Source organism: Sipha flava, unplaced genomic scaffold (genome assembly GCF_003268045.1).
Source record: "Sipha flava isolate LNK unplaced genomic scaffold, YSA_version1 32_pilon_pilon, whole genome shotgun sequence".
NCBI lineage: Eukaryota > Metazoa > Arthropoda > Insecta > Hemiptera > Aphididae > Sipha > Sipha flava.
Window position 1 is genome coordinate 1,275,831 of NW_020273018.1, and position 72,089 is coordinate 1,347,919.

The 72,089-nt window shown below is 28.5% G+C and overlaps 5 protein-coding genes, 1 non-coding gene and 1 pseudogene across 19 annotated transcripts in view; 3 read left to right on the forward strand and 4 right to left on the reverse strand.

Moving 5' to 3' along the window:
- Positions 1–6,960: 6,960 nt before the first annotated feature.
- On the forward strand, positions 6,961–7,032 carry Trnap-ugg. The gene has a single exon. It is a non-coding gene; the product is annotated as a tRNA-Pro (tRNA).
- Positions 7,033–8,054: 1,022 nt separating this feature from the next.
- On the reverse strand, positions 8,055–32,617 carry LOC112686958. Its single transcript, XM_025559458.1, has 13 exons — positions 32,540–32,617; positions 15,658–15,871; positions 14,960–15,595; positions 14,656–14,882; positions 14,312–14,582; positions 12,990–13,085; positions 12,803–12,874; positions 12,333–12,606; positions 11,912–12,253; positions 11,676–11,824; positions 11,454–11,606; positions 11,244–11,383; positions 8,055–10,774 (listed from the first exon to the last, which is right to left on the reverse strand). The coding sequence occupies exons 2-13, from the start codon at positions 15,829–15,831 to the stop codon at positions 8,086–8,088; spliced, it is 5,223 nt and encodes a 1,740-aa protein (XP_025415243.1). The 5' UTR covers positions 15,832–15,871; positions 32,540–32,617; the 3' UTR covers positions 8,055–8,085.
- LOC112687007 (piggyBac transposable element-derived protein 3-like) lies at positions 16,130–19,324 on the forward strand. Its single transcript, XM_025559512.1, has 2 exons — positions 16,130–19,047; positions 19,122–19,324. Exons 1-2 carry the CDS (start codon positions 17,237–17,239, stop codon positions 19,288–19,290), a joined length of 1,980 nt encoding a protein of 659 aa, XP_025415297.1. The 5' UTR covers positions 16,130–17,236; the 3' UTR covers positions 19,291–19,324.
- A 3,148-nt stretch (positions 32,618–35,765) lies between the features above and the next one.
- Positions 35,766–38,792, reverse strand: LOC112686941 (KICSTOR complex protein ITFG2-like). Of its 2 annotated transcripts, XM_025559441.1 has the most exons (7): positions 38,575–38,792; positions 38,087–38,292; positions 37,902–38,026; positions 37,566–37,828; positions 37,310–37,498; positions 37,000–37,237; positions 35,766–35,962 (listed from the first exon to the last, which is right to left on the reverse strand). In XM_025559441.1, exons 2-7 carry the CDS (start codon positions 38,265–38,267, stop codon positions 35,795–35,797), a joined length of 1,164 nt encoding a protein of 387 aa, XP_025415226.1. In that variant the 5' UTR covers positions 38,268–38,292; positions 38,575–38,792; the 3' UTR covers positions 35,766–35,794. The 2 variants fall into 2 exon arrangements, with proteins under 2 accessions (XP_025415226.1, XP_025415225.1); XM_025559440.1 differs by having other exon boundaries at positions 37,902–38,292; positions 38,575–38,791.
- A 969-nt stretch (positions 38,793–39,761) lies between these two features.
- Positions 39,762–47,048, reverse strand: LOC112687020 (vacuolar protein sorting-associated protein 8 homolog). 2 transcript variants are annotated; one of them, XM_025559537.1, is made up of 25 exons: positions 46,796–47,048; positions 46,432–46,533; positions 46,242–46,359; positions 46,046–46,165; positions 45,431–45,604; positions 45,058–45,351; positions 44,688–44,906; positions 44,404–44,595; positions 44,093–44,329; positions 43,891–44,013; positions 43,717–43,830; positions 43,543–43,655; positions 43,176–43,344; positions 42,939–43,119; positions 42,677–42,875; positions 42,456–42,594; positions 42,158–42,384; positions 41,935–42,088; positions 41,668–41,795; positions 41,436–41,562; positions 41,264–41,377; positions 40,562–40,685; positions 40,383–40,493; positions 40,041–40,221; positions 39,762–39,960 (listed from the first exon to the last, which is right to left on the reverse strand). In XM_025559537.1, the coding sequence occupies exons 3-25, from the start codon at positions 46,317–46,319 to the stop codon at positions 39,897–39,899; spliced, it is 3,582 nt and encodes a 1,193-aa protein (XP_025415322.1). In that variant the 5' UTR covers positions 46,320–46,359; positions 46,432–46,533; positions 46,796–47,048; the 3' UTR covers positions 39,762–39,896. The 2 variants fall into 2 exon arrangements, with proteins under 2 accessions (XP_025415322.1, XP_025415321.1); XM_025559536.1 differs by having other exon boundaries at positions 46,432–46,646.
- A 7,386-nt stretch (positions 47,049–54,434) lies between these two features.
- LOC112686959 lies at positions 54,435–55,970 on the reverse strand (annotated as a pseudogene).
- Positions 55,971–70,706: 14,736 nt separating this feature from the next.
- The window catches only part of LOC112686905 (protein FAM102B), a 25,370-nt gene continuing 23,987 nt past the window's right edge, over positions 70,707–72,089 (forward strand). For 3 of the 12 annotated variants that reach the window (XM_025559378.1, XM_025559388.1, XM_025559389.1), the window contains exon 1: positions 71,398–71,551. In XM_025559378.1, coding sequence (XP_025415163.1) covers positions 71,406–71,551 — 146 coding nt within the window. In that variant the 5' untranslated portion in view covers positions 71,398–71,405. Of the gene's footprint in view, positions 71,146–71,367; positions 71,552–72,089 lie in introns of those variants that run through there. The other 9 variants (XM_025559379.1, XM_025559380.1, XM_025559381.1 and 6 more) reach the window with 9 other exon arrangements.

A 72,089-nucleotide genomic window follows, 5' to 3' on the forward strand; every position in this document is an offset into this window, starting at 1 on the left:
ACAATTCACATGAAACACCAGTGTAAAATTGTAAACTGACAATTGTTAATATATTTTTAAAATAAAGAAACTAAATAGTGGTTATACGCATGTACACGACCGTGAACCCACGAACTTGAGTTTTTTGTTGGATACATGCATATTCTGAAAAAAATGAAGTGGAAACACGTCGTGTACCCCGTGTACCCTCCACTACGCCACTGATAAAAAATCTATAGTCTATTTAATATAAAACTTTTAAAATTATCCAATATTATCTGGTTAAGGTTAATATTATCCGGATAATGTTAATAATTCCTGCTTATAAACGAAAAATTACACATAAGCCATAACAGATTGGTTTTTATCATTATTATTATTTTTGCATACTTATGAATAGGGCTCGGAAGTTTTTGCATTTGCATGTTTTTTTGCACCATTGGATTTATTGCTAAGTGAGTTAGAAATTCATTCCAAGACACTAAGAAAAACATAGTTTTTAAATAATGTTTTTAGTTCATATTTTTGCATACTTAGTGATTTTTAGATTTTAGAGCATATACCTTGATTTTACATTTTTTAGAGCATATTTTAAGATTTTTGAATATTCAGTATGAAAATTCGAAAAATAAAAAATAAATACTTTCATATCGATAGAATTTTCTTGATATTCTTGTATTATATTTTTCAAATTTACATTTGACATTAAAAACAATGTTTTTCCCCTATTAGTTAATATAATATTTATTCATATATATATTTATAAATTATAACTACAACTAGCTTTATCTAAAATAAAATATTATACAAATATTAATAGGAACAGCTGCTATCGAAATATGATGATTTTCTATAAATACTTTTCTAGGAAAATAACTCAATGATTATTGAACATCCTACAAGTGCATTTTTTTATTCAAAAAACATTTTTAATGCTATTTTAGTATTATTATTATTTTAAATTATGATTAAAAATTAAAAAAGAGAATTATTTTTATTACTTTGCTTTTTCTATATTTATAATTTAATAAAATATTTATGCGAATGAAAATTTTGAGTACAAAAATAAAATATAAGTGCGTATTTTTAGAGCATATTTGTACTTTTTTAAGCGAATAAGTGCATGCATATCCGAATTTTTTTAGGTACTACACTAGTTGGGTCCCAGATTTTTATAGGTACTACATTAGTTTCTGAATATTTTTGATAAGTACTATATCATACTAACATTTTCCTTCCCATTTCACAAATTTAGGACTATCTATGATCTATTTAGACCACAGGTATGGTTAAAAAGGTTTTTTATAGTTTTTTTTTTTTGTTTTTTTAGTTTCTTTCCATTAATTTTTATTTATATTATATAATGATTTTAACATTTTTAATATTTTTACCAACACAATTCTAATAATTTATATTTTAACGAAATAGAAACTAAAAATAAAAAATAACTATAAAAAAACATTTTTAACCATACCTGTGGTCTAAATAGATCATAGAAAGTCCTAAGTCTGTTAAAATGGGAAGAAAAATGTTAGTATAATGTAGTATTTACCAAAAAATACCTATAAAAATTCGGGACTTAACTAGTACACTACTTGCGATTAGCCCCTAGTACTCGGGACCCAACTCGGATGCTCCAGGTTACGAGACGCAAAAACAATCACGGATAATAATCGATTGAACTGAACACTAAACAAATAATCTATTATTCTATATAATATATATATTCTATTATGCTCTATATCAGGGGTGGGAAATAAGTGGCACGCGTGCCAAATTGTGGGTGACACGCATGAGATTTTCGATGGCACTCGAAAAACTTTTATTTGCCCTTATATATTTAAAGATTTTTAAGTAACACACAATAAATTGAATTATCAATTGTACATATTAATATATAAATTTCACAACCACGTTTCGTTATCTCATATTTATTATAAAAAAAAATAATTTATACGTTGTAATATAGTGGAACACTAGATTACTAGAAGTGTGTGTTCACTTCAACTTGTGGTTGGTAACAGTTAGTAACAACTGAAGTTGTATTCTAACAAACAACAATAATAATTTAATATTTTTTTTACATTATTTCTATTTTAACATAACTTACTTTTTTATAATCATTATTTTTTCATTTATATTTTTCATTTGTATTTTTCTGTATTAATCAAAATAATTTTGGGATGGCTAAAATTTTTTTTTTTAATTATGTCATAGATTGGCACATTGAAAAATTCCTATTTGTCATCCCTGCTCTATATTATATCGACTATTATCTTTATCCACATCCGTTCGATATCCAGCGGGTTATACAGTCAATACAGGTTTATAGTATTATTTAAACTTACATGAAAATTATAACAAGATATGAGAGGTAGTTTGTAGATAGCATATTACTGGAAGTATTAAGTCCTCTTAACATTTTTTTTTCTATCGGTTGAAATATGAATCTATAGTTTTTAATTTTAAAATTGAAAAACTTGTCAAAATATGCAAAATAAGAACAAACATTTTAAAATATGCACTCTCCTACAAAATCTATCAAATATGCAAAAATATGCACATTCAAATTTTAGATCTGATATCATGGCACCCAGAAACTAATTTATTTTGCACTCTGCTATATTTAACAATAATTAAAAAAAGTATGCAAATGCTAAAAATTCCTAAGCCTAGTAATCAATAATCTAATTAAAAATTAATATTATCTTAACAATTTATTTATTTATGTAGTTTAATATATAAATATTTTATTTTTCACTCAAAGAGTATTTATCGTTGTGTTATCATATGAATAAAAATGTTGGAACGTTTTTATGCTGAATTAGACAAAAATCGAAAAATATCAATTTTTATCCAGTGATAAATATGAAAAAATAATTAATATGATGCATTATTTGGTTGTAAAGTCAAATTCGGGCTTAGCACTTTTTTACCACAATTTACCAAAAAAAAAAAATAGACAGTTTAGAAAATGAAGAACAATTATTAGAAAATATTTAAAAGAAATTAACTTAAAAGGCTACAGACTTTTTGCACCCCGAAAGATGTCGACAGATGCGCCCGAAAGACAGTGGCGCACGCAGGGGGGGGGGGTTAAGAGGTTGTAACCTCCCGAAATTTTCTCCGATGTCTATGTTAAAATTTACAAATTTTACAAGTTTGAAATATGAAGGAAGAGCTAGTATTGAATACCTAGTATCATTGATTATAGAATAGTCTATACTATTATCAATGCTATTATTTAAGTCAAAATATATTAAGGATTTGCATAATTTTGTTAATTTTAAAATGTGTTATATTTTTACCTTGACCCCCCCTCGAAAAAAATCCTGTGTGCGCAACTGTCGAAAGATAAGGTACTACCTGCCGATTTATAGCCCGTATGTGTCCATTTTACTTACAACGTTGCCATTGTGATTTATAATATAGATTATTTTTATCTTGATAAATACTTAAATTAAGTAGATTATTATATTACATTATTATAGTCATTATTAGTAGCTGTACTCGTATAATTAAATATTATTAAATTATTTAAGATTGAACTGTTATAAGTTGCCGTAGAACATACATTTTCTGGGCTCAAGTTTATGTGGTATGGTATGTATGGTATGTAGTGACCTAAGATCATCACTACCATCTGATTTTTTCAATCAGTGGCGTAATTGTGGGGGGCGAGGGGGGGAATGCCCCCACTTACCATTTTTTGTGAGATAAAAGTATATTTTTGCCCCCCCCCCCCAGATAATTCAACAGTACAAATAGCACCTTTTATTAATGAACTCTTATTGATATTATTTAACAATATTGGTACCTAGTTCATGCTACCTACAATTTATGTTTATCTAAACCATAAAATGAGTTAAAAGACTTATGTAAAATCAAACAATTAGATATAGTGTATAAAATACATACAATAAAAATATGTTTAACTGGTGAGGAGGAGGGGTGTCAGGGTTTTGGTAATAATAAATATATTATATTGCCCCCCCCCCCCAGGTTTTTTCCCAATTATGCCACTGTATTCAATGAAATCATTATTATAAGAGAAAATAAGATGGGTATGGAAATTTAATATGTTTTTTTAAGTTTAATATTTAATATTTTTATAAGTATACATTATACAGTGATACACTATGGAATATACAGATTAATTTTTTTGTTAATTATTTTAAGTTTTTCAAGTGTTAAGTTTGAACCTTGATTAGAATAGAATGTTTTGTATTTAAATTTTTTCATGTTTATCAAACTATTATCATTTATTTTATATTCTTAAGTTTTTTATGTATCTTAAAGAAAAAAAAAAGATATAAGTATACTTACTTAAGTAATTATGTAGTATTTTCTTTTGTTTTATGCCTATTCTTACTTACAGTCACACCACAATAATATGCATAAATGGTTTGTTAAGAGTAGGTACCTACTTAAGATTTAAGTTCAATAAAAGAAAATTGACTATTGAAAAAAAAAACAAAAACCCGGTTTAAAAGTGATTATTGGTAAGTTATATGATTTAAAACCGCTTCCAAATAGATGATCGATAGTCTCATTTCTTAGAGTTACTTTGGTAACCGGGAATCGATTACCGCTATTTCTAAAAACAACGAAGACCGGAAATTGGTTCCGAAAAAATTTCCGGGTTCTCTAGATCCGGTAACCAATTTATTAACCCTGATTTATTATATTAAAATCCATTTTTATACACTCGCAACTCACGTATCATACTCTAGTTGAGGATTCGTAGTTTGTGTAAAGTTACACTATACATACAAGAGAGTGTGACGTAAATATTAAAAAAAGTTAAAACTGATAAAAAATATGTACAATAGTATTAACTTTAAAAGGTATAGTTAGTATTCTAGAGTACAGTTTGGTAACGTTGTACGGGTTTAATACATTTTTATTGAAAATATTTCGGGCGCAAATGGATTATGATTTTGGGCGCAAATACGTTATAAAAAAGGTGTGATGGGCGCAAATGATTTGCACCGGCAAATGCAATAGAAAATCGAAAAAAAAGCTAAACTAAATCTTAAAAATCAAGCAGTTAAAATGAAAACATGGTCAGATAAAAAACTTCAATCAGCAGAAGTAGATGTTACAGTTCAATTTCCAGTATCCGATGTGGACAAAGGTCATGGAGATGATCAAAATAGTTTAGCTGTTGTTATACTCTATAATAACAGCTAAAATATTTCCATGTATAGAGTATTTAACATAAAATAATATATGGTTATTAATAGGGGTGAGCCGATCCTAGAACCGATACTTGGTATCGGCCGATATTGGTAGTATGGGAAATATCGGTATCGGTTTATTTTCAAAACCGATATTTGAACCGATACCGCAAAAACTACTTGTGATTATAATATTGGGTATCGGTTTAACTTTAGTATCGGTTCATTGTAAAGCCAAAAAAGTTGATTTTTTTTATGTAATATATTAAAAATCGTTTTTACTTGTGATTATAATATTGAGTATCGGTTTTATATATCGGTATATCGGGTATCGGCCCATCCCTAGTTATTAAGTCATTCATATTTTATTATATATGATAATTTTAATATTATTTCAGCTAACAGTTTATAGATATTACTGTTTAGGGATTAGGGAAAGACTTTTAAAGTTTTTAAACTCGAATTCTCAATTTACAATATGCCAAAATAATTTAATAATAATTGGCGAAGTTCCAGTGGAAAGTACATTTAAATCACTAACTCCAAAAAGTTCATTAAGTTGATAAGAAAATTAAATTTAGAGCATATATTACTGACAACAATGTAATCATAAATGTAGAGTTAATCATTAATTATTAAACATCAATAAAATACATTAATTTCTTAACCATCATGGTGCCAAATCACGTCTGACCTTAATCAATTTTGTGTTCTATTTTAAGCATTTGAGACATATCTAGTGTTAAAATATGTATCTATAAGATACTATTTAGAACAATTTCTCATTGTCTACCTGATCATTTTTGGTCACTCAATTGCTTGGACTTAAAAAACTTCATTGAATATTAAAAAGTTATATTTTTTTCTAGGTTCCACGATTCAATTTCGCATATATTTAATTGAGAATACATTATATCATTGTAAATGACAATCAAACGTTTCTTAATTTGTAATTTTTTTTTTTTTTTTTATCGAATCTGGACGAGTAATTAAGCATGGAACTGCTAAAAACGGTAAACATGAGCTTTGCAATTAATGCACAAAAATATTATATGTATTTGATAATAATAAAGATATTTTTTAGGTAATAATAGGTCAGAAATTATTTTCAAGAGGTAGATATAGAGTAATTTAATGTTTATTAAAGTTAGATTGAGGTACCTACTTTATATTTTTATAATAACAAAAATAATATTACTTTTTAATATACAATTTCAAATACAATTTAAATTACATTAGATATTGTTTCTTTGGATTAGTTATTGATTTTTGTTTTCTCGTCCAAATCAAATAGCCTCAAATTTTTTTTTTTTTGTATTTAAAAATGTAAGTTTTCACAAGGTATAAGCAATATTTTTTCTATTATATTTATTTTTTGTTTTCACTAAAATCAAATTGTTACCGTCAAATATTCATAAATTTAACACTGATAATATAATATATTATAAACTTAATTCGGATATGTTGAATTCAGTTAGAAGTTAAGTTGGTTACATTTTTATTAACCTATTAATAGCCTATATACCAGGGGCGGTCAAACGGTTGATTTCAGAGTCGATCATGTTAGAATTTATTTTTAGGCCACGTGCATGAAAATTAATCGTGGTGATTATGAACAAATTTTCGATGTTTTATTTTTTACTTTAGTTTATAAAAAAATTATCAAAATTATCGATCTTCTAAGGTGAAGTATATTTTTAGTAGATTGTGACCGAAAATAGTTCGACTGTTTCTGCTAAATACCTATTAATCTAACTTCATTAACATTTTAAATACCAATGATTTTCTTTATATATAATGCGGCCTGTTGGTCTAGGGGTATGATTCCTGCTTTGGGTGCAGGAGGTCCCGGGTTCAAATCCCGGACAGGCCCAACAAAATTTTATACTTTTTTTTTTATGTCACATTATGTCATTTCTCAAAAATTAAGTTACACAACTAGCATATTTCTACCAATCAATTGTTAATTTCACATTCTAATTATAAGCAAAATAAACATGAGTTATTCCAATTATTATTTATTAGTTGTAGTTACTTACTATACAGTTACTTCATATTAAATATTCTGGGGAATATAGATTATTTAACATAACCCATACAACAAACAAGAAAAACTCTTATATTGGAAAATGATTTATACTTAATACTCAATTTAATATTTAGTTAATGTTTTTAACCTAATTTAATTGTAAATTTTTTTATTAACTAATTCAAGTCTGCAATTTTTTTTATCCGCGAATTCGTACATGATGGTGTACAGCTACTAACGACGGCGCGATGCACGGAAATTATTGTCGCGAAAGCAGTTTCAATAGCCTCTATAATACGCGTATTTTCCCTGCCCCCTCCGTCCAACAAGCTAAATCATTACATTATGATTGAACTACTTCGATATCAGTTTCACTGAAACGTCAACCGTCATTGGAATTAGGAGGGATATGGGGCCTTAGTCAGCCCCGAAATTTCAGAAAAACATTTTAAACCCACTTTTACCTAATAAAATGTAAATTTTAGAAGCTCATATAATCAGTTTCATGAAAAATAAAAAATAGTTTCAAATTATTCATATTATGTAGTGTACCCATTTATATTTATAATAATTATGGTCACAATATTTAAATTTAAATTTAATATAAATTGATCATTTATTTTTACCTTGTGTGCTGAAATAAGTTTCCAAACTGCGTAGTCTTACAGTTTACTTTAATATTCGTAAGGTTAAAATACAAAAAATTAATTCTTAAAACAAAATCATTATTAAAAAAAACAGCAATTTTAACTTTACATAACAAATAATAAAATAACAATATAAATTTAAAAAATACAAATTATGTATAATGAAAAAAATAAATATTACTCTTTACTTAAAATTTGAATAAATAATCAAGTCTTTAAAAAGAAATTGTTAAATTTCTAATATTTTTTACTATATTTTTATATAATCAAGCACATCCTTGTGGTTTAAATAGAGTTTAACGAGATTATTAGTTATACCGTTATTCTCTATAATTATGCACATAATAAAGATACATTTTGTGTCTGCTAATTTCTGAAATTTACTTAATGAATAATTTTCTATTTTATCCTTAATTATCAATGAACAGGACATTGTAAAGATGGGACAGTTACGTATTGTTTCAGGTAATTTATATAAACTATCGACTGATAAGACATCTAATGTATCGTCTATGTCAATGACTAAAAACTTTGTACCACTCAATGTACTGTATTTCACACGTTTTATGGTAGATTCAATTATAGCAAGGTACATATTGTCAACTAAAGGGTTTTCTTCAAATATCATAGAACCAATATTTTTGCTTTTTAACAATTTTACCAAAGCTCTTTGTTCATCAGATATAGCAGTAACCTTGAAGTCAGTCAATGATTTAACATATGACAGTTGAACATTCATAGGATTTAACATTTCGGCAACATCAATGTTCCCCAACTGTAATGAAACCATACAAGGATCACCGTTTACTTTAATATTCATGTCAAATTTAATACCATCTATGTTTATAATATCTCTAAACATATCATTTATGTCGGAAAACCAAATTTCGTTCTCTTTGCCATCCAGCATTGGTGTATACAATGAACAACGTCTCACTAAAGGAGGGCACATGCATAAGAAATCGGTAGGTTTATAGAATAGCATACAATCTTCAAAGGTGCCAAAGTCCACCAAATAACAATAAGCACTGATTCTATCCTGAAGGATTTTATCTACTTTGGCTCTACACCAACAATTTAAATTACGGCTGAAAGTAACCACAATGGACCCAATCAAATCCTGATTCATCGTCAATTCAACTATACTTACATCCAAATCATTGGTGATCCGATGCATATATAACATTGATAAACTTTCTGAAAAAACATGAAAATATCTGAAAGAAAGAATATACTTAACAAGTACAGTTTCAATATCAGGTATAATTAAACCATTATCACTATAGTTTTTTTCAGTTAAGTTAGTCTTTAAATATTCTGAAGCTGGATTAAAGGACTTATGTATGAGCATAGTATTGCATTTGACATTTTCTTCAATATTGATTTCTTCTATTAATAACTCATTATTTTCAGATTTACAACTTTCAGAAATTAAAACGCTATAAATAATATCAATACAATTTTTGTCGTCACATGTCAAAGACACTTTATACGGTTCTTTGACACTGGAAGTTTTCATTTTCCACTTAGACATCTTCATAACATCTGAGATAATAGGTAAGTATATGGGATCATTGAGGTCTGAATCTACAATTTCTTCTATGCAACATTTATAATATACATTTTCATTTGATAAGTTGGCAGGAAGAACTTTAATTTTTATTGATTTACAAATACTACCATCAATAAGTAATCTAACAATTATATTTGTATTATCATTATCAGTTAACACTTCAGCCTGATACCATACACCATCTTCTCTATCTGTTAATGCTGCTACTATTGTACCTGCAGGTGGCTGTTGAGAAAAATCTTCTAATTTATCAGCAACTGAAGTCAAATCATTATTTATATTTGCATCATTTAAACAAACATTTTCATCGATTTTCTGAACATAAAATGTATCAAATGATTCAAACTGTTTAACAATTACTGTCCACTCTTTAACTGATATTGTTGAAGAAATTTCAGTTTCATCTAAATCCTCTGAAAACAATTCCACTTCAAGTAACGGTTGAGTACATGATATCAGCTTACATCTAACATTTTTGTTGAGAAGTTTTTTAATATTTACATTGGACACCACACAACAACGCAAGGCACAATTTGGTATATTTTGAATTTGACTAACCAATCTAGTAGTTTTCAAAGCGTTGAATCGTTCACCAGAATCAATTGATAACATATTTCCAGTTTCACTGTCTTTATCTAATATTAGAGCTCTACACCACTCTTTAGTTTTTGAATGCAAAGCAGCACACAATGAACCAACTTCTGTCACTACTGGTATTATTTTTGACTGCATTTGAACAAGTGAGTTACTGATGGTCTCCAGTGTACCAAAATACAAATGAGGAACAATCCAACAGTCATTGATTGAATTAACACACGTAACTTTTACTAAACATCCATTTTTAAGTGTTTCCATTAATTTTTCTTGAGTATGAATTGAAGTCATTTTGTTTGGCATAGCAATAAGTGTTCCATCATCTTCCACAGACATATTGGCTAAGAACATTGTTTGAGACATATTAGATGCCATAGGAAATGTTTTAACAGTAATGAGAAGTGCAGGTACCAATGCAATTTTAGATTGTTTTAAACATTTTAATTTTTTCATTTCGACTTGCTTTTCATATCCAAAATCAATGCAATGTACAACAGCCATTTTGGAAAATATTGATTCAACCCAACATCTGTAATATTTCCCATGACTTTCAAAGAAACAAATATCTCCAGGTACTACAGATTGTTTATTTTCCACTTCTTCATTAAATTTTGATAAGGTTTCAGACATTTTTTCAATTTTTAATTTATCTTGAGATCTTTGCAAATAAGTTAAGTCACCATCAACATGCACAAATGATATGAGTTCAATTCCACGAACAATTGGATTGGAAAGTGGCGTAGAATGATGTTCTTTAATGGATACCCATAATCTATAAAATTAGAAACAATTTCTGTTCATTTCTTTTTGAATATATTATTTAATAGTTAGGTTTGATTAACATATATAAACCATTATTAATAGATATGTTGAAAGTTAACAACTAAATATAATATTTAGTAGCAAGGGCTTACTACTAAAAGTAAGTAAATTCAGTCGCAGGTGACATGCAGCACAAGTCACAGACATGGGCTGCATTTAGCCTAAGACTGAAATTTCTTTCCCACATGAGACACACATACTATTTTTTGTCACACTTTTATTATGGCAATAACAATAATGAGTAACACAATCGCTAAGCACGACAAGTAGAAAACTTTTTTCCACCTACTAGTTGGAAAAGTCACTTTCCATTACATCTATTTGCATCAAAAAAATTGCAGTGCACATGTGACATAAAATATATTAAAATTCTTATTTGACTAAGATCAAAATATTAAAAAGAAATTAGAAGAACTTGCTTTCCATTGGTGTCAATTGATTTAACAGTTACATTATATAATTTTTTTTCAACAATTTTCATATCTAATTCTTTATATTCTAAATGGCAAGACAAGCAAAGCTGAGGTTTTCTCATTAAATCATTTGTGATTGGTCGAATCTAAAAAAATTTAATTTTAATAAGCTATACACATTTTTAGTATTATATTTATTTTTAGTTAATTAATTACTTGTTTTAAAGACACCTCAGTCATTAAACCAATATCAAACAAATTCACTATGGCAGATTTATTTATACTTATTATTAAGGCTCTGTACCACTGATTATTATTAACTGTTGCCAAACAAAATGAATCTTGTTGCAAGTTATTAAAATCAAGATTCTGTAAGTAATTTAATAAAAAAATCAAATTTACAAAACAAATAATTTTTAATAATATCAATGAACTAACCGTATCATTATTTATATGCAATAATATTTCTTCTTCTAATTCATCAACAGTATTTGGTTCAGGTTGAATGCATAGTTGAAAATGATAATCTAATACATATGAGAGAAAACTTTGGCTTTTTAATAGACTTTCTTCGTATGGATTTTCATCTAAAAATTTAATTTTAAAATTAAAGTCAAATATTTGACAGTCAAAAAATATAATCGAAAAACTAAATAAAATAGTGAAGAAAAAACCTGTTTTTATTGCAGCACATAAGCGTTGACCAATTCCAGACTCCAGTATAATTTCAGAAAGATCAATATTGGTATCTTTTTGAATCATTTGTACAAATTGTGTACCAGACTCATCCGATTTAATAATTAAAACCTTATAAAGTTGCTTTTTGTCAAAGTATGGTTGCAACATTATTGAAGTATCAACACTCATAGAAGGAAACCACATATTATTTAATGAACAGTCTAATACTAATTGTGCCGGAAAATTACAATCACTTTCAATGAAATTGTACAAAATTATGTTGTTGAACATTTCATTTATCACTTCATTTCCTTCATCAACTAATAATAATTTAATTTCTATAGGAACATAAAATTTTAAATTTTTGTAATAATTAATAAAAATAAAAATATTGACTAGATAATCCAATTTACTAACTTTCAATTCCTGAATCCATGTCAATAATTTGAGCACGGTGTATCATACTATCTGATGAATTTTGAAAAATTACATACATATTTTTGACAAGATCATATTTACTTAAAACATGACGTAAATTCAAATTTGACTTGATTTTGTTCAAATATATATCAAAATTTGAGTTATATTGTCTCACACGAAAATTTAATGGTGATTTATAATTAATCAATGAAGCAATAATTTCTAGACCATTTTTCATACTTTCTCGGCTTAAATACATTATTGGAATTAACTGAACAAAAAAAAAAAATAATTTAATTTAAATCAAAATTAATAAACAAGAATTAAAATAACACTCAATAAATAACTAATATTTAAAAATAAAATAAAATAAAAAAAAAAAAAATACAGTTGAATCTTGATTATCTGAACCAATTAGCAGTATCTATCTCCAAATCTACTACAAAGAAAATAAAAATAAAACTTACATTCTTTTGTTCTTTTTCTTTCATTATTAATTCTTCTTTTCCTTTCTGAATTCCATTTACATTTTGATTATTCTAAAGCATAAATTTTTAAATTTTATAGAATAAATTTTTTTTTATAATTCTTTTTTGTTACAAATTCAATCTATTACAAAAAAAAATAAATAAAAAAAAATTAACTTACATTATTTTGTTTTTTTTCTTTGATTTCTATGTTTTCATTTACTTTTAAATATAAATGTTCTGTTTCTTTTGCTTTCTGAACTCCATTTTCATTTGGATCATTCTATATTACAAAATTAAAAATTGTGTTGAATTTGAACTTAATAATCAATAAATAATATTTTTCTTCATTCTCACCAAAAATAAACATAAAATAATATATACCTATCAATTAATATTTAACTTATAAATACACAACATAAAATGAACACACACAAATCTGTCCCACATATATTTACATGATCAGTATTTTATTTCTGTAAGCCATAAATTATAATAAAATGTAACATTATTTATGTGTATTTATACCACAATAGTCAACAATAATAAAAAAAAAACCAATCTTTTCAAAACTCTTACATTTTTTTTAGTTAGCTAATCCATAATATGTGTTTAAGATATTAAATTGAGTGCAATTTTTAATTTAAAATTTTTTTAGTAATATTTTTGTATTTTTATATAGTGGAATTACATTATTTTGAAAAACAGAGAAACATGTTTATTATTAATAAATATTACAAAACAAAATTATCTATTTTCAATAGACAAAAACCTATGATACGCTTTTCAGCTGCAAAAGTAACTAACAATTAAATAACCCAAACATTTAAAGAGTTAAAAATAAATTAAGATAATAAAATACATATCAGTAAACTAACATACAAAAAGTTCAATACTTCTAAAATATTTCAAAACATTAATCTATATCAATGAAATATTATATTACTTTAATTTTCATTATATAAATATATCCTTACAATGACTTTGCCTAGTACTACTACAAAATTATTATTCCAACAATTATCTACACATTTTATTTCTTCCTGAAAAAATTAATACTTTAATCATAAAAATTCTATAAACGTAAGTATTACAGAAATAATTAAACCTATTTCTATATTTATTGTATAATTGTAGATTTTAAAGAAAAAAAGTTATAAATTTAAGTTATTACTATATAGTTATATACACTACCTGTATAATTAAAAAAAATTAAAACACAAATTTTAATATCAGATATCAATTATCAAACTGATAAATTATGATGAAAAAATTAAAAGCAATTTATTTTTAAATTAAACATTAAACATACCTAATAAAATAAAACTTAAAGAAATATAATTAGAAGAATATTTTTTTTTTTCAGAACAATATGGATTTAACTCATAAGTGTAATTATACAGAGTTCAAAAAAAATTTGAACTTAGTTTTAATCTGTTATATAAATTGAATGTAAGATATTCAGAATATTTTTCAATAAAAAGATCTAGCAATTTAATAATAACTTACATTTAATTCAGTTATTGAAAATGCTGTTAATTTGCTGTATGGTATTGAGCATTGATCATCAGTTCCCATAAAAATATTATTTAATGAATCATATAAATCAATAAAATCATCACTTTGTTGTTCAAATAATTTCACTTTATACAGGCCAAAACTAGGATCCATTTTCAATGGTAACATTTGAAAATATTTTTGATTTAACATGCTTTCTAAATTGGTGTAATTTGATTTATCTAATATCACGTTCATTGATCGCATTTCAATTAAACTGCAACTAAAAAATAATGATAAAACTAATATTATTAATAATATAATAAATAATTATTCTTGAACATTAAAACACATACTTGGATGGTATTTCAAAAACTGCTGTTCTAGGTACATATGTCTTTAGTCCATAATCAACTAGATCTATATAAAGTGTTTCAATTTTAACTTCTAAAATTATGGCTCTAACCAATTCATTATTAATAATAATCAAACAAGGAGTATGTACATCTACAATGGATACCAATTTTAAACTCTGTCTGTCTATTGAATCTAATAAACTTTTTAAAATTCTAGAATCTGTATCCTTAAGTAAAAAATTAAAAACAAATAATGAATAATATTTATATATATATTAAATAAATATATAGTGTCAATGCTTACTAGTATTCTGACTGTTAAAAGAACTACATCATTTTGTAAAGAAACTCTTGAAATAGCTACGTCTATTAAAGTAACATAATCTAATTTTTGATGTCTTAGATTTAAGCTTAATGTTGATTCTTTCCATGGAAGAGTGTAACTATTTAACAGATCATTTTTATTGTTTAATGTAATCACTGAAGACATACTATTAGCAATGGAGCTCATAATTGCTATATCAATAGTATCTGCCAAGCCACTTTCAATCAACTTCTTGTCAATGTCATATATTGTCACAAATGTAATACCACCAACCTCAAAATCTTTTTGAAATTTGTAATATTTATCACTCAGAATATCATTTAATTCTTTGACAGATTTACGTTTACTTATGAATGTACTTAACAAAAATGTATGAACTGCAGTTTTTTGATACAGAGTATTTAAAAGCTGCGGATCTGAGGTATCCATAGTGACCTCTCTAACATTATTACATGGAACCACCATTGTTCGGCCATAATCTATCAGCATTATAGTAAGAGTTTTTGATACTAAATCTGAATTTAACACTTGACATCTGTACACTCTTTCTTCATATTTAGCTTTCCAAATGTATATGTACAATGTATTCCCAAGTAAATCTAATTTATTGAATTCCTTTAAAAATATATAGTTCTATAAATTGTTAATTTAAATTAAAATATGGTTCAATATGATACCTTTGAATAATTTCTATAGGTCTGTACAACTTTTTCTAAATTTGTTCTCTTTTTTGAATAAAAACATGCCCATATTTTTATAAAACATCCTTGAAATTCAGCATTAGTTATATAAAGCTCATTTAACAACATAGGAACTACCGACTTCTCCTTTATACCACTTGGGGTCTTCATTGAAAAAATTATTTTTATAAGTAAAATTAATATATTCTACCTAAAGTTTAAGATAAAATATAATTATTTATAAATATAAAAGTAACCTGTAATATAATGTAATTTTAAGTTAATTATATTTTGAATAATTTTATATAAAATCAAATTTAGAACATTTCAATATATTTCATTTTTAATATAAAATTTCATGAAATCAATAAATTATAATAGTTCGTGTTCTACCACCGACCATATAACACGTGTGCTCTCTAATAACGTTTTATAGCTCTTGATAGGACGTACACACCCCACGGCTGGCATTACCAGGTAATATGATTATATACCCATTTAATCGAGTTATGTAACGCGCTCGCCTTATTAATATTTATAATGAATATAAACTCCTAGGGCATCTCGCCCATTACCAAAAGTACTCTACAAACTAAATCCCTCACCTTCAATATATCAAAAAAAACAAAGTGCACCTACACAAAAAAATCCTAATTCATCATCTATAAATTCTTATCAACACAACAAATCCATCTCAAAAACAATCCCGACCCCGCACGACAAAAATTTGCGATTGTCGAACTCGTCCATCAACCATTCCCCACCCGTCACGCCACCAATGAATGAACATCAGACCACCCTTTCCCGTCTCACCATTAATACATCAATCTCCGCCGTTATCGCAAACAATTATTCCACACTAATGACCCTCTACCGTCAACGGAACACTACTAAACCCGCAACTACCTACACAAACACCAGCATGAACTTCGCTACGGCGACCGTCACGGAAAACACTCCAAGCAGAGAACAAGCGATAGTGTTCAATTCTATCGACGGAATATCTCAGATCGATTACATCAGTGGTGGCCAAACTACGACCCGCCATCATTTAACCCTTTCGGTACTGGCGGGACGTTTAGGTCCCGGACACTTCAAATGTCAATAGAAAATATATTATTCTATAAATTGGTATGTTATGGCCTGGTGGGACTTTTGAGTCCCGTTTAAAAATGGAAAAAATATATACATACATGTACATCGGTATAGAATATTATTATTAGCTCAACACAGCTAGTATTTTTTCTTGAAACCTTATCTATCAAATCATGATTTTGTTTTCATTGTTATTATGACTGTTACTAAATATAACTGTTACATGTTATTCTAAATCATTGAAGTACTTCTAAATAGTGTTATCGAATATTGTTTGTGTCAATATAATATATATTTACGAAAATAATCAACATTTTTGTCACGGGACTCATATATCCCGTTAGTATTCGACAGTTGTAAAACGGCGGGTCGTGTGTTCGTAATAAAGTATAATATAATATAGTCTTACGTACGTACGTCTCGTATATTTCGTTATCAATTTTTATTGTAAATATATTTTTTTCTGGATTTTTTTTTAAAAATGAGTAAAAAAGATCAAGATATCGAAGAATGGTTATTAATGGATGTTCCGGATGATCCAGAATCTGAGGACGAATATAATTTAGATGATGGTGATACCGATGAGCAAGCCCAACAAGAGGTAATTGAACTAAGTAATTTTTTTTTGCAAAGTACATGCAAAACCGGTGAAAATGACGAGGAACCATTAATAACTGATAATTCGGATGTTATTATTTTTGATTTTCCGGAATTTGACTTTTCTCATCAAACCGAGGACGTAAGTCTAAAAACCACTAATACACCAAGCTCTTCTAGAACTTTGAGACCACGAGTATCAAATTCAAATAATTTGTCCAATACATCTATTTCTGGCCATGTAAAACCTGATAATACACAAACACCAAAACATATCGATAATAATATTATAGAACTTGCTGTTAATAATACTTTTGATAATACTCCAGATCCTGTTGTAGTTAATAGGCAGTGGCGTAAAAAAAATGAAATTACAGCTGCTTTACCAGATTTTGAAAAAAGTTTAGGTTACAACCAAGTGATGTTTGGTGACTGCAAAACGGCAACGGATATTTTTTTAAAACTAATTAATCCTATCATAGAAAATATTTTGGACCAGAGTAATTTGTACGCAACTCAAAAAAATAAAAATCTCAATCTACACGAAAATGAATTACTCTCTTTTTTTGGAATTAATTTTTGTATGGGGTATCATAAACTACCTTCATATAAACATTATTGGAAGGGGGCCAAAGATTTAAATGTGCCAGCTATTTCCGAAGTTATGACAAGAGATCGATTTGTAGAAATACTATCTAATATTCACGTCAATAATAATGAAAATATTCCTCAGAACAATAAAGACAAATTGTTCAAATTACGTCCTATGATAGATAGTTTGAACCAAATATTTTTGAAGTCTTCTTCTGGAACTCGTGAACTTAGTGTCGACGAGTCTATGATTAAATTCAAGGGTCGCAGTACGTTAAAACAATATAATCCCATGAAACCTATAAAAAGGGGGTATAAATTGTGGTGTATTGCAGACCAGAACGGATATATTATGAAATTTTCGGTGTACCAAGGAAAAAACGAAACGTTAGAAAAGCAGTTCGAGAACACTAATTTGGGAGAAAGAATTGTATTGCAGTTGACAAAACCATTTTGGAACGAATCTAGACTTGTATTTTTTGATAACTATTTTACAACTATTCCACTCCTGGAAAAGTTGAAAACGCAACACACACTAGCGTGTGGTACTATCAGACAAAATCGTAAAGGGATGCCACAAAATTTCAAAAAAGATTCTGAAATACCTCGTGGAGAATTTGACTATCGATTTTCTACTTCAGGTATTGGAATCTTCAAATGGAAAGATAACAAAGTGGTACATATTGCGTCAAACTATCACGGTAACGAAAAAATATTTGTTGATAGGACTATGAAGGACGGCTCTAGATTGAGCATATCGTGCCCAAATCCAATCAAAGACTACAACAAATATATGGGTGGAGTTGATCACGCAGACAGATTGAGAGCATTATATAACGTTGACCGTAAATCCAAAAAATGGTGGCTTAGGATTTTTTGGGGACTGTTAGACATAACTTTTGTAAATGCGTATGTCATTTATTGCGAAATGTTTGAAAAAACGGATGTATTTGATTTCCGTCGATCAGTTGCCCTTGGTCTGATGACAGCTCGAAATACACCATCAAGAAAATCTATAAGCCTGAAAAGGTCAGCTCCACAGACGCCATCAAATCGAAGAAAGAAAACTTTATCCAACTCCAAAGACGTCAGATTAGGCAACAGGTATCATAAAAATATTTCATCATTATACCATAACAAAATATTATAATACAAAGTTATTTTAATTTTATCTGCAGAGGTATTCATTGGCCAAGTTTTGGTATAAAGAGAGGTAGATGTGAACTTTGCAGTGTTCGAGGAGTAGAGTCCCGGCCACTTTCTTCGTGTAACCACTGCCGAGTATTTCTATGTTGCAATGAAAGGAAAAATTGTTTTGTAGAATACCATCAAGTTGACATCGAATAATTTTATTTTTAAATTTATTTACTAAACTTTTATTAATTTCACTACAATTTAATTTTTTTTATATAAAATAACAAAGTAAAAATTGACAAGGAGTCCGTTTATTTTTGTGTTTGCTATCTACATAAAAATAAATTATGAGAAGTAGATTTCTCGTATTTTTTAATGTAAATAATGTATTTTATTAATTTTTATTGTAATGCTTATCACCCTGACGGGACTTTGAAGTCCCGGATAAAAAAGTAAGTGAATGGCTTAAAAAAAAATTTTGAAAAAAATCAGAGATCTTATTGAAATCATATTAAAAGATTCTGCCAAAAAAAAATTTAACTTTTTTTATTATTTCTGGGGGCCGTACTCAAAGGGTTAATATCTGGCCCGCGAAAGTCTTCTATATTATAGCACTTATTTGTATAACTGTAATATTTTGCATTTAAATAAAAAAAATTTAGAATGCATTTTTTTATGGCCCGCGATAAAAAGTTGTTTTTTATGGCCCGAGGAAAAAAAAGTTTGGCCACCACTGGATTACATAATCGCCATCGGTAAAATGGTCAAACCTATCAACATTATCTTCGTATCGCGTATTTCAAACCACCGTTTCTGTGTATTTTTATCCAGTAAACAAGTTCTTGATCATTTAAAGGCCCCCATACACGGTCAGTTTTGAATGACAACGTGATTGACATTCATGACTGACCGTATATGTATATGACTGATAATGACTGACGGTCAAATTTTATGACTGATGAAATTCAAACATGTTTGAATTTTTATCATCAGTCAAGATGATTGACATTCATGATTGACCGTGTATGTCTATGAATGTACAATTTATCAGTCGATCTAGTCGAATTGTGTGGAGCAGTCGAGTCTTGTTTTGTCTTTTTTTGTCGTAAATTATGATCAGAGAATGAGTTTTTTTTCGTCAACCATTCTTTAACCCAGAATCTTTTCTTTCTCTTTTTGGGTTTCTTTGCATCATCACACGCAAGATAAATGGCAATACCAATAAGTGCATCTTTATCCATTTTAATAAATTGACAAACTCAAAAATATTTATAAAAATACCTATCAATAAATATAGGTATATAAAAAAATTAATCAAATGTACACAGCACAAAACAATACAAAACAGCACGAATAAGTACTTATTCGTAAAGTGTACACTTTTGAACTGACAAAAAAATTGAATGATTGTCATTCTTGATTGATTGTGTATGGAAGTTATCAATCGTCAGTCAATGATTAGTTTCGACTGTCAATCACGTTGATTGTAATTCAAGACTGACCGTGTATGGGGGGCTTAATGCAACAAACACAGACTATTAAAATTAATGACCGAGTAATTCAAATACGTAGACTTGTTAACCCGACTAAACGCATTGTCATATCTAATGTATGTCCGTCAATCCCAAACCGAACAATACTTAACGCATTAAAACTTATAAATATAAATCCTACTTCGCAAATTAACCATCTAAAAGCTGGTATCAACATGGAAGGCTACGGGAACATCATGAGTTTTCGCAGACAAATGTACATTACACATGAAGATATTCCCAAACTGCCTAACTCAATGCTAATCACCCATAACGATAATCAATTTAGAATATTCCTCACAGATGATACGTTAACTTGTTTCTTATTTAAAGCTGTCGGCCACACGTCCAATAACTGCAAAAAAATTCCGAAATATACTCCCCAATCGAATCTATAATTAACACAAATTTAATCAACATTCACAACATCAACGAAACACAACCTACGCCTACAAATGATGACCCCAACCTCTGTGCCACCATCTCCCAACCTGACGAAAAACAGAAACCCACAATCATGGATTTGTCATTAGATACTACTCTTGAGGCACATCGTATATCCGAACATAATGAAGAACTCCCATCAATGCTAACACAAAATGATACACACAAAATACCTATCTCCGACTCATCGCCTCTAAAACCACCAGACTCCTCTAATTATCAAATAACCACAAAAACCACGGTCAAAAAAGAAAAAACAATAAAGAAAAATAAAATGCGTTCTAGATCAAATTCATTCAATAGATCACAAAACTCAAATTCGGATGAACAAAAAAAACCAATAGAAAAATTCATTTCACTAAATGAAAATCTACTCATCTCTTATCTCCAATTCTCATACATACTAGAAAATTTTAAAAATAAATCTATAAACATCCATTCATTCACCGAAGAGGTAAATATTGGTATACTCCCATTAATGGATATAATAAATCAAATCAGGCCACTAGTTACTGATCGATCAATAAAAAGCCGACTCACTAATTTGTCAAACGTCCTCTTCCAAGCCCAACCCACACCAAATAAACATACTTATAATATATATAAACAACTCCTTTTTAGCACTATTACCCCTATAATACATCGAATACAATATGATAAATATTATACAATGGAATATGAACGGGTTCTACTTAAAATCTGCAGAACTCCAATTACTTATTAAAGACTACACTCCCACCATAATATGCCTACAAGAGACAAACCTCACAGACAAGAATAATCCTTCGTTATCCTAATACAACACCTGATGGTGGGGTAGCAATTTTCGTCATTCAAGAACACCCTAGTGAAAAAATACACATAACCACCAACTTGAAAGCTGTCGCGGTATCTATAACCCTACCCCATAATAAAATAACCATCTGCAACCTCTACCTCCCTAATCAAAAAAATTTCACACTCACTGACATAGAAAATAACACCCATCAACTCAAACAGTCGTTCATAATAGTTGGAGGTTTCAACAGTCACAGTCCAAATTGGGAATCTCAAAAAACCGACTCAAGAGGTAAAATAATTGAAGAGCTCCTAACTCAAGATAATTTAGTACTATTAAACACCGGCCAGCCTACCAGAATAAATCCCTCTGATGGGAATTTTTCCTCTATTGACCTTTCCATATTTAATAGCTCCCTTGCTCACAATCTTGAATGGAAAGAACTCCCAGATATCTACAGCAGCGATCATATTCCCATCCAAATAACTATAACTTACTCGTCAAACAAAAGACTTATATTATCCTCCAAGATGGAAAGTTAAAGAAGCTAATTGGAACCTATTCAATTCATTAATCGAAAACAGTATACCTACACTCAAACCCCCTACCAAAGAAAATATCGATGATGATGTAAACCAACTCTCAAAACTCATCACTGACACTGCAAAAATGCCCATAGGAATAGCCAACAACAAACCAAAAAGACCTCGGGTTCCATGGTGGAACAACGAAATCAAAACATCTATTATAAATAAAAATAAATCCCTTAAAAAATACCAAAACCCACACAACTCAAATGATTTCATAGAATTAAAACTACATAGAGCACGTATTAGATTTTTAGTTAAACTCAGTAAAAGCCAAATCCTGGAAAACCTACATATCCAGCTTAGATAGCCAAACCGATCCCTCAGTAGTGTGGAGTAAAATTAAATCCCTCAAAGGAACCAACCGACATAGCAACATTCAACTGTTAGACAACTCAAAACTCATATCGACACCAAAGGAAGTGATCAATTCTATCGGTGAATATTTTCAAACAAATTTAAGCAATTCCAACTACAACGATGAATTCCTAATAAATCGCCATCGATATTACTTCCCACAAAACACAATAGACCCTAACGATACCACACAAATTCTAATCAACTCCCAAATAACCACGGATGAATTAGAAATGGTATTGAGAACCAACAAAAGAAAAAGCCCGGGGCCAGATGTATCCCTTATATTTTTATTCAAAATTTACCCCTCAACGGTATCAAACACCTACTTAACATCAGGTTTTGTAATCCCAATCCTCAAGCCCAATAAAAATAAATAAAAAATAATACAAAATAATATCTCACCGAAAGTTATCGCCCCATCACTTTACTTAGCCCACTATGTAAGTTACTTGAAAAAATCATCAACTGTCGACTCATCTGGTTCCCTGAAAAAATTAATTATACATTCCCTGAACCAAACAGTTTTAGACAAAATAGAAGCACTCTAAATAATCTTCTAAGTATTAAAAGAAATCGAAATAGCTAATGACAACAAACAAAGTTTAGGCATGATCAGCTTCGATATTGCAAAGGCTTATGACACCACTTGAAAACCCAGAATAATGTACATACTTAACAAAATAGTATGTAAAGGGAACCTACTTAACTTCATCCAAAACATATTCCTTTCAAGTTAAATCATCAAACTGCTTATCTGATACACACATACAAGAAAATGGAGTTCTTCAGAGTTCCACAATATCCGTAACTCTTTTTCTTCTAGCCATAAACAACATATCCAAGCAAATACCTAAACCAATCATTCCCATGCTTTACGCTGACGATTTCTCCATTTTATGTCGCAGCAGCAGTTTAATAACAATAAAACAAATTCTACAAGATGCCTCAAACTCACTACATTCAATAACAAAAACAAAAATAAAATGTCTATTAGTTTGAGCAACCATTTAATTGAAAATGACAAATATATTAAAATCCTCGGTATAACGTTCGATTCAAAATGTTCCTGGGCACTTCACATACTACAACTAAAACAAGCTTGCGCCAATCGTCTCAATATAATCAAAATTCTATCACATACCTCATGGGGAGCCGATTCTTCTGTACTTATCAAGATCCACAAATCCTTAATTCAGTCCAAACTTGATTATGGATCTCCTCTATTCTCGTCAGCTATCCATTATCCCCTAAAAAAGCTCGAAAATCTCCACAACTCAGGTTAGGTTAGCCGGGCAATTGGCGCATTTCAATCCAGCCCTAAAAATAGCATATCTAATATAACAGGAATACCCTTCCTATCACTAAGATGGGCTGAGCAAAAATCACTACTGGCAGCCAGAATCCATCCAAATATTTAAACACTACTTCAATGAAATCATTGCCAATACCGAACCTCATACACAGATTTACACAGACGCATCTATAACAGATCAAAGAATTGGAGCTGCAATCATATGTGGCACCACCGAAATTCAACTCAAACTATCTGACAAATGCTCAATATATACCGCCGAAGTAATAGCTAAACTAGAAGCAATCAAATATTTTACACAATCCGTCAACGATAAACGTTACATCATACTAAGCGATTCACTTAGTGCATTAAAAAGCCTCAACAATATAACAAACCCTACCGATAGAGCTAGAAGTATTCATAACTTTTGTCATATTGCACGTTCTGTCGGGAAACACATATCCCTCATGTGAAAAAGCCGACGAGGTCGCAAAAATTTCACACATATCACCTAAAGCTTTGCCAGGTTTCACCTGCAGCGACGCAAAAAAATACATAAATAATCTCAATACCGAAAGGTAGCAACAATATTGGTCAAATCAATCAACCAAACTTAATGAAATTAAAAAATCAATACTCCCATGGCCACCCCTCTTCCGGCTGTTCCAGAAGACAAGAAACAATTCTAAACTGCCTAAGAATAAGCCATACGTTATTCACCCACCGCCACCTTATGGCAAGAGAGGATCCTCCACACTGTACTACCTGTGGCGTCCAACTCACCATCAAGCACATCTTCACAGAGTGCAGAAATAACCAGCAAGAACGTATGGAAACCCTCGGAGCCTCCCACTTATACGAAATCTTCAGTCCGGAACCAATCGCAACTCAAAAACTATTTACTTTTCTAAAAAAATCTACTTTATTTAAAGAAATATAACCTGTAGATTGTATAAAATTAAGTAAATGAGTAACTATGTAATAATCATTTAAGTTACTGTCAGACCAATGGCCATAGCTGCCGCGGTTTTTTGTTTTAATAAAAAAAGATAAATAAATTATAAAAACATGTTATTGATAATGAATAATTTATACTATGATATAAATGTCTCACTTACCAGAATACATAATACATCTAATACATTTAATAAAAAAGATGTTAGCTTGTTATCTGATATTAGATGAATATTCAGTAGTTTAAATAAGGATTAAACAAGTAATTTTCATAATTTAGTACAAATTAAGCATACTATTTAGTTTAAGCCACTAAAATGAAAAGAAACGACTAAAAATTAAATGTATGTATATAAAATAATTATAAAATGGGAAATTGGGAAACACAATATACAAAACTAAAAAAAATCAAACTCATAGTACATTCATGGCCATTATTTTCACATGTAAATACAAAAATGAAAGTCAACAGACTAGAATCAAACCCACATAACTTATACATAAACACCTGATGAGACAAAAATAACTTCTATCGATGCCAAAAAATGACAAGAAACTTAATCCATCTAATGTTTGCAACCATTATATAAAAACAAATATAAATATTCTTGAACTATATGAATTATTTTACTTGGATAAGACTGATCGTACACAAAAAGAGTAAAACTGTGTTAGTCATTTTTGTTTTAGTCAACTATAATCAATTTGTTTTAAATATGTGCACAATAGTTAGTCAAGACAAGACAAAATACAGAAACAAAAAATTAGTTACCAAAATGTATATGTGCTACACTCACAAGAGATAAGAGAAATAAAATTATAGGTTCAATGGATTCATCCATTAAATCAGAAACATATGTATAACTCATAATGTAATATTATTAATATTATTAATTAATATATATTTTACCATAATTTATCTTGAACCACTCTGTTATTATGATCTTTGTGATTTGTCAGATATTGATAGCCTTTTTTTCTACTAAACTTACCAATAGATCACCATCACAAACCATTATATTTTAAAATGGATACAATTTATGTATAATTATGTATTATTAATCACATTTGTAGTACAAAAGTACATTAGTATTAATTTGAATTGTACAATTAGTACAAAAGTAGGGAACAGATTTAAATGCAAATGTATATATATATTAGAACAAGTTTTTAGAAAACTGATGAGAACCGTCCCCAATCTAGATCATTCTTATTAAAACAACATTAATTTTATTTTGTATATTTTGCATATTTCAACGTTTTTATCTTAGTTTACATATTTCATACATATTTGTAGTTTTATAGTGCTTATTTTTATTTATAGCACATATATTTGTTTCACCTTATATTTTCACGTTCACAGCAACATAATATAGATAAAATGAAGACCAGTTGTTTTAGCCAAAATTATAATGACATACTCGTATGCAACATACAAGTATATACAAATTATATTAATAAAAATAAATTCATAATATAGAGTTGAACTAGACAAATAGTACAACTAGACGAAATTATGGAAACCGATCAATTAGTGCGTGCATTCGTGCATATATTTTTATATTTTTACGTGTAAAAAGTTCGTAAATTTAAAATACCTAAAGTTAAAACACTAATTATCGTTTACAAATATACGTGAATGAGTATAAAGATATTTTTAAAACCTACGGTTAAATTTTGTATTAAAATATTTATGAAATTTTTATATGATTTAAAAGAAAACATTTTTCATTTAATTAGAAGTACATATTCTGTAGCATATTACAGCATTTTTTGGAGCATATTCTGGGGATCTTTTGTGCATATATATCCGTTCCCTGGAAATAAGTATAATAAACAAAAAACAATACACACTACTATAACATTTTTTCATTCCTGTTTTATTTTGACTAATGCAAAATGAAAACCTTTCAGACGGAAACAGTAATGACATTTTAATATTGTTTTGACTGTCATATCGGTGAGCGTATGCAACGTAATTTCCTGTTCTATTTTTAACAAAACTGTATTAGGTCATAGATTAAATATACATATAATATATATATGTTACCGGCAATATGGATAATTCAGATATTTTGCAAAATTCCTAGGCATTATGCACTAAATTTTTTTTTAGGCAAAGTACAAAACATTTTATTATGTGTTATATTATATTAAGATTCTTATAATTATATATTATTACTCATATTACAGACAAAATTTAATTTTTATCTATAATTATATTATTACTATTATATAAATATTTTACTTAAACTACTATTTACTTATTAAAATATGATGTATAAAAGTGACATTTTGAAGTGCACAAAATATTATTTTTAAGGCAAATATATTTTTTATTTTGACACTTGGACAAACACATTTTAAAAACCCTTGGCCAATTCTTGTGGATTCAATTTTTATCAATTCATTATACTGTTCATCAGATAAAAAACTAGTATTAGTAGCCAATTTTTTTTAAAAAAAATGTTTGTTATATTTGTTATACAAATTTGACTTCATATAAATCGTATGCATAGTTGCAACACCAAAACGAGACACAAAGATGACGAGAAAAATTACGATATTGTAATAAAATTATTAGTAAGTTCAATATTGTATCTCAGAATTATTATTATAGTAGTAAAAGAATATTAATCTTTATTGCGTTAAATCGTGAACACACATTTATGATAAACGATAAGTAAAGTCGTTAATAGAGGATGTCCAAATTATTCTTCATTTTGTCTACTCCACGATTGGCATTATACATAATACCTACGCAAAGCTCGTATTATGTATATTGCCGAATGATTTTTGGCATTTTGTATAATGCCTAGACATTTTGTAAAATACCGGATCATCCATATTGCATATGTATATTTAATTTATGGTTAAGCTGACTAGTTAAGATTGTTAGGTCAAACTGTTTAAAGCAGCTCTTTTGGTGTGTGATCGAACTAAGATAATCATTAACCAAATATTAACATTTTTGTATTAAATTGTTCTATACTATATAAATTAATTTAAGGCTGATCGCCCACCAAAGTAACGTGACATGTATCAGGGACGTATTTATGGAAGGCGAGGGGGGCCGGGCCCCCTCCGAAATGAAAAACACCATTGTTAAAGATTGTTATTTTTAACATGGATATGTCTTAATGCCGGGGATTTCCGAAAATTTGTGGTGACACTGAGAATGTTGCTTGTGCGATAATTTAAAATTTTATATTTATAAAATATGATTATTCTTTTAAGAAAATATTTGGTGAATTTTGAGTGACTCTAATAAAAAAATTGTTTATTACAATGTAGTTTTTATACTTTTAAAAAAATAATAAATCATTAAAAAAATTGAGTTTCTTAATTCTCTAAAGATGTAAAGACAGTCGAGAAGTCTTATAGTGTTAAAGTAATTTTTTTTCGTAATAGTGTGAAGCGTCCTCCTTCCCTTACACCCAAAAATCAAATACATAATCGGCCCCCTCCGAAATAAAAACCTATATACACCACTGACATGTATTGTGGCGAGCGAAGTAACAAATGTGCAACAACCAAATTACAAGTAGTGTGTCACAACACCTACCTAAGATGTCATGTAACTAGCAGTACTAATACCAACTCAGTCGTCAATATGTCTTCAACATCGGACAGTGAAAATAAATGAAATTAATAAATGATAATAATGCAAATAATAAAAATAAGACAGTATCGGGTTTATTTATAACGAAAAGAAAATCAAAAAATTAAACGTGGATTAACTTCAATTATACTAACAAATCGATAAAAATCTTTAATCTACAAAAAATTAAAACTTTTGAAAATAAATACAATGAATAAATGAAAATAATTTTCAAGTGCTTATCACTAGAAAAATGGTTCCCAAACTTTTGAACTCTAAAATTTTCAAAAAACTTACAGTCCCCCTCTTCTATCACTTATATTTTAGAAAACCTTTTTTTAGTGATACGAAATAATTATAAAATTACCAGAATTTTGTTGTTAAAATAATTGTGCCATTTTAGAATCAGTAAAACTTAAAATAATAAATTAATTTAAATAAAATAAAGTTTGAGAGTGGAAGCCGACGGGAAAAAGGCCTCATGAGCGATTGATAAAAAGGTGGTTACTAGTGATGGGCAACGAAATCGAAATTCGATATGATATCGATATTGTGACACATTTCGACACCGATATCATTCTATAATTGTATGATATATCGTGATGTAAAATTTAAATTTTCTCGAAATACATTTTATTTTTAGCTTCTAAGCTTTAGTAAATTGTATTGTGTGTGTCGTGTAATAAACCATTAACTAATGACACTAATAAGTAATAATAATAAAGTAGTAATAAAGTTGGTACACGTGTAACTTTAAAAACAAGAAATAGATTATCTTTAGATGGAGTTTAACAATCTTCTCTTTTTGAATTTCTACTAAATGAAAATTCACTAAAACATCAGACCATACTTTGAAAGAAAACTATATACTTTTTAATTTTACAAAATACATACATTATAAAATTTAATTGAAAATTATATATAATTTACATAAAATTTATTTTCTAGGATGCAGCAATTGGGTTTGAAGATAAAGAATAAAAACAGAGTTGTTTTGTTTAGTTATGTTTATTTTAATAGTCATAATTTAAGACAAGATTTACAATAATATTTATTTAATTATCTGAATACAATTTCTTATTATTTAATAACCAATGTTTAATAAATAAGGAAGTAGTACGTATGGTAAAAGTTTACGATTTTGGTGTACCAATAATAAATATCAAATACGATATCGATATCGTACAAATTACGATATCGCGATACAATATCGGGAAAATCGGAACGATATCGATACACAATATATCGTTGCCCAACATTAGTGGTTACAGGTAATGGAAGACCTTGATTGAATGGGTGTTCAAGACTGGAGATAATTAGCTCGGGACTGAGAAAAATGGAGGAATTTAGTGATAGCGGTGAAAACTCTTAGAGTATTAAGAATCACATGAAGAATTAAAATAAAAATAATTAAATCATAAACTGTACAATATAATATAACTAATAAATTATTAGTATAAATTATTTTGTTTTCAATTTTATTGATTGTAAAATGACATCATTATTTTAACAAAATTCTCGTTATTTCATCATCTCTACACTCCCCCCGTACTGTATCAAAATTCCCCCTAAAAAAATTCCCCTAAAATTTTCTACATAATTTAAAAAAATTCTTTCACGACCTAATAAAATTTATTTATTTTATTTTATTTTCATTTTTTATCAAACGGACCGTTTTAAAAGGGTTCAGTATAGGTAATTATATTAGTGCGTGAATGCGAACCGTACACGTGCGCGCGTTGTAAATGATCATTTGGCTGGCAACACACTAGCGTTATTTTACCGCGCCACATTTTACTGCACATAAAAACAACTAACCTAACGGTATCAACGATACATAACAAACCGTCCGAACTGTCGCGAGATTATTACGGCTAACGTGAGGCCGCTCATTTGATTCAGTGCATATTAACAGGAAATACCTATCGCGGGGTATTTTTTAACGCACGGTAACGTCAAGGCGCACGCGACGGTTTACGAAATATCGCGCCATAATTTTACTGCGCAACACTCGTGTGTCGTGTGCTCTATTCGTTTTAATGTACTTTAACCAAACGCGCAATAAAATTACGGCGCGGTAAAAATTTCGCACGGTAAAATAACGCTGGTATGTTGCCAGCCTCAGTGTTATTAGTAGGGATGGGCCGATTATATACCCGATATTATAATCACAAGTAAAAACAAAGTTGATTTTTAATATATTACATAAAAAAATCAACTTTTTTGGCAAAACCATGAACTGATACTAAAATTAATCCGATTAATCCGACACCACAGACCGATAAAACCCATACTTGATATTATAATCACAAGTAGTTTTTGCGGTATCGGTTGAAATATCGGTTTTGAAAATAAACCGATACCGATATTTCCGATACCACCAATATCGGCTGATACCAAATATCACTTCTAGGATCGGCCCACCCCTAGTTATTAGTGCGGCTCATCGCCTATACCACCACCTTCGTCCTTTCATAGACGATGGTCGTATCGTTATCGCAATGCTATTTAAAAATAAAATAATTTTAAAATAATGTTTATATAGACATTGATTTTATAATATATGCACATAAATCTAAATTCATTTCAAAAAATGAGAGTTAAATTTGCTGAATTTAGTAACATTATGGCTTCAATAATTCGCACATGTGTCACTACAAATGAATTAGTAATTAGTGAAACAGCTTTAGCTACAGCACATTTTGTAGATTCTATGAACAGGCTTTTTGATTGTTTGAATAGCAGTTCTTTATATAGTAAAAATATTTATAACTGCGTCCTCCTATTTTGTAGGCATGTACAAGTTGTATAAAAATGAAAAAAATCACTCGACCTCCGTGTTTTAATGGGTTTACCCAAATGATGAAAAAAAAACATAACATCAGCTTTTTATTGACAAATCGCTTGAATCAAGATGTGTTTGAAAATTTATTTACAATTTTTCGACAGAAGGGGGTTACAATAGAAATCCTACGTCAAGAGTTATAAGAACATCGTTTAGTAGCATAGCCATTTATTCGTTAGTGCTTAATTGTATATTTGATACATGTGAAAACATACATATATACATATATTATATTTAATTTCTTATAATATTTTAAAAGGTATAAAATTATAAATTATTAGACAGAACACAGTTACTACTACACATATAATTAAAGTTGGTAGCGTTTACGTGGTGACAAACGACATTACTGCAATCATTTGCATTTACTTGATAAAAACCGGTTTTTAAAAACAGACAATTTTATTATTATACTATTATTAATAGTTATTCTTTCTGATATCAAAAACATATTTTTATCAAGTGGTATGAAAATTATTACACCAACATCTAGTAAAACAAAATTATGTCATATATTATATATGATTATTAGTTCGATTTCTAAGGGTAAACACAGGCCATCCGCACATTACGCCATAGGTTTCCAAAGTGTGCGCCACGATGTATAAGGGCACCGCGCCGTCATGAAATACTATCGGGTCTAACATTTTTCTTATGATTAGTCATGTTATGACTTAGAGAAGGGCGCCCTGAAAAAAACCTTGCATCAAAAAGGGCGCCTTGAGTCGAAAAAGTTTGGGAAGCACTGCACTACGCGATTGAGAAGCGGTATGTGTGATACACGCGCGATTTGAAGTCCAAGATTCAGGGATTAGTTATGATATTATAAATATTGATTATTAGGCTTTGTTTAGTTTGGTTATATACAGTTTTAAAACCGAATATCGGATATCGAATTAACGTATAAGTATGTGTAAAGAAAACAATTTAATTTGATCAAACAAAACACACTGTAGGGGGGGGGGCTATTGAAATGTTTGGGGAAGCTAGTTATTGAATATTCGACCAATTCAGATGATTAATATTATAAGTTGTACATAGGTTACTGATGGATATAGATTACTCACCGGGTTTCACATGAATGACGAGCGAACAGTTGAAAACGACACCAAAACAAAAAAAGATGAAACGTAATAACACTAACAACAGAATGACGTACGACAGGAAAACAAAATATCGGGAGACGCACGACGTCGAATGAATGACACGGGAAGAATAAAAATCCAAAACCATTAGATAATAATCTAATCCAGAGTTTCCCAAACTGTGGTCAGTGGACCCCAAGGATCCGCACGTAAACTGGAGGGGATCCGTGAACGTAAATTAAAAATACACAAAATATTTATTAATGTTTTTAATTTTAATTTTTACTAAGGGGTCCGCGATCATTTTTATTTTCTCTAAGGGGTCTGGTAGAGAAAAACTTTGGGAAACGCTTAGGAATCTAATCTAATGTTATCCATGGGTAAACATGCATCTCAATACATTTCGAAGAAACGCGACTATATTTAAAATTGATAAAAAAAACCCCAAAATATAAGCGCGGTATTTTATAGGCGCGCACATGGGAAAGCACGCGCTCAATTTATCAGTTTCTGTTAAATTCAGATAAATAAAAAACGTCCGAAGACCAAGAACCTGATGGGTTGTTTTCTTTGCTCAAGACATCAAAAATATAAAAAAGGACTCGATTTTTGACGACGCATATGACAGAGAGAAATGGAGAGATTTTGTGATGGCAGCAATGGACCTTAATGGACTGGCAAGCTAAGAAGTAAAAATAAGAAGAAAGATAATCAAATAAAACTGTAAATATTAACAGAGAAAGATCTATAATTTTTCTTGTTCAAAAATCGAACTCGAAGGAATTTAAAACTTTTTAATGATGGCTTGTAATGGTATTCACTATATAAAGTGGATTGATAAATATTGCGTACTAACATAATAATCAGCTATTTATCATATAAGTAAGGTTTGGTCATTTCAAAATGTGTGTGAATCTAATTATCTAGAATATTTCACTATATTTATGGTGGTGTTTCAGTGGAGTGTAATATTTTTGGATTAAATTTAACAAATATTAAGAATATGATTAAAATGTTAATAGTTTTTCAATTCCCTGCCTTATGTTATTGTCCCACTGATCATTCAAAATGATAAATTTGCATGGCTTATATTCTGAACAGGTTACTAACAGTTTTCGAAGCCACGCCCCTGGGAGGAAGTGGTTATTGCGCCGAATGGCGACGTTTACTTGCCGTTATGTTATAAAAGTTCCTCAGATCTACGGAAGACCATATGAACAATATCACTTGATGTTCAGATAATTCGAGAATTTTTTCAATGTAGGGATTTATGGTGGTGTTCCGGGGGAATAAAAATGTTTTCATTTAGGTTGTACTAGTATATATAATATTATATAAAATAATAATTTTCTTCGCTTTTGGAAACCAAAGGTGTTTTTTTGGGGTTACCTGGGAGATCTCTTCATTTACATATGAAAAAAGCTATAAATCATTCCTGACTCCGGACAAACATTTTGAATAGCAGCAAGCAATGAGCGTCACTAGAGTCCAAATTTTGAGGTAGCAAAGTTTATTTTTAGAAAGTGAAAATTTAATTTTTTATAGGTTTAATATGATACACTATCTTATGGTCCGTATTGAACTTATCACAAAATATAATTATTTTGGATACAAAAACATTAATATAGTAATATATGTACAGACTTGAATAATAAACATCGATTTTTAAAATCGGTGACTTTTTTTAGGATAGCAAAAATATACCCTTGCTATACCACAAAAATGTCTGGGGTAGCAAAGATACCCCTCGATACCCCTTAGTGACGCCTTTGGCTACAAGACCCTATCTTGCTTGGAGCTTGCACAATTGTTGTTTTTAACGTCAGTTCACCTCGAATTAAATATATTCTTTTTTAATAATGTGGTGAGCTGGACTCGAAAAACTGACTCAGCACGATTTAAAAACAAAATCCACTTTTGTTGCAATGTCGACTGCAATGGCCCAATGGAAACGAAAGGTTCAAGAAAATAAAACAATATTGCTTAGGCTGTTAAGAGTTTATTTTATTCATTGAGATTAAATATTCAGCATTTGTGCACATACGCCTCACATATGTCTGCTTAGAAGTTAAATCATTTAAATAAGTGTGGTGCTGCGTCCATCTTTTATACAAAAATACCCAAATTCAGTACCATAAGTGATTTTAGAACAAGGAAAAGTATCAAAACTTTTGGTTGTTTCAAAATACCTATTAATATTAAAAACATAATATCCGTAAAGCTAAAATATATGAAGGTTAAACAACTATTGGTAATAATATAGTTTTCACCTGTTAACGTTTAATAAAACAAAAAATCATAATATTAAAATAATATTTATAGTAAACAACTTATGAGTACAAGGAAAACAGGGTGATAAGGAAAATATCCGATACATAAATTTCAAAATAACCATCAGCGTATAATGCAAAGTGGTTGTTCCCTGTATATAAACTTTATAAAATTATTTTTTGTTGGTGTAAAATTCTATGTACAACTTATATTTTATTTTATTATTTTTGCTGTAATGTACGAACAAAGGCAAATTAAAAAAAAAAAAAACATAATATGTTGAATTAGGCTATTATTATTTAAATTGTGTTGTATGTACGCATATTGAAAAAAAGAGTTGTTATTTATTGGTTTATAAACTGTTACATAATCGAATGGTACACATCATTACAATTACAACCTAATGATACTATATTTTCACAGTTAAGCTTTTTTTATTTTAAAAATATAATTTATTATAATCATACAATCTCAATAAATAATTAGGCATGGAATGAAGGTGCAATATATCGGTAAACAAGTTCATTGCATTTAGCACAAAAAAATATTACACATGTTGTTAATGTATGCATCATTTAAGTAATAGGTGAAAAATAAAATAATATAGAATTTAATAAATGATAAAAATAATGCCATAAAATCATATAAATTTTAAAATACTTAATTTTCTTTCATACATTTATGTCATTCATACTCTACCTATTAAAAGAATTTTTCAATATTAATTCAATATATAATTTAATTTTTCATTTTGTAACTAAATAATAATTTAGTTTTCACCTAAATCACATTTCATGTGGGAGTCATAGACCAATTTTCATTTTTTTTTTTCGAATATTTAGTATAAATGTTTAATAATAATCAAACTAACAAAAATTTAACTTATATAAAATATTATACTAATATATAAAAAATGATAAAAATAAACCAATAATAATGAACTAAAATGATAAACATTTTAATATATTAACTATCATTATGATTAAATCTATAAAGACATGTGTTGATTAATTTTTTTCTTAGTGGTCCTTCATAGTTGTTTATTAGTTTTGAAAGTTGATTGTCATTTTCAATACATTTTGTTAAGCTCTCCGTACAAGTGTTTGGTAATTTCATATCAAAATAGATACATACCTAAAAATATATACTATAATATAATATCTAATATAATTAAAAATTCAGTTTTATTATGTTCAGTGGTATGGTGAACTTTACGAAGAGGCAATGGAAAATTTACTGACAAGTGACAACTACCTACTAACTAATCAAAAACACCTGCCATATAAATGGCTTTTGAGGGGTATTTGTTATAGAATATAAAGTATAGTCTATGCTAAACACCAAGGGTGTCCAACCTACAGTCCATCAAGCTATTCAAACCAGCCTGTCAAATTTACTAATATTTTTTCAATATTATTCCAAATTTAAAAAAATGTGCACATAAAATTATTTCAATATTTAGCTCCATTTATGTGCACAGGTATTTTCAAAAATTTAATACATCAAATCTAAGTATAGAACTAGTTTAAGTAACAATAATTTACACGTAACACTGTTGATTGGAACTATAAAGTTTGATGCAAAACATTAAGAAATTTTAAAATAAAAGCAATTCAACATTTCTCATTACATAAATACTCATATCTCAATAAAACAAATGTTGAATAATGAAAATAAAAATAAATATTCATTTTTCTAAAATCTAAATAAATCTTATATTTTCTTATCTATTGTTAAACTTCATTACCTCTCTATTCAATCTATACAATTTTAATCCGCAATGCCAAAACGTATCTCAAATTTGGCCCACCCTTAAAAAAATGTTGGAGACCCCTGCTATTGACTATAAATTATTGTACTACATTATATTATAGAATAGTTTATTTTAATGTAAACATGTTATGCACTATTTTAGAGTGGAAAAAAATGTAATTTATCGTAGATAGGTTAGTTGTAGTTAATATATTCATGACTCGTCCATCCCTAAAATATTCAGAGGCAATTGATGCTCAAATAAGCCTTCGCCTTACCACTGGTAATGTTCTTAATATACAAATTTAAACGTCAAACAATTTTATCATTTTCAATAATGTATTCAGACAATTTAATTGATCAAATATGGAAAATTTTCACCTCAAAAAATTTAATATTATTTCATAAATTTTACATACTTTATGTGAAATAGTAATAAATACAAAACAAGAAACAGGTTTTGTATTCGATCTTGCTGTATACATTCCAGAACAAAAAGCAGTAATAGGTTCTCCAAGTTTAAATGTTGAAACTTGTTTTTTCTGATCTATAATAAAGGTTTCTCCATTCCATGAACATGCTATTAAGAAATCAGAGCCACTTTCTGTTATAGACAACTTATTTAAATAAAACACTTCATGTTCAATGTTCTTAGACCTTTAAAACCAAAATAAGTATATAATATTTATTATTATTCATTATTTATAAATTTATAGTGATAAGTTTTACCATATAATTGATTCTTGTTTTGCCAACATTAATAAACCATCCGAAGTAGCAATGGCATAAAAATTATCATTTATATCATTAACATCATCTTTACTTTTATCTATCTTGATATTACCAATCATCTCTGAAGAAATTGAAGGATTACGAAGTTCTAAGTTAAATTCATTTTCATAATCAATTATTTTTTCACTAAAATAATAAATATGTACGGCTTACATAATTAAAATAATTTTTATAATAATTTGAATTGCCTTACAACATGAGCTCTGGAAAAGCAATGGGACAATAAATACGCAATGCAGTGACACCTGGTTGAGAAACAAGCAAACATGGTCGACCATTTATGTCCTTAATCATTATGATTGAACCAATTTGGTTACCACATTCCCACTTATGTAATGGAACTAGTCGCCCAGCAGCCGCACTTTGACTCCAACGATAAGATCGTATCACTCTATCCGTTAAACCAACAATTAACTCTAACATTCCATCTGCATCAATATCACCTAATAAAAGTACCTAAAATTATTATTACATCAACAAATGTTTTCAATACATAATGCATTTTATTTTTATTATTCAAAATATATACTTTAGTGTTTGCCGGAATTCGCTGAACATGTACCGGTTCAAGTTTTACAATACATTCGTCAGTTGTCTCTGATTTACTTAATTTCAAACATAAATATATATGACACCAACCATCACCGGATATAACTATAAGAGTATTACTACCACAATTCATTAAATCTCCAATAGCTATTGCCGTAATTATACCCAATCCAGATATTTTCTGTATTTGCCGTTGTCCTTTAAAAATATAAAGATCACCTTCCATGTTGCCAACAACTAATTCTATATCATTATCATTGTCAACATCACCTAGTGCAACGGCACTTTTAAACACATTTCCAGGTAGCTCAAAATCAAAATGATCAACAAAAGTTGCAATATTCATTTTGATAATAATTAGGTACGTTAATCTGAAAACAAAATATTTAATTTAAACATTTTTATTTTTTTCAATGAAATGTAATCTATTAATTTAGAATTATTACTGACAATATTGCAAGATAATTAGTTACCGAAATAGAAAAATGATAAAAATAAATAAATGCCTTTTAAAAGAAAGAGTTGATTATATTAAATTTGTAGATAACGATAGAAAATTAAAAAAAACCAATTTAACAAAATTATCACAAAAATTAAACCTAGTTTTTCGGCTAAAGATGTTTAAAATACAAGGTGTGTAAATATTTATTTACTTTATGATTCCCAACTAAAGCACAATGCAACTTTGAATTAGTTTTTATTTTGTCCTAAATATATTTTATCTATTAAACATTTTTCTGTTTTTTCGACGTCAAACAATAGCATATAATTGATACATTAAAAATTAAAGTATTGTAAATCCTTAAAAATAAAACTTAAACATTAATAGAGAACGAAATCGGCTATATTCCAGAAAAATAACACTACTAAAAACATGATATCAGTGTTTCGTGTCATATCACTCTTTGTTCTATGGTATTAACACAGATATCTATATTATTCATTATAATATAGATTATCTGTGGGTATTAACGGCAACACGTGATTGCTTATCATAATGTAGATTACACACTAGGCGATTCGAACGCCACGTTTCTCAAAAATGAAAAGCGCGCCAACACTTTATATTCTGTGATATACTAGTTATGTTTGAAAGGAAACATATCTACGACGTCCGTGTAGTAGGTAAAAACAAAAAAAAAAAAAATAATGGATTGCTTAAATATGCAAGAATACAAAAATGTTGTAGATGTATTCAAAAACGTAAAATATCGGAATCAGGGGTACAACGACCAGTAATAGTGATTTAATAATGTTTAGTATCTGTGTATTCGCATGCATGCTCTTTCATATACATAATATATTTAAAATCGGTAAAGTAAAACTTGCTAATAGTGCGCATTCAAGAAACTATGTATCTGCATTTGAATATGAAATCTGGAAAAGTACTTACCACCAATATTTCAAGAATTTTTAAACAAAGATATAGTTATTTGTATTTTTGTTTTTAATTTTTAATTTATTTCTAATTTTTAATAAATAATAATAAATACTTTTAATTTATATTTTACGGTTATTTAGTGCATATTTTAGCGGTTATTATTGTATTTTTAAATTCTTTAAGTCTAGATTCTATTAATTATAAATGCAAGATACTAAGTGCAACACTCATTGTAACTTATCAAATAAATATACTACAGATTTTAAAATTGATTATTTGGTATTCCTATTAACATGTTGACTGCTAATGTCAACAAGTATTTCCTTTTATTCAATGAAAAAACAACATAACTTTCAGAAATTTGCTTAAGTAAGAACCAAGTTGCAGTCAACATGTTGAAGAATTTATTTATAATTGACAATGTAAAAATATAATGATATAATAAAATAAACAACAATAAAACTGATAGTATAATGTAGGATAAGGTTATTAATTGACTACAATTGAAATAAACAAAAAAATAATAAAAAATATTTAACAATGATAAACAACAAAAATAAGTAAATATTTAAAACTTAATATTGCATTTAAATATTAGTTGCATAATGTGCACGTTGTGTGCAGACCCAAACAATCAGAATGAAATCCATGGCCACATCTAATAAAAAATAAAAATAAAAGTGAATACATATTAGAGTAAATATATTAGGATGTGACTTATTTGAGTAAAATACTCACCTGAATACAAACATGGGTTCCAATATAAATTTTTGTTTACATGAGGAACATATTATAGGATTCGATATACCATGTTTGGCTACATTTAACGCTTTAGCCAATTGATTATGTAAATCACCATGAAGCAATCCTTCTGATAACTTTAACATTTCCAATTCGTACTGACATTTATCAATTAAACCTAAATTTAATTTGTATTAATATACATTAATAAATATATGTTTAAAATCCTTAAATATAAATAAGTATGAAATATAATTAAAAACCTTATGATGCATTACACTTTTTAAGTTTGGACATAACTAAGGTATTTAGTGTATAATAATATAATACTTATTTTACCCATTATTAGATTCCTGAAATGACCAACAGTGCCTGTAGAACTATTTATTAGCAAATGCATTTCAGTGGCTAAATTAAGGTCACTGATATCCAAAATTTTTCGTAAATGTTCTAAATAACATAAATGACAAAGAAATAAAATATAATTCAATAGAAAGTAACATATAAATTGAAAATACCGTGTGATTGAAGACTAAGAAGACATTGTAATATTGGTAACCACGTAGATTTTGGATCAAGCACAGCCGATCCTCTTTGAGCTAATGCTATTAAAGCTTCAGTACATTCTTCAACAGAATTTTCCTAGGAAAATAATTAATAATTACAGTTTAATGAAAAATATTCAAGATAAAATTATATTTCTAATTTTATACAAATGTCTAATTTATTTAGCACAAAATCCTCAATGAATTGATGATGAGATAAAATTAAATAATCATCTGAGACACAGGTTTCTACATTATCAAAAGCCTATGTCAGATAAGTTATTCTGTAATCATATATGAAAAATTGCAGGAGTGAAATTCATAACAATAAACTATCATAGTTTTTGTTAAATCAAAAATGAATAACACTTTTTTTTTATGAAGGGCTACTTATAGAAAGTTAATTATACATAACTTATTTCTTATAAAACTTAAAATACTTATTAATTATAAAAGGCAATAAAAATTGTAAAGGTAAAAATAATTATTAGTTTTACTATAAGTCTACATACATTTTATTAATTAATTAAATTAAATTAAAAAAAAAAAAAAATTGATTGATAAATTTATGTAGATTTGTAGTAAAACTAATTTTTTTGAATATGTAAAATGTTTGTTACACATACACACACACACATATATATAATATTTATAATTGATTAACTATCTACTAACCTCTTGTATGGCTTCCTGCAGTTTATTGAATAATAAATCAAATGCTCCCTGAAAATCACCTAATCTTTCCAGCAACATTGCAGTAACATTATCCAACCCGGCTCCTCTTGTGGCCTAAAATTATTCAAGTTATAAAATTTCAATAGTAAACACATATATAGTTATCTCTTACAGCCATTGCTTTTGTTAAATGTAATGAATCATTAGATTTTACAAAATCCAATACAGCATTTGGTTCATACTGACATAAAAGTTCCATGTAATGAGTACATAGTGTAACATCGGAATTTATATATGGTCTAAAAATAAAATCCAATATTAATTTTAGTAAATCAAATGATAAACAGGTAACAGTATTACATAAAAAATAACATTACAAATAATAATCTGAAATCTTTACTTACATTGCACCTTTTAAGAAGAGAAATTTTTGATGATTTGTTTTTATTTGATTAATAACATCAGACATATATTTTTGATAAAATGTACCAAAAATTAAACCACATTTACCAGCATCTATTTCCAATAATACCTGTATTGAATCAATAATAATAAAATTTTATTTAATTTGTACTAAATAATGAGTAGATTAAAATCATAAAATAAACATTTATTAGATAAATATTTTAACAAAAAAAATAAATAAATTTTAATATTTTTATTTTATTTGCCTTTAAATTGTCATAAGATAGCTGTTCAAAATATTCTGGTTTTGAACTGATGAATGAAAATATCTGATGTTTTTTTGAATCATCAAGTATATAATATTTAAACATCTGACTAAAATCTCCACGTTCAGCATAAATATCTCTGCATACAGCATAACTGAAAAATAACAGTTAAAAATTAAACCTACATGATACAACTTACTTTTTTATTTAAGTTCTAACTCACAATTTAGCTTGTTCAGCAATTTTCAATACATCAGGATTATCATCAAAAGCACCTGAGCGTATTAGTTGAATAAATGCTTTTTCCCGATCTTCAAAAGGTGTGGTTTGTTCTGAAGATATCAACATTGATATAACAGCTTCAAAGACCTTTTTATCCGGTTTTATACAATTATCTTGTTCTTGTTGCCATTGTACTATAAATGCATATACTAAACCCAGTTGATTGGACTAAATATAAAAATTGTTTAGTTGGAAAATATTCAATTTTAAATGTATCAAGTAATAATGTATATGCATACTTTTAAATCTTTGCTATTCATTGTCAGAGATGATAAAATACAACAAATACGTTGTTTTTGCTGACTTGTAAAATGATGATCAGAAAATGCCATAGAAAGTACATTTAGAAACTCAGTAGTATTGAATTTAAGCAAGATTCTATAGTATATACAAAAAATTAAAAAATTTCATACATATATTTTTAAATAGTTATAACTACATTCGTTTAAAATATATTTACCTTAAATATGGATATATATCTTCATCATCTTTTGATTTTATACTGTGTTGAGAACAAAGGAATTGTACAATATTGTTTCTCACCACATCCTGTAAATGTTGAGGTATATCTCCTCTATTTGGATAAGCAATTCCTAGTAAACATCCACTCATATAAATCAAAATTTTGTTTCCGAGTTCTATAGTTAAATCTTTATACTCTAAAAATACACATACATTAATGAATTAAATATTTTAAATAAAAGTTTATTCTTTAATTATACCTCCATTTGATGATGTAGTAATTTTAGGAACAAGTTCTTGTAAGGGTGCAATATAATCTTCTAATGCTCTTGTCCAAATACTTATGAGACCATCATATAGTGAATGACCCCTTGCTAAATGTAGAGATTGTTCAATGTCTAAACATTCAACTTTTATATTGAGCATACATTTTTCAAGTTCCTGCATTATAAGATTAAACTTACTGTTGAACAATAAAAGTAATTAAATTAAAATACCTCCAATTGATTAGTTTGTGAAAGGTATGCAAATAACTTTTGAACTATAACTGTTGGCACTTCATCAAATTGACCTTCGAATAAATAATTCTTTAAACAATCCAAATATACTTTATAAGCAGATTCAATTGACTCTATTCCATCCCATAAACGATCAAATAATAGATCTCTGGAAAAATTAAATTTATAACAATAAACTATTCTAAATCAAAGATTTGTTTAAAAATAAATGCTCAATTTCTTATGTAATATAAAATTTAAATATTATATTAAATTACAATTAAATGACTTTTCTTATTTGTTTTCACAATTTATTATTTAACACTATTTTGTATAAATGACAAATTTTCACAATCATACAACTTACGTTTTTTGCAAATGCACACATATATCAAATACAATTGGAATACCTTCTTTATAATTTGTAGAATTATTCATATCAACCATTGACTCAATATAAAGAGATACTATGTCAATAACCTGATAAATTATAAAATTAATTTATAGTTAAGCAAAAAATACAAAATAAATTATAATATACCTTTTCCTTTACAATTCTATGTCTATGAGCTCGTGTGCCTCTAAGGCCAAGAACAGCTTTGCCTCTTTCTTCCAAAAAATCAACACCTAATTGTAATGCATCACCAAAAAGTTTCTATAACATATGAAATGTAAGACTTTACAAAGTTATTGTTATGAATATTAAAAATATTACTTTATCAGTCAAACTATCTAAACGTTCAATCCAACTTCTAATACTTATAATGTGAATATTTTTCTTGCCTAATAATATTAATTGACTATTATAACCATGAACTGCACTATAACAACATATATCCTAACAAAACCAACAATGTATTAAATTAACATATTTAATTTAATTTTATTGTAATTTATTTTATAAATAAATTACTTACTAAATGTTGACTATCTATACCATCATAATAACTGGAAGTATAGACTAATGAAATGTTCAAAACATCTGAACATTCCATTTCATCTCCAACACGAACATCAACAAGATACACTTTTTCAGATGAGTCCATAGTCAATAATGTGCGAGCATTCATCCAGCTACATGCAAGAATTGTGTATGGTAATGTTATTTTTTGTAAAGTACAACAACAAAGACAATCTTGGTCATTCATATTGACCTATTTTGAATATAAATTATATATTTAATTATCTGCTACATTAGAACTTATAAATAACATAATAAAAAAAATACCTGATAAAAGTAAACTGTATCGTCTCGTGTAAAAGCTAATACTGGATCCATTATTTTGTGACTTGAATTTGTTGTTTTATTAAATTGTATAATTACAAATTGCCAAGATAATAGAGGTAAACATGGACGTGAGGAAATTATATTTTGTGATAATAATAATTCAGTATTTGGACGAATTGTTACAATAATTAACTTGAAATTAAAATTAAAATAACTTTATGAATACAACTAATAGTAATAAAATGTTGAATTTTTAAATGGTTCACAACCAACAATAAATTTACTTTTGATAAAGTTGCCATTGCAATTATTATATATCCATTCATAGGATGGCTAGACAATTGATTGAATAACAATGGTTCAATACAACATACTCTTCCACGACCGCCAGAAAACAAACATTTTGGTTCCACACTTCGTATGCCAAAATTTCTTTTGAAATTTAACTCAAAAACTGAACCAGCACTATCATTTACAACAGCTAAATTAGGTAAATCTGTAAACTGAAATATGAGGTATAATAATAAAATAAATTATTTACAGATAATTATTTATTTGCTCACAAATGTTTCAAAGTTGCTGATTCAAAATAAAAAATAATCAATGATAATTAATCAATCAATAAAAAATTTTTTATGATAATTTAAAATTTACCTTTAGATGTAATACTGCAGTGTCTGGAGTATGAGCATCATTCATAACTCGTAATGTTTTGCAAGTAGTAGAAGACGAATCAAACATTATTATTGTTCCATTAATGTATCCAACTAATAGTCTAGAACAATCATGGTTAAAATCTATAGCTGATACTGCACCACAGTCCACTGCTTCATGATACCATAGGAATGTTTGTGAGGAATCAAATAAAATCATAAAACCTTTGGTAGTACCAATGGAAATGAGAAGTGAATATTTAATAGCAGTAGGTTGTCCAGCATTAAATCGATCCTAATACATAAATAGTAAATATAAATTATTTTTGAACTTATAAATTATTTTAAAAAGCATATTGATTAAAGATACTAACACAAAATGATTGCATTTGATTAGATACAGGCTTTAAAACAGTATGGCGTAAAATCCGTCCTGGATCTGATTTTATACTTAAACTTTTGGGTAATTTTTCTATGAGTAAGCGATTGCTACAAGAACTACCTAATGAAGCAGAATCAGCTCCTGAATCATACCATGGTACTTTTAACTAAAAATCAAACATAATATCACTAATTTATTACAAATATTTTTTTTATTTGGTAAGCTATTTACAGTTAAAATACTGTCATAATAAAAATGTATAATCAATTTCAAATAAAAATATAAGTAACATGTATGAATGTATATTCTTTAATAATTAAAGAATATGTATATATATATATATTTATTTATATTTATATTTTTATAATTTAAAATGTTGACTGTTACATTTATAAAAAAAAAATAATTCTCAATAAAATTTGAACTTTGTTAATGTATTTATTCCTATTGTTTATTTTTTTAAGTTAAGTCTGATTAAATTAATACAATTGGTTCTCATTACATTTAAATATATTGTTTTGTAATATGATTTTACTCAAAAACATGGTTTGAATCAATCAAGTAATATAAATTGTTATAAATAATTCCATTTTATCTACAAATTTACTTTGTTCTGATAGACAGTCAGATCATCTTCACTCATTAAGGATAAATTTTCATCGTTTAGTATACTTTCTACAGTTGGAATGTCATTAACTTTAGGAATATTGAATTCTGCGTCATCAATCTGAATGAAAAGAAGTATAATGAGAATATTAATTATAAATAAACTGTATAATCGTAATAGGGATATAATTATATACTTCAGATGAACCCAGATCCAATGATTCTAATATGTTCATCAATGATTGTTTTTCTTGGTCCATTGCATTGGCTTCCATTTCATCTAAAATGGATTGGTTATTTGTTTATTTGTACATTCTATATTTGAACAGATAATTCAAAATATTAATATTACATGAACTATTACAAATCATATAACTGATGACCTACCAGACAGAAATACTGGCAATAGATGAATATCAGTAAGGACAAAATTTGGCTGTTCATGTGAATAAATCATGAGACATCATTATGTTATCACACATGAACAATCTGAAAAATTAAAAATATCTATCTGATGCTGTGTGGTTTAGACACATTTTTTTTTTTTGTCTCTCCAGACAAATCGAATACAAATTTCCTTTAGTCAAAACAACATTTGCCTCCTATGACCAAAAATATATTAAAAATCGTAATATCTACTGGTGAAAAGTGACAGAATGTGTTAACCAACAGCATGATCAACGAACTGTTCGCATACTCCCAGTTATATGGGATAATAAAACATAAATTATTCACTTTAGTCGGTAATTACCTTATCAAATAATTGTAAAACGGACCCCGCGGTGCATCTCTGATTGTTAAAGATCACGGATCGAAGACGATCTTCATGATCTTGAATTTGATGATCAGTGATCTTGTGATCACATTATTAATATTGTTGTTGGAATTGAATTGAAATTCGAAGGCGCTTTTATCCATCTTATCATGACTAACGTTGTAAAATTGATACGAACTATTTCTTGAATCTTACTACGTGCAACCGATAGATAGGGCTGTATTTTAAGTAATTTTCGTGACCAACTTTACAGTTAATCGAAAATACATTGCTTAAAAAAATATGTTACAAAAATTCATTGGTGTATCTAATTAGAAAATAATGAATGAAAACAAAGATGACATATTCAATTAATTCGAAAAACTCAGAAAAACCCAGAAAAATTAATAGAAATGAAAAAGAAAGTTTAAAATAAAAATTATGGAATGTTCTATATTAAGTTTTTAATGTATATTTACTATTTGATAAATAAATAAATTTTATAATAATATTAATTACACTGTTGAAGTTAATAAATATTTGTTATTATTAATTTATATTATAGAACGGTGATGGAGGGGGAGGGGTGATAAAAGCCCCCTAAGCTGCCTCATATTTAGCATACTCACAAATAATTTTAGAACTACATTCCTGCTCTTAACTATTAATACATATTTATGTTTAATATTATAAATAAATTATTACATAATATCATACTATCTCATGATGACCCTAGATCCACGTTTCCATGACAAAATATATTACAAGAATCTATTGATAATCCAATGGAAACTAATAACGCTGGAAACAAAAATTATCTTCCTCTACCAACATTTTTTAAAGGTATAGTAATATATACATAATTCAATACAAAGTAGAACTAAAACAAAAATAAGTGGTTGTTTACAATACAAGATATATATCATTGCACTCGCAATACACAGATTATTATGCGCAATGTTGCTGTGTAAAATAATTGTTTGTTTTTTTTATTTTTTCTTCATGAACGGTAATCTGCTATCTAGTTGCCCAACAATTGTGGGTCTGATATCCAATAGTTTCCGTGGAAAAAACATTTTTTTTATCTTAAATTGATAAAAATTATATCGTTAGATCTGCTATAAATATTGGAATAATAGCTATGGAATTAAATTAAAATGTTTACTGTTTTGAAAGGTATTTATCAAGATTATTCATTTTATTTCACTCAGAGATGAATTGATAATACATTTTTGTGAAAAGTTTTTGTTTTTTATTTCATTGAGCATGCTACCTAGTCACCTAGCGAATGTGGGTTCACAATCCAATATTCACCGACGAAAAAAATTATTTTTCTAGATTTTACTTGGATTGATAAAAATGATATCATTAGATCCGGTTCGAAACTATAAATGTAATTATGATAACATTTTTCAATTTTGTCAAATTATAATTGATTTTAGAGAGGTTTCTAATTGTTATGTATTCCGAGATGAAAAGCATGTAGATCAACTAAATATTGTTATATTTCAATCTTATGTGGGCCCTGGGGCCCCCACAACTCTAAATCCGACCCTGATCATACGAAATTAAATCATATATATTATATATATATATTTGAAATCTTGAAAATGGTTTTCAAATTCTATTGATAATTTTTCCATCATACTCACAAAATGATTTGTCGGAACGTCAATAAAAGTATTTTTTTTAATTTCTTGGCACGTTTTAAAATGTAAAATATTATGCATTAATATTTGGTTTTTAAAAAGTTGTAATTTTATTTCAAACGATTTTACATCACTTATCAGCAGTGGCGGATTTAGCGTTTTGGCGCCTCTAGACTTAATTACTCTGCCCCTCCCCCCATCATTCTACCAAGGAACCAACAATATTTGGTCTAAACCCTTCTCTTCAAATTCTATTCAGTTTTTTTATCAAAAAAAAAAAAAAAAAAATAGAAAATCTTTAAAATAGAAAACTTCTAAAAATAAAATATTTCATGTCTATTATTTTACTTAGATACAATTATTACCAGTACAAATAAACAATGCTTATACAGTCACATAACGGAAATATAAATAGCCAGATATGAAAATACCTATAGTCGGATAGTCGGATGTTCCCAATAAGTACATAGGTACTAATAAGTTATTAATAATAACTAGTAGGTAAGTAACTGTTATTATTTTATTACAAATGAAATATTTTCAAATTGCAATAATAATTGTAATATTCTTACTATAGCCTATAGGTACGTATCATACAATGTACATATTAATATATTATTATAACTTTTTAATATTATTTTTATTCGCATTTATATGACAAATAATGACAAATATAAAAAACATGTTTTAAAATAAATATACCTAATTAGTCAATAATAACACTTAATTCTATAAAAAAAAAATCCGCCCTTCCAAAAAAGCCGCTCTAGGCTATAAGCCTTTTAGCCTGCCCCTAATCCGCCATTGCTTATAAGTTCGAAAATAGTTCTAGTCATAAATTCGATAAGTGAACAAAGATGATATTATATTCGATAAAATGTACAATGGATATACCTAATGTATATTTATTATACATATATATATATTTATATATTTATTTACTATTGAATATTTTATTGAAATTAACAAAAAAAAAAAAAAAACGTGATGTATATCGATCCACAGTATAAATATGAATTTCGAATGTGGCCCGTAAGTTGAAAAAGGTTGGGCACGCCTGCCATATACGATTAATTACTATATCTTACAGCAGTGGTTTTCAACCTTTTTAACCATGCGGCACACTATCACCAACAAAATTTTCGCGGCACACCAATCCATAAATTATGTGAACAATATTATATATATATATAAATATATATGTATGTATACTATTTACAGTCTACTCCAGTGGTTCCCAAACTGTGAGGCGCGCCTCCCTTGGGAGGCGCAAGCTTTTGGCAGGGGAGGCGCGAGCCGCTTGGTAAATATTGATATTTTTGAATCAACAATAATTTTGTTGAAATGTCATAACTATTCCAAACAAATATTTCATATTGATGAAAAAAAATAATAATAAACCAAATTACTCTATAGAATTGCTTATCTATGTATTATAAAATCAATGGTATTACTTAAAGTACAATAATATACTTGATTCGGTGATTTCCGTAAATGTCGTTACAGCATTATCGCATTATCGATAACCGAATATTATTGCGTCTACCCTACCTAATAGTGTAGAATTGTAATGAGTAATGACCAATATTAATATATTTGCACGGCAATAGCAGCAGTAGTCGTCGTGAATGAACCGTACGTAAGGTGTATTCGTCATTTTCGAATTGCGCATTATCAACTCGTGTTTTATATCTTTTCTAGAAAAATGGAAAAATTTCTTAATATTAAGAGTACAACCAAGCGTTTAAATGAAGACAACAATAAAGAAGAAAATAAACGTAAGTTCAGAAAATACGATGATAGTTATTTAGACTTTGGTTTTACTTACATTAAAATAGACAACGAAGAACGTCCGAAATGTGTTATTTGTTTAAAAGTATTAGCTGCCGATAGTATGATTCCAAATAAATTAAAGCGTCATTTTGAAACTAATCATGGATCGTTAATTAATAAAAAACGTGATTATTTTGTAAGGCAACGTGAACAATTAGAAAAACAATCAACCAGTTTTATTAAACAGACAAGTGTTCCAACCAAAGCACTTTTAGCTTCTTATAAGGTAGCATTTCGTGTTGCTCAGAGTAAAAAACCTCATACAATTGCTGAATAACTCATTTTACCATCAGCAATTGATATGGTTTCTACTATGATCGGGGAATCTGCTGCAAACCAACTTAAAAATATTCCCTTGACTAATAATACAATAAGTCGGCGAATTCATGATATTTCTGAAAATATAAATGAACAGCTTATTAGTAAATTAAAAAAACAAAAATTTTGCAATTCCACTTGATGAAGCTACCGATAGTAATAAAGACGCACACTTGATATGTTATATTCGTTTTATGGACAAAACAAATATTATAGAAGAGTTATTATTTTGTAAACCAATTTTCGGAGACACTAAGGCTCAAACCTTATTTGATATCACTAATGACTTTATGAATTGTAATAATATTAATTGGGAAAACTGTTTGGGTGTATGTACAGATGGGGCTCGAGCTATGGCTGGTCATTATGGTGGACTTCAGGCTTTAATACGAAAAAAAGCTCCAGAAATGATATGGACTCATTGTATTATTCATCGAGAATCTTTAGCATCACAAAATATGTGTCCATCGTTAAATACCGTACTTCAAACAGTTATAAAAGTAGTAAACTACATAAAAACAAGGCCTGTTAAAGCAAGGTTCTTTAAAAAAATATGTGAAGAAATGGGAGCAGAGCATACTGCGTTACTGTTTTATTGTAATTCTAGATGGCTATCAAAAGGAAACGTACTAATACGAGTGTTCGAACTTAGACAAGAACTTTACACTTATTTGAGTGAAGAAGGTCATAATGATTTTAACAAGTTTATTGATAGTGATTTTGTAATTAAATTAGCGTATTTATGTGATATTTTTGAAAAACTTAATATACTCAACACATCTTTACAAGGTAAAGAAACTAATATTCTGCAATTATATGATAAAGTGGTTGCTTTTATTAAAAAAATCGAGTTATGGCAAAGGAAACTAACCGAAGAAAACGGTAAAACCACGTGTTTTTCATTTTTAAAAAGTTTTCTTGAAGATAATGATCTTGAATTACCAATGAGCTCACTAAACATAATTTCTGATCATCTGATGACTCTTAAAAATCATTTCGAGAAATATTTTCCAGAAGACATCGTACAATACAATTGGATTAAAGATCCGTTTAGTGAAAACCCATTACCAAATTTCACAACTACTGAAGAAGAACAATTAATCGATATTTCATCTAATTCTTCGTTACGAATGAAATTTTCTTCATTTTCACTTTTAGAATTTTGGAGCAGAATTAAAGATGAATATTCTGAAATATCCAACAAAGCTTTGCGTGTACTACTACCATTTGCGACATCGTATTTATGCGAAGCAGGCTTTTCTGCAGTTGCTGTATTGAAATCAAAATATCGATCAAAACTTAATATTGAAAAAGAAATGCGTGTGGCTGTCACAACATTGCTACCTAATTTTGAAGAATTATTAAACAGAAAACAAGCACATTGTTCGCATTAAGTTTAAATATTAATACGCATTGTATTTTGTAATACTTTAAATTGAAGTTTAATAATATTTACTGTTAACTTATATTTTCATAAAAATAAAAGTGTTTGTATATTTAAATACTATAAATTTGTAATTTAATTTTTTATGGGAGGCGCAATTATTTTTTTTAATTTTTAGGGTGGCGTGAACTTAAAAAGTTTGGGAACCGCTGGTCTACTCTATTAGAGGGTTATTTATTGTGAAGTATATTAATACAATTGATCGATCGAGACGGCCGCGACGGACATACTTACAGTAAATAATATTATATGTATATATTAGTTATCGATTAGTTCGATCAGTTTTCATATTGAATATCAATAATAAGCTGGTAAATACATACTTATAAAACAGTTTATAGATTTATCGCGGCACATTTAAAGGGCGCTCGCGGCACACCAGTTGGGAACCACTGTCTTTTAGTTTCATCACATTTTAAGATTTCTTATTAAATTCTGAATAATCAACGTTTGAAAAGTGAAAATCACTCGGTGCTAGGTCGGGACTGTAGGGTCTGATCGGTACTGCCAAACATTGCGCAAGCTTAGAAGAGCAGTGCAAAACAAGTGCCGAGGAAAGTTATCGTTAAAAATTTTGTTTTTTCATGACAATGCCCGACCTCACACGGCAAATCGAACTGCAGAACTTCTTGACTCATTCAAATGGGAGATTTTCCCACATCCACCCTACAGTCCCGACCTAGCATCGAGTGATTTTCACTTGTTCCCGAAGATGAAGAACTGGCTAGCGACACAGCGTTTTGATGACGACGACGAGCTCCGGGCGTGCGTCACTCAGTGGCTGAGATCGCAGGCGGCGGATTTCTATGACGAAGGAATTTCGAAGCTTGTCCACCGCTACGATAAGTGCCTTAATTTGTTTGGTGACTATGTAGAAAAGTAGCATTTTAGTCACTCTTTCAGATGTATATAATAAAATATTTTTCCTGTACCTAATTTTTGTTTTATTACAAAACGTTCCCTAGTTTCTGAATAGCCCTCGTATAATAATCAGGGAGTGAAATTGGGAAATATGGAAATATGAAGCCATATTCAAATCATTTTTCAAAATTTTTATCGCATGACTAGGTCAATTGTTACAGTTGACAAAAAATTGATGTTTTACTTAAAATAGCCGACCGTTTGCAATGCCCTTAATATATTATTTCTATACTATTTTTCTGTATGAAATATTAATAAATCGAATTAAATAAAATTAACTTAAATTTATATTTAAGCGCTGTTATATAGACTATATTTTCAATTATTCTAATTTTTAAATACTTATAACTGTAAGTAATTTATTATGGCTGGAGTGTATAGGACAGTGGTGGGCAAACTTTTTTAATAGGGGGGCCACAAAGCTTAAGAAATTCTAGAGGAGGGCCAGAATTATAGAAAAAATGTATTTTGTGTTAAAGCTTTGAATCATATCACAAAAACATTACAGCATTACACAAACATTTTACAAATTACTTTTTACCTTAAATTATAATTAATTATTAATTTAAATTTTATTCGAAGCCCTACCCTGGTAGACGCGTGAAACGTATAGAATTGTTTTTGATTTTCCATAATATTTTCAAAATCAGGTTCCAACTGTGACAAAGCAACTTTCAGCAGTGCTATATATACTATAGGATATAATTTTATCCAAATTTATATGTAGAAATTCGTTATCGCATGTATCAATGTGTTAACATCCAAGTTCTTATTTTCTATGGCTGTTTATAAATTATCTAAGAATAAATTAAATTTTTGTTTAATGTGGTATTATATAAAACATTGTTCAGAAATTATAAAAATGTAGCTCTCACTATCGATGCATTTAAATGACCATGATTAGTTAAAGTTTGGAAAACTATATTTACCAACATATTGCAAACATGGGTGTATATTTTTTTATCATGTTTTATATACAAATGTCATGATTTATCAATTTGATCAAATATAAGAATTTAATAATGATCTAATAAATAATTTATAAGTTAATTTTCATGAAATATTTATAAAATTAAATGGTAATTTACTGATCTTAAAAATTGCTTAAAATTGAAAATGTGAAATGCAAATTAACTAGTGAGAAATGAGTTCTCAATAGATAAAATAAAGTAATTTGCAACCAAGAAAATTATTAACTAGTACATAACTAAAATGATAAAATTTAAACTATTCTCATAATATACATGTTTTTCTAAATAAAATAAAAAAAAATGTAATAATAATATAAGATATAAAAAAAAATAATATTATATCTATATAAAATAATAGAATATTATTTTTTTTTAAACTATATTTACGTATATTTTTTTTTTATAAATAACCTAATGCTTTAATATAATTTACAGGAAAAATATTCAATAAAATAGTAAAATTCATTAGATGATTACGAAATCATTTCAGGTTAGAATTATTAAAATTCTTCTCCGCCTTTATCAAATCGCCCTTTGACAGAGCCCAAACTTACTTTTTCATAATCTTTTTCTAAAGCTGCCAAATTTTCTCTAGCATCTGAAAATTTTCCTTCTTCCATTCCTTCACCAACATACCAATGGACAAATACTCTTTTGGCACACATTAAGTCAAATTTAAAATCCAAACGAGCCCATGTTTCTGCAATAGCTGTAGTATTTGACAATATACAAACAGCACGTAGTACTTCAGCTAAATCATCTCTGGGCACGACTGTTGGTGGCTGGTAAAGCTATGGTTTCCTAGAAAAGCGGTGCCGTTATCTAGCGGCCGCCATTTTACGGTTAAACCTAACGGCCGTCTTTACGGTGACCAAACTGTGGTTTCCTAGAAACTGGTGCGACCGCATTCAATTGTAGTTAATCAGTACTTACTCGAGCGGTAGGTCGTGCACTGGTGGAAAATGGACGATCTGGACATAGCTTTATTGGTATGTTTGGAGGATGAAGAGTCATCAGAAGATGAAAAAATAGTTCGGAGGAAAGTGTGATGTTCAAATATCGTGATACTAAGGGTGCATTTAAAATTGTAATGTGTCATCTGGGCTTGTCTATACTCTTTATATTTTATATTGTATAAAGCTTCATTATCTTTTACAAAATCAATTAATAGTTCATCATTTTCGCTCGTCCAAGTCGCGTTTCCACTCATTTTATTAAATAAATGTTCACCGCTACACGCGAAAAAACGTTGAACAACTGTTTATCACCGCTATGACGGCCGTCATGCAACTGACAGCACCGCTATTTACGGTGACACTCAACGTACTCTAGGAAACCTACTCCGATGTTATTTATAGAAAACGTATGAGTGACGTCACCCAACGCTATATTACGGCCACTAGATAACGGCACCGCTTTTCTAGGAAACCATAGCTTTATAGAAACCTATAACAATTATGTAAATTAAAAATAACAAAAAATATATTTTTTCAATCAAAAATTTTACTTGAAGTGCAGGATAGGTGGCAAACTTGAGTTTACTTTTTTCCCGTAATCAACACTTAATCGTTCAATTAACAATCAAATTAACAATTATGTAAAACCTGAACCAGTACCTCCGCCAAATGAATGGAATATTAAAAATCCTTGATGACCTGTACATTGATCAGTAAACTTACGAATACGATTCAATACAGTATCGACAATTTCTTTGCACAACAGTATAATGACCTCGAGCATAATTATTGGCTTCATCAACTTTATCCGCAATCAGTTCTTCAGGATGGAAAAGTTGTATGTATGTGCCTGTACTTACTTCATCTATATAAAATAAATAAAATTAATTACCTATTTACCTAGTTGAGAAATATTAAATCAATTGTTTTATTATGTTTATTTATAGACTAGTATTTTATCTTACCTACAACAGTAGGTTCTAAGTTAACAAACACATCTTTAGGGACATGTTTACCAAAACCAGTTTCACTGAAAAAAGTATTAAAACTGTCATCACCAAAGGTTCTATCAGATGCCATTTGACCATCAGGTTGAATACCATGTTCCAAACAATACAGTTCTCAGCAGCCTTTACCAATTTGAACATCAGCTTGACCGACGTGTACAGAAATACATTCACGCTGAAATTGAAAATTATTTGAGTTTAAATTAAGTGTAAAGTTTTTAGTTGTATATGGTATTCAAAATCAGTATAGAATTTATTTTGGTATGAGAATAACTTTTTGGGGTAACTTAAGACTGTTTCATAATCAATGGTCGAATTTAAAGTGATGACTCGGTACCACAAAATACAAATATTTAAAGTGGATTTTTATGAAATACAGATATATCCATTGTTAATTTGTTTGATTAAAAATAAAAAAAATATCAACATTTATCATTTATGCCTTATGCATGAACAAATTAACTAAAATAAATTCTTATTATTTTTTTTTTAAATAATTTATTTAAGAATACTTATATTGATTATACGTTTTACTAAATCACATTATTCTCGAGAATTTATATTACAGTTATTAAAAATAAACATATTACTACCAAAAAGTATTAGTGAACATATACCTAAATAATTGAAAGTTGATATGTTTATTTAGTTTTATATTTAAATGACATACACAAAATTAATTTATTAAACCAATAACCGGCATTGCGCTTCTGTGGCAATTACTCAATTGACAATCGGTAAGATATCACAATAGTCAATTGAATTTACCCAATTCCTTCGGGGGAGCATTCAAATTTTATATTATATCAAATAAAAAAATGTTTTACAGAAATTTGCAATATTTTTAAATTTATTTAAGGTAAACATTTAAAAAAAAAAAAATTATTTCAATCAAACGAATATGATCATATGTACGTAGACCAAAATAAAGTTTCTGGCTCTATAGTTATAACTGCACTGGTTCATGGAAAACCTGTGAGCGCCACTGATCACCATAATAAACACTATTATAGTATCGGACATCATGGTTATTTAATTTCTATTCACTATAATATCGTGTTGTGTTGTGTTGTGCGTTCTATATCGGATGGGCTAGGTACCCAACAAAGTTCTTCTTTTAACTGTCTACTAATTTTACTTTAGATGCATTTAATTTTATTTAACATAAAAATCTACGCATAAAATTAAAATAAATTACTAAAATATACAAGCATGGAATGTTTATAATTTTTATTTTCGTATATGCAATACTCGGTAAAACTAATTTTATAAAAAGGAGACTACCAAAGTTGAAACTATTTGGACATCACTCATTTCTCTAATTAAAAATGACGATACAGACATTAATCAGAAAAACAATTAGGTACGTGAAGTTGGCACTACAAAGTTTCCAAAACATATCAAAAACATCTTAAAAAACTCTAATCAAACCTGTTAGATTATCATGATTCATAAACATTTTTTGGAAAGAAGATATAACACTATCAAAACAGTGTTTCTAATTACATGACCAACTACATAAATATAATTGAATCTCCATTGTAAATTAATACTATATCCCGCAGTGATGGGTAAAATTATCTTGGTCTTGACCTTGCAGCAAGACCAACTTGGTCTGACCAAGACTGAAACTGTAAGACCAAGACCAAAACAAGACCCATACTGCAAGAGTATTGCAGTCTTGCAATATTTATTGTAATTTTTCTTTTTATTAAATTCCCAGAAAATATGTCATTTAGTGTAGGTTAAAAGAAATGGTTTCTTAGGAATATAATAAAAACGTAATATTGCATTTGATGTACAGTATGTTCCAGGAATTAAGAAAATAATAAATTATTGAATTATTGAAAACAAGATAATAAATAATTGGATACTACGACTATTAAGTAGTTTTGTAACAAATAGCAATACAGAAACTTAAGGGGGATAGATCATGATAAATTTTCATTCGAAAATACAGCTTACAAATTCAATCACTAGGTACTCTCAATGAGATGTTTCGATGTTAATTTTGAAAACAGAAATGGATTATTCTTCTAATTATCTATGCTTTAATAATCTTATTTTTAATTTTTTTTTTTTTTTTTTTTTTTTTTTTTACTTAGAAAATGACTTCAAAAAGGGACAAAAATAGTTCATATTTACAATTTATTTTTAGCTGCCGAATATGACACAAATGTTGATATGGGAGCAGTGAGCACGAATACATATTATAATATCAGTCATCGATATAGGTGATACGGTATAAAGAGCAATATTTATTTATATAATTTATTTATTTCATGTAAATATATATACACCGATAAAAATACGTGGAAATAATATAATATATTTATAAAAAAAAACGATTATGATTAAATTTGAAAATTCATAACATAAATTGTTATCAGTATCACTTAACCACGGTTAACGAACGAACTATTGCATATCATATGGTAAAATTTGTACAACGCAATGAAATTTGTGGAACCAATATAGTTATTTATCTGAATTTTTATTGAAGCATTATCACAGTTTAATGAACTGTTTTAATCGTTCATTTGTGCAACCGGGCATAATAACAGTATTTAATTAAAGTTGGTACTTGGGGTATTATTATTATGTTGTACGCATTTATTGCGTTTGTTATTCGTGTCAAATTGTATATTGTATATAGTAGAGCCGTGTCGAGCTATTTTTATCCTGAGGCAAAACTGAAGCAATGCTCCCCCTAGGTTGTAGGGTTGTCACACTCACAGCTTTTAATATGTATAATACGATTCGGAACAATCTGAAAAATTGTAATTAGGTTTCTAGCAAAACCAGAAATAACATTTTTAGCCACTAATAGTATATAATTATTAATTATCATCATCTTATGTTATGGTAAACAAATAAATTTGATATTTGCAAATTATTAGATTATTTTCAAAACAATAGTTAATAATAATAAAAATATAATAAAATAATTTAAAACAATAATTGTTTATTATTTAATTTTCCTTGCCTTTGTGTTAGCAAATATAATGTAAATATTAGGCAGATACCGACTAATCGTCGATTAAACGGAAAATAGTCATAAAGATAACATAATATATATACTATTAATAACAAAATACAAAACTATAATAATAATAAATACTAAAAATAATTCAATAATTATATAGTAATAACTAAGTAATCATTAAAGAAATACATTTTATATTGAAAATATAATAATACCATGGATTAAATATATTGTATTTAGTATACTTACTGATATTACGTTTACTGATCGGTGAGTAATAATACAAAATATTCAAATATTATACTGTCAATTATACAGTACTATGCAATAATTAATACTTTTTATTATTTAATCGTTTAATATTTTTGCCCCTAAAGCAAGGGCCTCACTTGCCTCATCCTAGTTACGGCTCTGATTACTATTATGAAAACAATAAACATAATAATTTTTTAAAAAAAAAGTGCGAAATAACTTTTCGTGTTAGAACTATATATAACATAATCTCTCTCTATATATATATATATATATATAATTCTACAAACACTTAGCATAAAGAGCGATATAATTTTTTTTTTTTTAACATTGTAAGAGTCTTGGAGCAAGGCCAAGGCCAAGAGTGAGTCTGTAAGACCAAGACCAAGACTACCATAGTGTTGGTCTTGGTCTTGGTTTGCCCATCACCAATATCCCGATTATTTGGAATAAATACGTTTTCATTTCATACATCCAAAAATTGTAAAAAGTGACCGAAACAGATTTAATAATTGTAATTTTTGTTTTAATTACTTCATATGATAAATAATATAATACTAATTACAATAATAGGCACTTAAAAATGTAAAAAATATGGTAAGATTTTGGAAATTGGATTGATTTTTTTTCTTAAAGGCGTTCAATTAGACTTGTTGAACCTCTGAGAAATTTTCTGATTCTAATTATTTTGTTTTAATAAATGATAAATACTTAGATTCATACAATTTATTATTAAAAAAGGGTTCGTTATAATAAATGAGTTAATTATGAGTTCCACATGATTGCCTTCGTTAAATTATAGAGTTGTTTTTTATCTTCATTAGTATATTATATGACAATTAAAATCACTAGACAAACATCAAACAATTTTTAGTACACTATATACTTTCCATTTACAAGTTATAACCACTACAAAACTAATTTTACGAACTATTACAATTACTAACTAAATTTGGTGTTGTGTATTATACCAAATGTTGTCCTACATGTTTCGCTTGAAAGTATTGCATGAAATGACAAACGCAATTTTTCGAATATAAATAAAAAATATTATGTTCCATTATCTATTTATAATTTTAATTCGTATTCCGTTAATAAAAATAGCATTCAAGATTAATAATATATTTTCTATATTAAGAAATTTTTAAACTGACAATAAAACATACTTAAAATACAAACATACCATGTAAAAAATCTTAACAGTATTTAATGAAATTTTCAGGGACACAATAAAAATTAACGTAGTGAGAGCAAAATTATTACGCATTTCATATGTTATGATTAGAGTATCGATTTCAAAGCAATAAAAACTAAAAAAAGCTTCTAAAATAAAGCAATAAAGCTCTACATATCTTCAAAAAAGTATTCAATTTAAACCATCATTAGTTTAATAAATTATTAAAAAAAATGTTTTATTATATTCTGTTCAAAATAAAAAACTAAGTTACATGAATTCAAACTTAAAATAAACCAATAAACTATAGATTTTATAATCAGAATTTTTTTTTCAGTTACTCTGTAAATTAAATTTATTCTGTTTAAAAATAATTTATTAAAATATATTAAATAGTAGTTACAAAATAATTGAAGTACTTACATATATCATTGGAGTTGCATTCTATAATCAACATTTTTTTAAGTTTTCAAATAATAATTTTCTACGACGATGGGAAAATATGTGTTATATTTGGATGTATATTTGGAAAAGCTCTATTCGACGTCTACATATGAAATAGGGGCAAATTTTTAATAGACTAAATCATCAAATGCCAGATTTTGATATTTCTTCTTTTCTTAGAATATTCGATATCATTGTAAGAATTTAATTTCCGAATTTTTTTTTAACTTACCATCAATTTTTTTTGAAACTGCGTTTCCCGTTTTTTCCCCGAAACTTGTATAACTTGATGATTAACAATTTCTACCCAAGAAACTGATTCTGACAATAGCATCCCAGATGTTTAAAAACGCGCGATTTCAGAAGCCAAAAATCTGAAATGTCTATTTATATATTAAATTTGATTTTATTTCTGGGTTTTCGACTAAACGTTTAGAGTTTTTAATTACCAGTGAATCAAAGTCCAATTGAAGTACAACATTTTTAATGTTTTGAAAATATTCACATCAACAGCTGATGGAATTTAACCAAGTGCTCCATCTAGTGATAACTGGACTAACTGCTTCATTAACTTGAAAAAATACAACTCAATACTTACAACTCTACTTAACATAACTGCAAGCCCAACCAACGACTGTCAGTCAATCGACCTGGCAATCGCTTGTTTGACCAAACACATACAACACGCGATCGAAGCCAGCGTATACACACCTATACTCAAAAACTCGAACTTCATAGTACCAGACTACATCAAACTTGAAATCACTGAAAAGAACCGCATACGCCGTCAATGGCAACGAAATCGCGACCCGACTACTAAGCGTCATCTTAACTCTAAAATCTCACTAATCCGAACCTTACTCGAAACTTACAAAACCGATCAATGGGACACTTTTCTAAACTCACTTGACTATCAAGACGGTTCCATATACAAACTCAACAAATGCCTCCTCCATAAACGTCCAGCTTCTCACCCACTGACTGGCCCCAACGGCCTTGTCTTTCAGGCCTCCAACTGAGCCGAGTTGATTGCAGACTCTCTCGAACGCCAGTTCCAAACAAAACCCGGCCTCGATCTAACACAACACGCATACCAACACTTACACTCGACAACCATTTCGTAAACTGGTCCAAACATACCAAATATCTTGGCATCTCCATCGTGTGCAAGCTCACCTTCGGACAACATGTCTAAAACATAACAAAAAATGCTACCCGCATACGTGGAATGCTTTATCCCATATTAAACCGAACTAGCCTCATCCCAATCAAAACAAAACTTAATATACTCAAATTCTACGTTTCTCCTATTCTCACATATGCTGGCTCCTCCTGGGTACCCTTTATTGGTTCTAGTCTATGGAGACACATTGAATCCGTCCAAAATATCGGCATCCGTATGATAACGGGTATGCCCACCATCGTCAAAAATTCGGTCCTTTTTAAATCTGCAAACTTTAAATCAATCAAACATTCCATTCACTCTCAATCCAAAACGATGTTTTACAAAAACTCCTTCTCTGACCATAACCACATCCGCCTTCTGGAAAAAACGCACTCCTCTCCAACTACCAACCACTTACTCAAACTATACCCACACGATTGGACAGACCAACCTAACTAATGCCACCATCTCCGTAAACTTCCCACTACTAGTAGAGGCGCAAGCCTGGAACAGTTCATGGCCTAGTCACTCCCCCAAAGCAAAGCAAAGCAGTAATAAAAGGCTCAGGAGATAATGGAACACCTGGAGCCAAATGTTTAAGCAAACTTACACGGTATGGAGTTTTTAAATTTTTTTTAACCATTTGTTATTAAACTATTAATTTCTGGAAAATCCATTCTAATTCTTTCAGCCACTCTGTATAGGTAATGTGTTAAACAAGTTAAATGCAGCATTTTTGAATAAAGTATATTTAGAGTCTTTCTTACTTTTACCATGTATGGTGCTGCATCTGACACAAAAAATAAAACGTTGTCATGAAGTAAATGAAAGAAATATTTCAATATAATATATATTGAGAGATGTTACAGTATTTGAATTGAAAAAACAATGGAAATTTGTGTTTTTGAATATCTACCTTTTAGTACATTGAATCATATTAAAATCGAGGTGAAGCTATTTATACATTCTCTCAAATTGTTATCATAAACCTATAAGCATTTCATGTATATCTATATAATAAGTAATTTTTACTGCATGCCTACTTTTAAATCCATAAATAAACTTTCTGAATTTTAACAATTTTTGTAATTTTATAATTTTTTAATGTAGGAAATATACTCGTAAATTTATATGCGACAACGTAAATAGTCAGAAAAAATTAGTAGTGATTAATATAATAATAATAATTGTAAATAAATGATTAATGAAAAGAATATACTTAAGAAAGGTATTAACGGTAATGGAGCATAGCGTATCATTATATAAAGACTAATAATCCTGAAAAATAAAAATAAATATTTAACCTATCCCTGAGTGGGTTCAATGTTGCAGTTTATAGCGGGTCTTCAATCCAGACTTGGGTAAAAAGCACACGTACATAAAAAACAAATAGTTAAATCGATTTTTGTTTTCATGAAGAATACGCAACGGACGTGTATTGTGTATAATAATAGACTTCCGTTGAATATAAACCGGGGTGAGAATATATTACAGATTTTCAAAATAATTCGTGCATTTTGTACTAATAACACCAGCACATTTCACTAAATACCTATTAATTTTATATGCTTTTGAACGACATGAGACTTTTTAAATTGTTTGGTACCGTATTGCTGTATTGGTTTTTTAAACTTAAAACAGTAGAATATAATTGGACATTCTGATCCAACCATACTAACAGTCACACACTAGGTAACGCTAATAGGATCTAAAAAATAAAATGTAAAATTATTAAAGAAAAAAATGTGTACTTAAACGTTGTACCCCCAAACGTAGTATTACTTTAAAAATATTATGTACCCTGTATTATTATGTACTTTTATTAAACCGTTATAACTTACACCGTTGTGACCCATGTACCAATCAATCGGCCCAAAAAATGTTGCAGATAAACCTGCTATTGTACCCATGTGTACGCCTATGTGTTGAGATAATCACCCAAAGTCTTTCAATCAAAGTGATTTATTTCTTCGTGTTCATAATCTGTATCTTTTATATGTTTCTCTTTTAATATAGAGTAAAACTCTTCTTTTGTTATTAGTGATGAATTACATAGCTTAGACCAGCAATATTTATACTTACAAGGGTATATGCCTTTACGTGTTACTAGTGGTAGATTTTCAGTATTAATTTCCTTAACTGTTTCTCTAAGCTTCTTAAATCCTGGTGTAATTAGATTTGAGGCGATAGTGGATTAGCTTGATGCCATGTAACGACAAGTATCGACGAATCTGATGACGTGTTATTTATATATTTTGAAAACACTACAGATTTCTTCTTTCTGTTCATTATAACGTTTATTGTATTTTCATTGTAACCGAGTTTAGTTACAATAAAATCTGCGTCATAATCTGATAAGTTATGTATGAAAAATAGAACGAAGTTAAGTATTTGAAGTTTAAGGTTACATTTATTGCAATGTTTATCTATGTTTACCTGATAAATGGTTATGATCGCGACTTTGTTATTTGAATGCGTAAATCTAATTTTACACAAATTATACTATGAACAATTCTTGAGTGATATATTTTTGTTTTTTACATCCTAGTATTAGTGGTATATTGATTTTAAAAAGTTTTTTATTTTTTAAGTTATTTCAACACTGTTTCCGTAAAATGTTTTATCAACTCTTCGTATGTCTTTAATCCACAGTGTGTAATTAATATTACTGTCCATAGCTAACAAATATTTTTTATGACTTTTCAAATATTTATTTTTTCAATATAATTTTTTTAAAAATTATAATCTAAGTATTCTAATGATTATTTCCTATATAATGACACATTTTTTTTTATGGTACATTAGCTTTCATTTAATTGTTTTTTTCAACAATATCATTTTGTATCAATATTTTTAACGTAGGTGTCGTGATTTTTTTTGTATTTACCTCATAAGTTATAATTAAAGATCATAAAATTAGATACAAAATTTAACATGTGTAAACATTTAAAAATACATTTAATAAATAACATTAAACATATTTTGGTAATTGTTTAACCTCTAATGGAATATCTAACAAAGCTCTTGGCTATATTACATTTTTCCAAGGGCTCTGTGCGTATTCGCATATTTTAACTCATATCTCATAGCTCATCAACGTGTGTTTTGGAATGCCGTTATTTTTTCACATTATTTTTTCTTCGGTTTTTATAATAATGTTTTGAAATTGGCATAATTTACAACTGGACAAGGTTAAATTTGATTCCAGGCATTAAATCTTAACGTTGTTAACCTTATCTGCAACCATAATTGATAGCAAAATCGTGAACAATTTGAAAACACGGAATGAGTATGAATGGGTATATTTTAGGTAGGAGACTTAAGAACACATTAATCGCAATTCGATTTCATATAAGGTAAGATCTCGTAATTATAGATGGTTTCACAAATTCCCGGAAAAGTGTGTAAAATAAGTCCATGGGATGGTAAATCATATTTCTATAATATTTCTATAAAATTTACGTATATTAATTGTAATTATATGTGATGATATGGTATGCATTGTATGATATAAACTTATGTCTCGACTGGCACGCAAATTGATCTATATTTATTTTTATTTATTTTTTTTGAATATAGTCATTATATATGAGTGGGAAATAGTTTTCTTATATAAAATTCACGCAGTAGCTGACATTGAATCTTGTTATGGGTTTTTTAATTTAATAATTTTAAACAAATATATTGTGAATTCAAAAGGTAAAAAAATATATTTTTTAAATTTAATTTCTCTTTTTGAACATTTTAAACTTAGAAAAATTCTGGATTAGCCGCCAGTTAAAAATATTGCCAAGAGAAGATTAATGTGGGCAGACTATACATAGCTCAAACAGGGATTTGTAGATAAGGGAGTGATTGAAGAAGAACACATGGGAATCTAAGGTAGACCTAAGCTTAGGTAGGAAGACTGAGTAATGAAAGATATTTAAGAGATAGAAACAGAAATTAGAAAGTGAGAAGCAGCAGAATACAAGGCCAAATGGCAAGATTTGTGATTAGCAGTGTGGTATTAATAGCTGAAACTATAAAAGAAGAAGTACACAAATAATTAATAATTACTAATTATAAAATAATCACATAAGTATCTGAGTTAATTGTGAACTATCAAATGTACAATTAATATTTGTATATCATTTACAGAATAGTAATTAGATAACTAATTAGATAGTAAATAAACATAAATTCTGTCTATCATAAATATTTGATTTGTGATCATTATAAATATGCAAGAAAAATAATTATCTGTGTTATTTATTATTGAATTCAATTCTAAATTTTACCTTTTCTTAATAGTTATTAATAATTGAATTCCCCAGTTTCACCCAATGGACAAATATTCATATTTTTAATTACATGTTTATTTTTAGTATAAAATTTTTTTACACAAGTATGATAGATTGAGAAGTATTCTATAGAAGTTTATAGGTATACTATAGTATTTTATAGAGATAAAATGAAATAATTATTGATTATACGCAGTAATGTTTTCATTCATTTTATTGAAAATAAAAACTGATGAGTGAATATGGCAATTTGTATGATTAATATGCAGATGTTGGTGGAAAGGGGTTAAAAATATTGGTAAAATATTTGACAAAAAATTGAAATTCGTCCTTTTTTTTAGGGAGTCAAAGTAAATTGACTTTTCACGGGTGTTGGTCAACGGGTTAAAACAGGGTTTTCTATTTTCTCGGGTTACGGTTAACGGGTTACCCGTACCCTGATTTAGTTTTTCTCATTTTTATGATAAGGAACATCATAATGTTGTTAGATAGGAATGACTTAAAGGATTTATTAAAATATATTTAAAATCAGTTATTAAAACAATAAATAAGTAATTGACAAGTTTGTACATTTTTACAGCATATGAATCAAGGCCGTAACTGGGGGGGGGTCCAGGGGTCCGGACCCCACCGAAATTTTTAAAAGTAGAAACATTTTAGCGATAAATATAGTTTATTAACAATAAATTGTATTAAATAATAATTTTAGACCACCCCTCCCGAAATTTTTTTCAAGTTACGGCCTTGACATGAATAGTTTGTGAAGGAAATTTTTCACTAACAACACTTTATAATATATATATATATATATTTATAATGAATAACCTAATAATTGTATGGAACTATATTAGGATTATCATATTTAGCTAGGGTCTCATCAGGACGTTCTACTAATTCTAGGATGGAGTGTATAAAAATACTTGATTTTGTAATAAAAATTATAATTCTTTTTTTTTAGATAAACTATTTGTTTATTTATTTAGGTTAAACTAAAAAAAAAATTTTTGAATTTATTATAGAGTACTAGAATAGTCAAACTTTTCAGAAGATTTTGTTTTTTTCAACAGCTCTTTGTTCCCTTTAACATATTTGTATAATCCTGCGCAAGTCATGTTAAAATTAACTTGAATCCATAGTTTCTGGAAGCAGGCGATTTCATTACCAGTGTACTGGGTCGTCATTATCGAAAACACTCTTACACATCCGTTTAGTCATAGAATTTTAAAAACATATTTTTATTTTTTATCGGATATTCATAAGTAATAAAGCAAAATTTGTGAAATTTGCAATAAATAATTTCAATCGGGACATTTTAGTCTTTTGTCTAGACGTCGGGTCGTAGAGTTCAATAACAGTGTCAATTTCGATATATCGGGACGGATGGCAACCCTAGAATATATAGAATGTTGAGATTGATATACATATTAGAGTCTTTTTTTGCCACTTTAAGCCCTGGATATAGCTGACTATCTCTAGACCATCTCTGGTACTAGATATTCTAAAGTTCCCCGATTAATATTTATAGCTCTGTTTCGAGATTTCAATGGTTCTTCAATATCATAAAATATATAATTATGAAATGGGTAAAACAGTGTTGCTTATTATGTAAAATATAAATACTGTAAATTAAATGTATACTAAACTAACCTGATTATTGAACCACAGCGTTGAAGCATTTTGGTCTAAATTACTGGTGATGACACACATGATATACTTGATATTGTTCGGATTTCAAGGTACTCACGCTAGTGTGGTAATGTGTCCACTTTGTTCTACGCATCATAATTGACCGTTGACGTCGTGAGCTGTATCTGACCCCACCCCGTCGTACAATAATGTATTCGACATGTGTGCCGATTTAGTTAAAAACGGAGAAGTGTTAGGTTTGCATAGATGAGTTATAATAGTAGGTACCCTTCATTATGAAAAACTACTTGTTATCTAGATTACTTCTTATTTAATTGTCCTCCTTTACTTTCTAGTAGACGTCTTCTCACTTTTTACAGCCCTGATTTACCACCGTCCAGTTATCCTTCTCTTTAATTCCCGTTCACGCAGTATCATTAACGCTTTAATTTAATTTATTATCAGTGTTGGTTTTCTAAATTAATCTTATGTTATGTTAACGCCCCCGGGCATGTGCCTACCCGTGCCCCCCTTAATACGGGCCTGTATACATCTGTAGTCAATGCTCAAATTTGTAAAGTAGGAGAGTTCAAACAACGAATTTAAAACTGCGTTCCAAGAGCAAAAGATCCATGGGAAACAAACCCCTCTCCTACAAAGCAATAGATACTGGCCTATGGTGTAGACACGAAATTGCAAGTTAGACCTCAATCGATGCCTTCTCTACATATTAAAAATGTTTAAGATTAAGGACTTTTAAAATAAAATGCATGGTAGGCCTAATCGAGCCAGTCTGACATTGCAGTCACCATCACCTTACTTGAATTTTAAATACTACATTTCAACTGTACGTATTTACAGTATCTTATACATATAATGGCTATTGTAGTATTATATAAGAAAAACTATAAGAAAAAAAATCATACAATATGATAAAAACAACCAAAACAAAGAATAAAAGATAATAAAAAAGCAAAAAAATAATATCGATTTAACTTTATTTTTTAATAAAAATTGCTTCGAACATTATTTTATGGCACCCTCCGTTCCAGTAAAAAAATTTAGTTGGAGTACGCAAAAAAAATAAAAATAAACAGTAGGAAACTCTGTTCCCCTGCGTACCCCTTCTATTCGAGCAATGCGTGTAGGACATAATAGGTATGATTACATCTTTACATCCAACGGTCAACGGTCATTACCGACGAGAGGATCGCGACAGCAACGTGAGCTAGTTTTTCGGAGCAGTTATCATAGCTAAAATGATTGATATTCATTACCATCCTGTGTTTGTTATCACTAATATAGAATATGAAATAGGTAAATATTATTTCTATATTACTATATTATTATATTACCTATATTATAATATAGTATATATAATAATATTATTATATTATATAACTGGTTTTTTTCTATACACGCCACTAAACTTAATGTTCTGGGCTTATAATGCAATAAAAAAATTGTGTTCAAAAAGAATTATAATTATTCCAGCATCCAAACTGTACTGCAACTAGAAGTGGGACTGGGGGTGATTAGCACTGTCAAGGGGCCCCAGCTTAGAAAAATTGAGGGCTCAAAATGCATAGAATTTATTGTACTGTATACATTTGAGAGAATATCAAGACCAGTGGCACATTAACTATTTTTCATTATTTTCAAAATTATAGTTTTGTCCCCCTTATATCCGAGAGGTCAATTTCCCCCGCCCACTTATCTGTTGAAACTGCAAAAACAAAAGGTAAATTGAAAAATAACGAATATTCTAATTCACTGTAAATATTTATAACGTCAGAGTTTAAATTGTTTATCATATTTATAGATTTGATATTATATTTAGTAATAACAAACACAGGATGATAATGAAACTATTGTTAATTTCAGCCATGATAACTGCTCCGAAAAACTAGTTCACGTTGCTGTCGCGATCCTCTCGTCATTAGCACGCCTTCACCAAGGTTCACAAAGGTTTTTTATCGCGGTATCTACCAATTTCGGTTTCCAATGTCATACATTAACTAGTGCCCAAGAAACAAAACACAAATTCAACATGAGCGAAATAATCCAAATATTTTTGAATGAAACAGAACCAACACAAAAACCAGGTTCAATTAAGGGTTCAGCATGACTACGTTGAAACGGATTACCCGGGGGAATCGTATTGAGATGTGGTACGGTAATACGTTTAAATACTGATTTATGTTTTTAAATGTATACAATTAAGGAATATACATAATTCATGACCCATGAAAATAATTTTTATTCAAAAACAAATTTACATAGATACGCACACGCGCATTTGACGAACAAACATGTATGTTCGTGTCAGTGGCGTATATAGGGAGAGGGGTCTAGTGGGTTACAGCCATCCTCGAAATGTTTCAAAAAACTTAAAAATTATTTTAAACGTTTGTTGTATTTTAATGGTGCTTTATACTTATTAGAATTTGCGTCCAACATTAAATCGTTTTGGGACATTTTGTAAATTAAATGTAGATAAGTACCTACTGTGTCTTGTTTGTAATTCTTAGATAGTAGTGGTAATTTAACTCTGTTTATAGTAGCCCCTCCCGAAAATATTTTCTGTATATGCCACTGGTTCGTGTATACCTGTACAGTCCAGTCGGGTCTAAGCCTCGAATTCAATCCGCGAAATATGAAAACAACGACGTTGAATTAGATTTTTTATGTCGGGTAGATAGCGGTAGCGTGCGACTCGAAAAACAGATGATCGCGGAACGGCGGCGACGACGGATCAGTCACTGTCGCTACCGTCCGTCCGATATCGTGTTCAAGTGTTGTTGTTTTGCTTCGACGGCGACGTCGACTTTCCTGCCAGCACCTCCACAACAATTTTGTACATATATATATATTCATAAATATATTATATGTATATGTATGCACATATGTACCCGATTGTACATGTGTGCGTATATATATTTATATAATATATAATATGTATGTGTCATAGTCGCTGGTTTGTTGTTAAACGTTCAATTCCCGTTGGACGTTTTGCAATCATTTCGGTTTTTACACTCCGAGAACGCTGTCGTCGTGTAGGTTTTTCTCAAGCAAGTGCTCACTAGTAAAGTAATTTTTTCGATTTTTCTACTAATTCGCACTGTGCACCGTAACAGTAATCGAAAGTCGTAAACGGTATAAGCGTATGTGTGTGTGTGTGTGTGTGTGTGTGTGTAATTGTGAGTTTGACGTGCGCGCGCTTAAGACTTGCTTTTACATCACTAATCATCTCTAATAATGTCCAAAAAATGATCCTAACACCACTCGACTAGAAGATCCACAAACACTGCTTTATAGGTATATACTACCTATGTTATAGTCTTATACAACTAGTTGTCAATAACGTTCATGTTGAGTTTCTTCATCCTTACTCTTGTAACAATAATATATTTGCTGTGTGCACATATTCATTTAATATTTGCGAATTACTCGATTAATGTTTATTCCTATGCACAATTTTTAATATTATCATTTTATTGATCTGGATAACAAATTATCTTCCTGAAATTCTGTATGCAGGATCGAACTCACATCACCATTCTTGTACAGGTGTCAAAATGTCGTTTATGGTGAAGAAAAAACGATACAAGTTCACCGTCAATCTTTGCTTGGAAGATTTAACAGCTGTACCATTTGTCAATGCTGTACTGTTTGCTAAAGTCCGTCTTCTTGATGGGGGAAACTTCAGTGATACTTCATCCAGGTAATTTTTTCTTTTATTATTTTAAATTAATGCCTAAGTTTTATTAGACTAGCCTGCTATTAATGTTAATTTTTACTCAGTGATATACCTATCTGATTTTGAGTATTAAGATTTTATTAATTTTTAATCATTTGGCAATTGTATTTAATGTTTTGAAAATTATTGGCAATTTCTAAGGATTTGGTTTGCATTTATTTCTATGGAGTTAAAAAGTCTAAATTCCTGAGATATACACAATGGGTTATAAAAATGTATGTATTCTGAAAATATATAATAGACGTACTTACATAATTAGTTTTATTAGAATAATTATTACATTTTTTAAAGGTACATAATATGAGTTAAACAAACATTTAAAAAAAAAAAAAATTAAATAGGTATCTGTCTTTGTTGTATTATGGTTGAAATTTATACTCATAGGTACACTATACACAAATTAACTTGATGGCTAAGTGGATGACCACATGATAGCATATAAGATTAATTTAAGATCATATGGTACTTATAATTATTTAGATTATATATAAAAGCAATATTA

Coding starts and splice junctions, on each gene's coding strand:
- LOC112686958 (XM_025559458.1), bottom strand. CDS start 15,831: ATGAAGACCCCAAGTGGTATAAAGGAGAAGTCGGTAGTTCCTATGTTG. Junction 12,254..12,332: donor CATGGATTCAGGAATTGAAA/GTTAGTAAATTG, acceptor ATGTTCCTATAG/AAATTAAATTATTATTAGTT. Junction 11,825..11,911: donor ATGTGCTGCAATAAAAACAG/GTTTTTTCTTCA, acceptor TTAAATTTTTAG/ATGAAAATCCATACGAAGAA.
- LOC112687020 (XM_025559537.1), bottom strand. CDS start 46,319: ATGGAAGCCAATGCAATGGACCAAGAAAAACAATCATTGATGAACATA. Junction 46,166..46,241: donor TGGATCTGGGTTCATCTGAA/GTATATAATTAT, acceptor CTTTTCATTCAG/ATTGATGACGCAGAATTCAA. Junction 40,222..40,382: donor TTTCAGGAATCTAATAATGG/GTAAAATAAGTA, acceptor AATTAAATTTAG/GTTTAATTGATAAATGTCAG.
- LOC112686941 (XM_025559440.1), bottom strand. CDS start 38,267: ATGAATATTGCAACTTTTGTTGATCATTTTGATTTTGAGCTACCTGGA. Junction 37,238..37,309: donor AAACAAGAATCAATTATATG/GTAAAACTTATC, acceptor TTGGTTTTAAAG/GTCTAAGAACATTGAACATG. Junction 35,963..36,999: donor TTATTACTATTTCACATAAA/GTATGTAAAATT, acceptor ATATATTTTTAG/GTATGTATCTATTTTGATAT.
- LOC112687007 (XM_025559512.1), top strand. CDS start 17,237: ATGAGTAAAAAAGATCAAGATATCGAAGAATGGTTATTAATGGATGTT. Junction 19,048..19,121: donor GACGTCAGATTAGGCAACAG/GTATCATAAAAA, acceptor TTTTATCTGCAG/AGGTATTCATTGGCCAAGTT.